The 63,700-nt window shown below is 41.0% G+C and overlaps 2 protein-coding genes across 2 annotated transcripts; one reads left to right on the plus strand and one right to left on the minus strand.

Moving 5' to 3' along the window:
* Positions 1–5,631: 5,631 nt before the first annotated feature.
* ASNS (asparagine synthetase (glutamine-hydrolyzing)) lies at positions 5,632–23,921 on the minus strand. Its single transcript, XM_069859672.1, has 11 exons — positions 23,621–23,921; positions 18,404–18,641; positions 16,822–17,007; positions 16,424–16,525; positions 14,400–14,527; positions 13,649–13,775; positions 12,138–12,244; positions 11,711–11,811; positions 8,846–8,927; positions 8,431–8,586; positions 5,632–7,078 (listed from the first exon to the last, which is right to left on the minus strand). The coding sequence occupies exons 1-11, from the start codon at positions 23,867–23,869 to the stop codon at positions 6,869–6,871; spliced, it is 1,686 nt and encodes a 561-aa protein (XP_069715773.1). The 5' UTR covers positions 23,870–23,921; the 3' UTR covers positions 5,632–6,868.
* Positions 23,922–38,832: 14,911 nt separating this feature from the next.
* Positions 38,833–54,450, plus strand: C1GALT1 (core 1 synthase, glycoprotein-N-acetylgalactosamine 3-beta-galactosyltransferase 1). The gene is made up of 4 exons (XM_069859673.1): positions 38,833–38,912; positions 44,741–44,980; positions 46,913–47,580; positions 50,011–54,450. The coding sequence occupies exons 2-4, from the start codon at positions 44,758–44,760 to the stop codon at positions 50,218–50,220; spliced, it is 1,101 nt and encodes a 366-aa protein (XP_069715774.1). The 5' UTR covers positions 38,833–38,912; positions 44,741–44,757; the 3' UTR covers positions 50,221–54,450.
* The last annotated feature ends 9,250 nt before the right edge of the window (positions 54,451–63,700 follow it).

Genomic DNA, 63,700 nt, shown 5'->3' on the forward strand with positions numbered 1-63,700 from the left:
TGCGCTCTAGAGAGTGCAATGGAGAGCACATGTAGCTGGGAATGAAGAAAGTCTGAACCCTCCTGGTCATTCCTCAGCTTACCTTCACAGCATCCTTCTGAGAGTGGGAAATGCTTATATGGGAGGAGTTAGAGAGGCTTAAGTGCATTTCTCCCGCTCACTAAGGAAGTTCTTGTTGGAGTGAGGGATGAAGTCCAAGTTTTCTATTCTCTTATAAAACTAAAGATGGTTCAAGAGCTGTGCTGGGAGTGGCATTTCACTGTGCCTCACAATATGACATAAAACGTTATTTCAGAAAACAGAGCTGGTGTCACAGTACACCTACACATATCCCCTTTCCTAATGGCCTTTCAGTTGTTAATATGTATTTTCCATTAATAATTTACCTACTGCAAAAAGCAGGCTTGTCATGCCAGGCATCTTCGTACAACATGGTGGAGCGTGGTGGCAGCAATGGGGAAGAGGCTGTGTGACATGGTGGCAGACACAGCAGAGAAGTACATGAATCTAGGTAGAGAGTTTGAAGGTACCCATGGAGAGCTCAATCCACGTCCTCAGTACAATTCCTAATCCTGGCATTACTGTCACATTTTTTTTCTGGAAGAGGAGGCAGGAAGGATTTTCCAGGGTAGAGAACCACAGAGAGCAAAAGCTCCAAGTTGCTAAGAAACAAAAAACTCAGCGGAAGAGTTACTAACAGAGAGATAATATCCTGTCATCCAGGAGAACATGGCAGGGGTGTCACAACAGCTGTCTCACTTCAACTTGGGAGGCTGTCTCTCATGTTTTGAAAGTAACCAATGACACCCAACACATGGACCTCTCTACGAAATGCAACTGCTGCCAAGAGACAGCAATTCTCTGGCGGGCACCTCTGTCATCTCCTACATCAGCTCCTGTGTGAAAAATTTGTACCACCCTGGGGTCCACAAAGCTCAAAATTCCCAGACACCTGCTCTGTGCAAAGCCACCAAGCAGTACAGACTTCATGGCTACAGACAATGAATATTTTTATAATTCAGTAAATTTTAAGGCAGTGAATTTTTAATAATTCAGAAAAGACATAGTAGCTCTTTTATGAGAGCTGAGCATTTTCAGTATTCCCACAGCACCAACTCAGCCCAAGAAGAGACCGTGCTATGCAGGCGTGAGCGGGACCAGCCCAGGGCACCTGCAAACCTCACCAAAGTCATACATAGGCAGGAGGCGGCACTTTAGAACATATTCTTGAAATACAATATGATGAATTCTGATGTTCACAGATGACAACTGGTTTATCCACAGCACACCTTCCCCATGCTTCCTTACCAACCCCGTTTCAGCTTGAGGAAACAATCAAACCTTCCTGCCCTGCCCTCCCAGGCTGCCAAAGGAGTTCCAATTAGTGTCAATTGGGATAATAGCTCAATTTGCATCTTGAAGCTATTATTAGCAAGTTGTCAGTCAGCCAGTAATTTGTATCACTTTGGTATAATGAGTATTTAAATATTTAAAAAGAGAATGTTCCTTTCTACCACCCCCTTCCTTTTTGTGCTAAAATAATAATGGTTTTAATCAAAAGTAATTTGTATTAATATACATTTTGCCCCAGGTGTTAAGAGCAATGGTGAGAGATGTTAAGTAATACAGTTTATTAATATAGACGACTACGTCTATCCTCAGTAATAGCAGAAATGGAGGCTACTTTTCCAACAAACTCATTGTGGCTCTTCTCTTGGCTTCCACAAGACAATTATAGTCTAGGAATTGAGGTCAGTGCCAATAATCTTATGTACCTGGGATCATAATTCTCTAAAGGACTATTTTGGACCAAATTACTCTCTTCTCGTTGGTGAAAATCCCACTATTAAGCACTCAGTACCACAAAAAGAAAAAAAAGGCACAAGACCTCTCCCCAGAGTGAACCTGGAGCAGGTGACAGGTTGTGTCTGTCAAATCAGAGAGCCACCTACACACTGCTGTTACACCACCAACGGTGGCTGAGGGATGTTTCCTGACACAGTCCAAGTCTGGATTCTCAGGTATACACAATCTGCAGCTGTTCATCATCACATAGGGCTCATAAAACAACTGGATTGGCCATTTGCAGAAATAAGAAAGCTTTCCAAATTTGTACGGTGAACTGTATTTTAAATTTTTTTACAAATGTCATTCTTTTGAGTAAGACAGCAGAGACATGTTCCTAAGCATTTCTGTTGCATATCTGTAAAACTTCCTAATAGGATTCAGTGTTCTCTCTGCATGACTATCTGAAATCCTATGATCCATGTTAATCGTGACAAGAATGGGAAAAAAACCCACAACCCCTTAACTACTTCAGAGTAAAATTAACATTTTTCATTCCTCAGCCCGGTATTACCTTCTTGTCTTCCCCAGAACTGGCATTTTATGCCTGATATAATTCACATTTTTAATTTCATAACTGGTTTTTAATTATTTTCAAATTGATTACCAAATGCCTTCAATATTAATGTATTCAACTCTCACTTGCAGCACCAGAATGAGAAGTTCTGCACAATACCTTGTGAGCAAGAGCAGTTAAACAGCATTTTTTCTGTTCTGCTTGGCTTTACCCTCCTTCCAATACTTATTAAATTATCCTCCACAAACACAGAAATCCCACTGACAAGCGGGTGTGAAGGCATGGTCTAAAAGCACAAGGAGAGCTGGATGGAAAGCAGGCCATCCTGGTGTCGAATAGCTCATGACACACTAACAGCGGCTGCCATCTGCCGGCTAGAAAAATAAAATTAAAAAAATAAAACCTCAAAGAAAATTCTCAATCTGTATTCAAACCTTGACATACTCTTCTCAGCCCAAAGAAGAAAATATGCCTGCCTGTTCACTTCCTTGGGCACAGCACAAGGGGCAAAGCTGTAAGGCTGCAGAGCTGAGCCAGCCCCAACCCCCTCGCGTGCAAGAAACACAAGCACCAGCTGGACTCCACGGTCCCGTCAGCATCTTCTAGCCCACAGGACACCTGAAAGGCTCAAACCTGAACATACACTGCAAGAGAAACTAGATGCCCAGCTAGTTTTCCCTTATTGGAAGAGTTTCCAGGCAACTAAAAGATGGGAAGTGGCAGTACGGAGGGGGTAGGTGAAATTCCATGAACAGATCTTGGGAAGCAGCATGCATAAACTCTGTACATGTTGACCTCCTCTAGTTACTACACCTACCAACTTGTGAGATACCCCAGCAGCATAAACCAGCTATTTCCTTTGTCCTCCTCAGTCCCTTCTCTCCTTCCTCAAGCTTTGTAGATAATTAAACTTAGTAAATTCAAATAAGAATAAAATTACTAAATTTAAATAAAAATAAATATTTTGTGCATTACCTGCACCGAGAGACGAGGTCATTCGAACTTTTGAAGGCTTTCCTAATCATAACCTTTACGATGACTACAATGTCTATGTAGGTATATAAATATCTCATAAGTAAATAAAAAACCCACACTAGGCCCTGAAATTCCCAAATGAGGAATCGTGATAGGCATCATGCAGGTGTACTACATGCTGGACTATCCCTAGGAAGGTCACTGAGGAAAACAGAGCTCACCTCACTACAGAAATAAGCAGGCTCTCCTGCGCTTGAGCCTCACTCTTCTTTGGGGAGACTGTTCAACAGCCAGCTTAAACACAGGGTTACCTTATATTAAATTCTCCTTTGACAACTTCTCTCTTTCATTGACTAATGGGAATCAGATGTGTCAGAACAAAAGACTAAGTCCATCTCTCTGGAGTCTCAGTATAATTTTTTGATTTTTACTTTCAATCCTAATTTACCATATTTTATCTCAGTTCTGATTGGCAAAACCCAACCTTTCCCTATGTGAACTCTGAATCTGAATAAAATTGTAACACTCATTGAGGAATTAGCTTCCAGAGGAAAGCAAACACTGGTTCCTGCAACCTGGTTTTCCAGCAATTTTTTTTATTCTTGTTGAAAACAGTTAAATATCCATCACCTTGCAGATGTTCATCAGTGACATTTCCCACACCAAAGCTCCTCCACAAAGAGATTCTCCATATTCTTTTAAGTAAAATTGACTGCTTTTACACTTTACTGTGATTTTAAACACAGTTTCAAACATGTTATATAGAATCACAGAATTGCTTAGGTTCAAAAAGACAATTTAAGATCATTGAGTCCAACCATAAACTGAGCACTGCCACCACTAAACCATGATCCTAAGTGCCACAGATACATGTCTTTTGAATATCTCCAGGTATGGTGACTCACCTAGGCAGCCTGTTCCAATACTTGATAACCCTTTTGGTGAAGGAATTTTCCCTAATATCAAGTCTAAACCTCCCCTGGCACAACTTGAGGCCATATCCTGTTGTCCTATCACTTGTTACTTGAGAGAAAAGATTGACACTTGCCTCACTACAACCTCCTTTGAAACCACCCCACATAGAATCTGCTGTCCAACTGACCAAGGGTCCCCAAAGTCCTGTCAAGTGCTCACTGGCTCTTACATGCTGGTCTGTACCGGGGAGCTTCTCTAGAGACACTGTCGGGGACACTTGTATGTGGACACAGTCACTGAAGCTCCACACAAGCCAATTAACTTGAGGTTATAATAGCAGGTAGGCTTTATTAAAAAGATGAATGAAGGGCATGTGTGTCACTGAGCAACCTCAAGCAACTGGCTGGTCCCATCCACTGCAGACCTCTCTTTGGAAGATACACTGCTGCTCACTTCTCCTCCCTCAGAAGAGGGCGAGATTGCTGTGAAAACATCATTCATTAATTTAATCAACCCAAATAAAAATGAAAGAAAGGAAGAAAGAAAGATAAAAAGTAAAACTGTACAAGAAAGCATTGCACACGAGACCTGTGCCCCATTCCCTCCTGCGACAGACTACAAACATGTCTGCAGCCACCAGATGATCCAGAGAAACTGTTGTCTTAAAAATAAGGAAAAAAGAGAAGAGAAAGTATAGAGTGTCACAAAAGCCAAAAAGGCTGAGAATTCAAGTCTATACATGGAGAAGGAATGAACAGGTTTTCACTCCCAAGACTCCCCTAGTATTTATACCTTTAACAGGAATAATGCAGCAAACACTGTTTTTCCTTTGCGCATCAGTAAGAAGATAAAATAATTAGGATCACTGGTCTAGGATCTTGCCTCACTATGTAAATCACCAACGTATTGAGAATTTAAACAAGTTAAGGTGGATTTCCTTGAATACCTGAAAATGCTGCAGCACAAAGTGCATTTGCATGATGACCAAAAATGTGTTGAGCCTATTTTTACTTTAGACAATTACTATTTGCTTATCATCTTGGCCTTGGGAAGTTTACAGTGAGTAGCAAATCTTATCTTTGCACATTAGTACCTAACCAACATCCTCTATATTTCTCTCCTAAGTCAAAACGTACTTTATTGCTTCAAAGAAATCCAAAAAGACAAGCACATGGCCTTTAAGTAAAGCAGGGTGTAGGAACGTATTACCCTTACTCACCACATATTCCTAAACAACAGGTACATGAAAATTTATGTCAAAATATACCAGACAGTTCATGGGCTCCATGGTACCACTGAGAGGTTTCAGTAAGGTTTCTGGAACAGAGATCCAAACACAGGATGGGGGGAGTAATATACAAAAAATCATTTTAGTAATATTTTAAACCAGAATTTCTTTTATTCCATCTTTTAAATAACAACTGATTTTGGTTTCCTGGTCAAGAGGGACAATAAACTAGACTTCCGTCTTCATAAAGAGCATGACGCTAATCGAGACAATCTGCAGCACATATATTTTTTTTGATTGCAATTATGTTTATGTTACCTTTAAAAAAGCAGCCCCTGTACCTAAGTAGTTAATAAAAAGTTGTCCTGGGTAAAAAGTAATTTGTTTTTCAGTAGGGTATTAGAAGTTCTTGTGGGTTTCGAAGAAGCTGTTTATCCATTTTTACAGGCAGTGTCTGATCCCACTGTCATAAATGATGCTTTGTCTGACCAAAATCTGGGGTTAACAGGGTTGGTTCACCACACGTTTGGCCACCTACAGCAGAGCAGCAACGTGGTCTACCTTTCTGTCATACAGGTGGAAAAACTCTGACAATAAGTGAAAAATCTCATGCAACATCCATCAGACTGATGGGATCACCCAGTTAACGCCCTATTTTCAAGAATAATAAACACATTTAAAAACAGAAGCCCTTGAGTTCAAAACAAAGACATGGCTTCTCTTCTCTGCTCTTTGATAACATTCACAACATCTTTAGATTGTTGGTATATTTACAAGACTCAAAACAGACAGCTGGTGGCTTTACAGTAATGAATAAGATTCCCATTCCCTTAATAAAGTAACACCCAGCATCATCACTATTATAAACTCTAGTAAGTATCTCTGCATAGCTATATCTCAATACCTTTTGAAAACCAGACCAAGGTTCTTGGGAATGCTTAGAAAGACATTCAGAATACAACAATATAGATTATCCAGATCCCACAGTGAGGAAGACAAATCACTAAATACCTAGGGCCAAATTTCTCTTTGCTCAGAGGGCCTGCAGTGGTTTACATCGCATTCAAGTCCTCAAGGCAGAATTCATACTGAAATGTATTTAATGACTGCAAAAAGTAACACGATTGAGGTCACATAAAGAACAGAGCTGCCAAACCAGGTAGTTCCTTGTCCATGAAGTATTTTCGCACGAATTACAAAGTTTTCTACATCAGGGTGAATTTTTAATAGTATACCAATCACAGAAAGCTCTTATTTCCAACAGCATTGTCAAAATGCATCTTAAAGACCATTTAAGCTTTAGGTTTGTGTAATTTGTCTGGGTTTTTTAGAACAGAGTGCATGCAAATTGCTTGCAGCACTTCTGTTTGAGGGATTATCTCTGCAGCCTATTCCTGGGTAGCTGACTTGTAATGTTTCAACGTGCGAGCAGAAGGATCAGTAGCTTTAACCCATCTTGGCATCCAGTAGTGGGGCAGCCAGTTGCTTTGCCCTGGGTAGTGCTTTTCAAAGATCTGGCGGTAGTAATAACTTTCCTTTGTTTTAGGAGGATTGAAAGGATATTTCTCCACTGCCTTTTCCAGCAGAAGGTCATCAATCTACAGACATAAGCAAAACTCATGTTAAGCTGCAAATATATTTAACTTTTTACAAGTCAATTTGCTTTAAGTGAAAGAGATACAAGGATTCACCAACCACTCAGTACCCCTAAGTACTTTTAAAAAGTGTCTTTTCTATAGGCAGAGGTTTCTGACAGGTGAATTTTGGTCATAGGCTCCCTTGATCTTTGTGAATACAAAACTATATTTCCCATGTTATAAATATCACTCTCTGCATTATATGTGAAGCCTGTTTCTCTTTGGGTTACAATCACCTTCAGTAGTAAGCTGACAAAAATTTCATTCCTATCCTCTTTACTGCAAATTAGCTGGAATAACTTAAAGCAGTCTTTTTCACATGTAAGTGGCTTCCTGGGTTGATATTTTTCCAGTTTCCAGAGAGCTGTTGACTCTGCTTGTATATCCAAGTTCTAAGCAACAAAAAAAACTGGGATACACAGGCAAAGACCCCTGCAATTGCTAAGTTGGCTAAGAAATGGAGGATGAATAGTTGCATCAGTGGAGGTAATTTCTAAAGCAGGCAATATCCACTGCCAACATGCTAACTACTCACAGACAAGAAATTAATTTGCCCCTACTACATCAATACAAGCTCAGTACAGGCAGCACAACTCTGTTGCCTGACCCAAAGACTTTCTTGTGGATATAGAGAAAAAAAATGGGGAACAAGCAGTTGGTGGTAGGACAGACAAGCACCTCTCTACAGGCTTAACTACTCACATTTCTGCGTAACAGAGCTCTGGTGTAAATTGGGTGTTATTCCCTCTTCTCAATGATTAAACTACCTCTGTACACCAGAGATGATTACCTTTCACCCAAAGCCAAATGCTCTAAATTGTTCATTGGTTAGCAATGCAAGTAGACACCTTAAAAAACAGAGGGGCTTAGTTAGGCATTGCTGGGAAAAACAAACTACATTAACTAGAAAGGACATTATAAAATCATTATGGTGTTACTCAGCTGCAGAGTAAGTTCATGCAAGTGCCTTTAGCTGAAGCAGAACCCAGAAATGTAAATGCATGTAACCCAGAAATTGTGTTTGCCAAGACACAATCCAATTTGCAATCCAGATATTTAAAAGATGCTCATTTCCTCACACAGTCATTTCTGTCAGACTCTAGCTTTCTTTGTATCTGATTTTAAATGTCTTTAACCAACTCAGACAGCTAGAAGACCATTGATTAATGCTTATCTTGCTCCTCTACCATGAAGCTCAAGTTACTGTCATACCCAGATTCGTTCTCCTAACTAAACATGTGATCTGCCTCTCCTTGGCAGCCATATCTAATATACCCACACGTGAAAGACACACTAAAAAAATGGTATTGTACCTGTTGATCAATATAGTCCTGAAGAAAAGAAAACCAGGATTTCTTTACTGATGCTATACCATCACTGAAAGCTTCTTTGGGTCTCCAGAGTATTTCTTTGGGAAGCAAGTTGGAATCCTCAAAAGACTCTCTCAAAAGGTATTTTTCTATTCCATTCTGTTTGTAAAAAAACAAAATGTCATGAGTCTTAGGAATTGCAGTACAAAGATCTTGCTTTAAATGCTTAAGGAATGGTTGCCTTTCAGTCTGGTCAGAAAAGGGTACCCAGTAGTCCACCAATACAGCAACATACTTAAGAGCATGCTTGACTTTGGATAGAGGACTTAACCATTGAATTCAGCAATTTGGTCATGCTTAGAATACGAATCAGTTAATTTGTAAGCTTACATTTGGGTCCAAAGCTAGTTTTACAGACCTTTGGTATCCGCAGCTCTGCTGGTAGGGATAAATAATATGAAGTAAACCGATGATCCAAAAATGGGACTCTCAGTTCAAGACTAAACAGGGAAAACAAATAGAAAAGATGCTGAATTAATCCAGCAAGTCATCTATTTACAAATTCTGTAACAGTTAACTTGTCCCTGTCTTTCACATCAACATAAGGTTTTTCTGCTTTTACTCAGAAGAAATTTCACTTGCATATTCATGACTATCTGCATTTAATCCATCAATTTAGAAAGTGAAGTATATGGTCTGCACAGATTATATAAAGATCTCTGATTTACGATGCCATCTGCTGGGCAGCTTCTAGTAAAAGAAATTTAACTACAGTTCTGCAGGATTTGCAACAACCATTGCTCCACTTGAGCAAAAATATATTGAAAAAAAATCCTGTTGCCCCCAGAGAACTACCAGTTTTCTCACTGGGATTCACATCAGCACATATAAAGATGTCCCTGAACCGAGTAAAGATTTCTGCTGTCATTTCTGAAATCCACATTTTCAATAAACAACAAAAAGAAGACCACATAGACACCATTAAGCTATTGACTGCTGATTCTGCAGCATTTGCACAAGTTCTCTCTTATACCAGTGGTAGATACACACATACAAAGTCTTCCTGCTTACATTCTCTTATGCATACCATAGCTTCTAAGGACACTGAAGGTAACAAATAAAATTACAGTAACTGTGTCTGTAACTGTAGGAAGAAACCCTTTCAGTGTGTTTCCTCAAGAGACATTATACTGCCCAGCTTCAAAGTCAAATGTAGATGTGTAGATGTTATACTGCATTCTAGTAATTTCACTGTCTCTGAAGCTTCTCTTGTGATAAAAAGCTTAAACTACTTCAGCAATCACATACTGAGACTTAAGTTTCCACAAATACTGACAAGATTTGCATTGCAAGCCTTTCCCTACATTTATTCTTTTCTAACTGATAAAGATACTCCCATCCTTTCTCCCATCATTTCCTCTCTACTCTTAATTCCTCTCCCATGTCTCCATAAATCTGAACACTTTAAATTCAGTTTTTATTTGTAAATGGAAGGGTTCTTTCTTCCTAGCAGTGCTATGAAGCTGAGTCCAGCTTCTCTTCAAGAAATGGCAACTGGCCAAATAAAAGCAACCAGAGTGTGATATTAAACAGCCTTGAATAGTGGCCAAATTTTTCAGCACAAAACAAATTACAAGGCAAGTGGCAGGGCTCCTGCACCCTGTCCATCTATTATACAGGAAAGGAAAACATAAGATTATAAAAACCTGAGCAAAACATTTTGTGGCAGAGCCAATACACAATGCAATTTTCTTGATCAGTAAGTTGTTTACTTTGCCAAAGGTACCATCTTTTTCTTACCTATAGATGGCTTCCCAACAATATTCTCCTTCTTTATTTATTTCTACAGTAAAATAATGCTCTTTTACATAGTATATAATTGGGCGATTCTTTAAGGTATCAGTCATACAGACTGTATCCTAACATCTCATTATTACAGTCAGCTACCTGAGTCAACGCACATACTTTTCTCTTTCAGTGTGTATTTCAATTCTTCATATGCATGCTGATTATAAGATTCAACATCCCTCTTTGTCTAAACTTCAAAAGCCCAAGCTCAAATAAAACTTTGCCTTCCTTCCTTAACTCTGTGTATTTTTATTTCTAATTCATTGCTTCTATAAATGCCTGTGCAATCACAGACAAAAGATATTTCCTGCATAAGATGGCAACAGTTGGTTTTACAATCATGGAAGACCAGACTAAATTTTGCAGTGTGGTTTGCTGTTGCTCAAATTCCTTCAGGCTACAACTTCTTTTTTTAAGTCACAGAATCACTTAGGTTGGAAAAGACCTTTAAGATCATTTAGTCCAATTGTAAACCTAACACTGTCAAGTCCATGCTAATCCACATCCTTAAGTGCCACAACTGCACGCCTTTCAAATACCTCCAGGGATGGTGACTCAACCACTTCCCTGGGCAGCCTGTTCCAGGGCTTGACAACCCTTTTGGGAAAGAAATTTTTCCTATTATCTGATCTAAACCTCCCCTGGAGCAATTTGAGTCCCTTTCCTTTTGGCCTATCACTTACTACTTGGGAGAAGAGACTGACACTCACCTTGCTACAACCACATTTCAGGCAGCTGTAGAGAGTGATAATGTTTCCTCTCAACCTCCTTTTCTCCAAATTAAACAGCCCCAGTTCCCTCAGCCACTCCTTGTAAGACTTATGCTCCAGACCCTTCACCAGCTTCATTACCCTTCTCTGGACATGCTCCAGCACCTCAATGTCTTTCTTGTAGCAAGGGGCCCAAAATTGAACACGTTATCCAAGGCGTGGCTTCACCAGTGTACAGTACAGGGGGACAAAAACTTCCCTACTCCTGCTAGCCACACTAATTCTGATACAAGCCAGGATGCTGTTGGCCTCCTTGGCCACCTGGGCACACTGCTAGTTCATATTCAGCCAGCAGTTGACCAGCACCCCCAGGTGCTGTCAGGCACTGTCAGGCAGCTTTCCAGCCCTTCATCCCCAAGTCTCTAGCATTGCATGGGGTTGTTGTGGCTCAAGTGCAGGACCCGACACTTGGCCTTGCTGAACCCCATTCAGCTGGCTTTGGCCCATCAATCCAGCCTATCCAGATCCCTTAGTGGAGCCTTCCTTTCCACTCCCGTCCCCCTTGGTATCATCTGCAAACTTACTGAGGGTGCACCGAATTCCTTCATTCAGATAATTCATAAAGATATTAAACAGAACTGGCCCCAACACTGAGCCCTGGGGGACACCACCTGAAAATCTTTTAAATCACAAAAGCCCCTAGGATCAAAGAGACTATGGTTTACCCATGTGCTGCAGTAGTTCTGTCTGCACGAAGAACATCAAACAGGTACAGCTCCTTCAGAAGCCTCTCACTCTCTTCTGCAGCTTCTTCGGGAGATGGTGCCTGTAATCAGACATAATACAGCTGCACAGAGGGATCCATTACTAGCTGTTCACTGTTTTGAGTAGTAATAATCACTGAGTCACCTCAGAACTGGCAAAGAATACATACGATAAATAGCAGTCTCGGGAATTTTGAAGTTTAAAAACAGTTATTTTCCAAGTGATTAAATTGAATGCCTTGGATTTTATGACACCTCAGGAGAAATACTCAGCAAATATTCAGCTATGACAACTCTTAAACTTCACACTTTGAAATCTCAGCAGAGACTTTCTGTTGAAAAAGAGGACAAACAGCTCAAGAGCTTTCTGTATTGTGAATATATTTACCTTATGGAAATATATATATCCTTGTGTCAGCTCATCTGATCCTTCTCCTGAAAAAATGACCACACTGTCTGTTTTCTTTCGTATATATTTGGAGACAAGATACATACCTCAAAAAAAAAAAAAAAAGAAAAGTATAAAGTTATTAAAATACAGCTACATACTACTAAATGCAGTTAGTACAGTTTTAAATTTAGTGTTTCACTTCTATGCTACTCTCTTCTGTAGCAAATAACTGCAATACAATGACATCTCATTGTTATTCAAAGCCATCAACAGCCACACAAACCAAGTGCTGCAAACGCATCTGAACTGTGGACTTCTACTGAGCCCTCAAAATACCAGAAATATACGTGTGTCTGTGAACCTAGGTATAGTGGAGGATTCCCTTGGGAACACATACAGGAGTTATTCTGCCTTGGTTCAAAATTAAGCACATGATTAATTCCAGCACAGTCCTGAACAAACCTTCTAGCTTTGAACAACAAAACTATCAGCAAAAGTTGCTGCTTAACTCTCTGCCACTGTAGGTTGAACTGGATGAAGCCCCTTTCTCAATTATTTTTCTAAAAAAGAATTATTTATTAATCAGAATTATGCCTTCCTCTCATTACATTTTTCCAAGCAATATATTTTTATAACAAATGTAGTAGAGATCTAATTAAAAGGATCTAGTTCATTATATCTCATACTAAGCAGTAATCACAAATAAACACAACAGACAAAAAGTTGGCTCTAATATTTCACATTGCAAAGTCCTATCTTCATGTACCAAATTCCACTCAGGGACTTGGGTTTTCAAAGCTGTATTGCCTATTTGGTTTATTAGCTTTTTTATAATATGTTAGGCCAACACAAGATTAACTGGGTAATATGTCATAGCTGACATTACACAGAAGGTCCCATTGGTTTCATTCTTATCAGGCTGGCAAGCCTTTGTAAGAAGATGCTGGTTACTTCCTTCATTTCTCAGAATCAAATACACATTATAAGATGGCAGGGGTTGGAATTACATAATCTTTAAGGTCCCTTCCAACTCAACCATTCTTTGATTCTATGAAATCTACCAGGCTTAAGTGTGCATGTGTTACTACAGGGCGACAAAAATACTTTATCTCAGCATTAAAATTACGCAAGGAATAGGCTAATCATAACTGCTTCACTAACATTACAGTCAGTAACTCAGATAACCTGTAAATTTTCCCCCTTCCTCCAAGGTTCATACTTATCAGAGCAGAAAATTTAGACCTGTAGATCTAATGTTTCTTCTTCATATAACTTTTATTTTTCATCCTAAAGCTTCAGTAACATTGTTTTGTACAGTTGATGACTTTGAAACTAGTAACTGTTTTTGCCTCAGTGTAGTATCACAGGCAAGACCAGGGAGCACAACTTGGGAGTCCCAGTTCCCAGGTTTTGTGACAGCTAAAGGATCTAGTAGATGACTACATGATTTTGCATAAAATTTTATTTAGGCGATATAAAGCAGAGATTGTTTTTAAGAAAAATCTTACCAATTGAAGCTCTTACTGTTGTTATATCATAGGTTTCCAAGGAGAAGATAACCTCCTCTATTGCCTGAATTCCCTCTTCAGAATTAAATATTACTTCATGATGTTCACTGCTTATATGTGCTGCCACCTGTTTGTAAAATGTCACAATAATGTATTGCTTTTCAATTAAAACATTTTTAAACATACATTGTGTTTAAAACACACACACTGAATGAAAGCATCAGCTCCCTTCTGCCACAGTGAGAATTATAAGACATTAGGTCAAGAAAAGACGATACTGTAGCATCGCATCTGACTTGCAGTGGTACATTCACCAGAGGGAACATAGTCTCCCTAATTACAGTGTTCAATCATGATAACGACGGACCATCCAGCTGCTTGTCCAAAGCATAACAGAATCTGTAGAGGCTCTAAATAGTCCGGATAGTTGTATTGAAGAGAAAAAGCAGCTCAAACACCATGGCAGCCAGAATACCTAAAGTATCATCCTTCTGGTAAGAGTGCAATGAGAGTCTGCCACAGAAGTCCTCCAAATGCAAAAGAAAACAAGTAAGACTCAACTATGTCTTTCATAAGGTTTAACTAAGCAGCAAATATCGTACCAAATGATTTACTGCAAACCGATTCACATCATAGCAACACATGAATATTCACTATTACTATTAATACCATACTATGAAGTTAGCACCATTAATATACACTGTTTAGCATTCAGCAGCTCAGAACAAATTGAAAACAACATTTACTATACCTTTCTGGCAGCCACTAAGTCAGGACTATTTTCCATTCCAATTGCAAAGGTTTGTAATGGATAACTGATGTTGATTTCTTTCATCAGTTTCAGAAGAACAGCTGCAACCAAGCTGGAATCTAAGCCCCCTGCCAACAAAACAAATTATTTGTTTAGGTGTTTGATTTTGTTTCCCCTTAAGGACACTGACTTTAGATAGCAGAATGTCATGACTAGGCTTCATTTCTAAGTTGGGTGAATCCGAAATATTTCTTGCAGAAGTGGACATTTACCTTTGCTTAACAAGTGAATCGGGCAACTTTAGTGGAACACCTTCAGTGACAGTTACAGTACTTTTGGTGTCAGGACACCAATGAAAATCCTTTAAGATACAAAGAACATATTCTGAAAACACTGTACCACTACAGATCACACCCCTTCTCAACTCAGCTACAATGTGATTTATTCTCCATTTCAAAATTGCTCTCTATGCTCTTCTTACCAACGCATTTGATACCCTACTCACAGAACCATGTAATTTTTTTTTGATTGCTGTTTGAAAAAAAAAAGAATTAAGCAAAAGAGCAGAACATTTACTATAAAGATTCCACTCTTTGTCAAACATTTTTCAAAAGTGTTTCACATATTTTGAGTGGAAATAATTTTTTAAACATCACTTCAAAGTGAAAAGGTTCACTAGTGACACTCTTTTTTTTCCTCCTCTTCGTTCCTAGAGGATGACAGTGGAGGAATCTGAACAGTTTGGAAAACAAAGTGAAACCAAGAGATACACAAGATAGCTAGATGTTCTCTGAGGCTCTACCCTTCTATTCAGAGCAGCATTCGTACTTCATTAGCAGTTTTGCTAATCCTTGACTACTTCTACTCCATGATCCCCTCTGAAGTTCTGAGCAAAACGTAACACCTGCTCTTCCAACATGTTCTTGCAGTTCTGACAAGCACAAGACAAAACCCTCTTCTCTTTGTTTCCTACAGTCTGCATGTGGTTTCTCAGCAGAGTGGCCTAGCATGCACTTCCACCCTGACACCCTTTGTAAAAAATCTCCAGTGGAAAATTACATGCAGAGTCTGAGAAAAGGAGAGCACAGAAATCAAACAGAGTACTTAGGATGTGGAAATCAGGGAATAAAACTCTTGAGTTTCCACTGTGAAGTTGTAGGACTCCCTCCCTGATTGGAGACAAAAGCACCTCTCCAACTGTGACGCTCCAAGTGTACTCAAAATTCTGAAGAACTGAGATACTCTGGTATTATGCCAGCATAAGCACTCAGTTTTGCTACTAATACACTCTGCACATGCATCTGAGGAACTGCTGACTAACTGTCTTTTACAGGGTTTTTACTGAGGCTGGAATCTTCCAGCTCTATGTATCTCCCTGTTTCATTTATCTCCCTCCTACTTTTTATGATGCCACAGTAAGGAAATCATCAAACAGTATCTCCTAGTCAGTTCTCTCTCATTGAAATTCACATTTAATAGAGTTCATGACAAATTAGTGTAATTAATGATGTTCAATGCATTCACGAACAGCATACAGAACTCTAACAGCAAGCATGAAGTGCTACAAACCCACAGTAAATAGGATGTCGGTCCCATGGCTACAAAGTCTTACCCCTGTGAAGTACTTCTGTAACACTGAGCCGCCAGGCCACAACACTGATCAGCTAAACCAGTGAACAAGTTCCTGCACCACAAGCTATTACATTACCTGAAAAAGAGTATAGCAAATATTTTTGGTCTAGATGCTCCCCTGCAGTTAAAAGTGGCCAGTGTTACAACAAGCCAGCATCCCAGCACAGTACAAACTTTAAAAGCCCAAGACTTTAGAGACACTCACAAACTGTAAAACTTTATCACAAACTTTATCAAAACTTTATAACAAGTTCTCTGTTCTGAAAAGCAAGTGAAGATTCAAATCACTTCAGGTACATTCCAGCAGAACAGTCGGTATGCTTTCTTCTAACTGGTAGAGGATGGGCAAAAGATGGAGAAGGCACAGAATCATCGTGAATCTTGCTGCTTACCTGACAAGAGACAACCGATCCTTCTGTGAGCCATCAAGCGTTTTCTAACAGCATTTTCAAACAGAATACGGATGTTGCTTTTCACTGTTTCAAGATCAAAGCCTGCTCAGAACAGAAGAGGACAAAAAAAATTCCAAGAAGTGTTACTTAGCCTTTGCTGGATTTTACCATTAGGAAACAAAGATATTTGTCTAAATTTTCTTTGATAAAGTGGGCATGCAAGTTCATCTTTGCACATGACTGCCTACAAAATCAATGTGCAAGACCCCACATTATAAAAGTTCTTCCAGGTTTTTTTAAACGGCACTTTTTAAATCATCAATGCGAATTTCATATTCAAAGACTACAATTTTTTCACTTATTAATCAGAATAAGTAGCAAATGCTTTGCTGTACTACCTGAAGGCAGAGCTTCCACTGTATCACATGCCGCGTGGAGTGGTTCATCTTTATAGCTATGAAATTTCACTAATTCCACTGATGCAACCTTGCCAGAGGGCTTTAAATCCAATACTTCATAATGGCCTGGGAGAAATGGTTCCACTTTAGGACATAAGGATGTTGAATGCTTTAAGTTGATAAGTCCTACAGATAAAATGTGGAAAATAAAGAAGTTTTGGACATAGTATAGTTAAGTTATACTTCACCTAACAGCCTCTGTACTAACACTATATATAATTATTTTCTTCAGATACTAAATTAGATATTAAAAAATACAATTTTAAGTCTGAGACTGCCCTGGCTGGAGCATAATTATGCTTCTGGCAGGTTGCATACATAGATCTGAGCCATCTCAAACTGAAGCACATAACAGAAATGAAGCCAGCAAGTTTTACGAGTCGGTATATAGAAATTTATCCCTTTGAGCATTAAGAGCAGCATTTTTCTAACTACATGATGCCCAGGTCAAGCTGTAATACGGTTATGAGAATTCAAGTAAAAGTTAACTGATTTTATGTTTAAAATGAAGTGTACTCAAGCTAAAAGGGGGTTTTAATAAACTACATCATTGAAGTGATTGCTTAATTAACACTGATTTTGAGATTCCATAACTTATCAGTTCCAGACTGAACTACGCCACTGTTTATGAATGCCAAGAATGAAAATTGTGGCCAAACCTCATTTCCATTCCCCTTAGCAAAGAGGATATTTTGCACCTCCTGGGCGCCTGGATGCCACCCGAGGAACTCCACAGAAGAGGTACTGAATTGCTGTTAAGAGAGGGACTGGTTATGCACCGTGATGGTTATAGGACCCAGTCCCTAAAATATTCACTCCCCTTCTTCCTTCCCAAGAAGAAGAGATAGTACAACTCTTGTAAAACTTAACACTACTATTAGAGTAGTAAATCTACATTGGAGTCTGGTAACAAAATTGATATATAGTAAATGGGAGAAATACACATAATCCTGAAAGTCAATTTTAGCCAAAGTGCATTTTAGGCAATAAATTTCCTTTTGGCACTGTTTGGATTTATTTATGCAAGTGTCAAAACTAGGGACAATTATAGAAAATTACCCAGTGCTGCCTGAAACTTCAGTAGGGTTTTAAAATTCTTGGCTTTTACAGAGTAGCAGCTCTTCTGGCTTTATTTCCCAGTTTACCATAGAAGACCAGGAACAAATTCTTATTTAATTTATCACAGCATAAATCTAACCTAACTCTATAGACTACATTTAGCTTTGGGATAACATAAAACATATTGGGCTCAATACTGTTATTGTTCCAGAACAAAAAGAATTATAAAATCAAATAAGCAAGTTATTTTAGAGATATTAAGGGCAATTACAGATCCTAGAAGTTTACTATCCGTGGGTTTTGTTTTAATGGTGTGTAGTTCTTGTAATACTAAACACAGTTCATTTATTACTGAACTAACAATTCACTTTCTTGTCACTCTTAGAGAAAAAGCCTGACAAAGAAGTTTGTCTCTGACAGCAACACTGAAGATTATTTAGGCACTAAACACAACTACTTTTACCTTTTGCCTCAGAACAGACACCCAAAAATCCATCATCAGTCAGCACCTTAAACAGTGGTCTGACTCCATAGGTATCTCTTGCCAGAAACACTTTTCTGTTTGCAGTGTCCAGAAGGATGAAAGCAAATACACCATCTAGCATGGACGCTGTTTGTTCTATTCCTCCTCTGTTGTAAAGATGAAGGATAACCTCACCATCCACTAATGTTTGATATTCAAATCCAAAGTGCTTCTGCAGCTAAGAAAAAATATAAAGAAAACCATGAATGAGCATTTGCAAACATCGACTGGTTATTAATGGAAAAAAATAACGCCACTCATGCAATTGTTTAAAAAGAAATCAAAGTGGGGGTTTTATGCACAAAGAATTTCCTTCTGTCTTAATCTTTCTCCACTCCTTAAACTAACCTTCTCATTTGGCCTGTACAGATGGAGTGGAGGACAAAGAAATCTGCTGTTAGACTTAAGTCAGACCAAATATTCTTCATGTTCTTGTGGTGTCACCCTTAAATTCCTTTCAATATCTACCAGGCAGGGGAAATAGGACATTTTAATAAAACACTAAACAGTCAAGAAACCCCACAAAACCAATGCTTTAGCATTTTAACTTAAATATTTTGGTTTTAATAGTTATTTATAGGGCAAAGTCTTGGACCAAATCAAGTCAATATTAAAATAACAAAGTCATTGCCCTAAACAACACGCCTGTTTCACCAATGATCCTTTCCTAGGTACATTTCAGTCACAAACCTGAAAGAAAAATCTCTTTACAAAGATAGAGGGTACATAATGTACTGAGAACAACCAAACAAATTCCTGCCGATGGCAGTGCAAGCTTTGCATAATTAAATTCCCCTTAGGATTGCATGTGTAGCACAATAGAGAGTAATTCTTAATGGTTTCAACAGAAGAAAGACCACAATGCAAAACACAAGAATACCGACTGTTGGTGCATTACATTTCACATGGACTGCAGGGCAAAGTGTATCTCACTTTTCAAACAGCCAGATAATTAAAGACTGGGAAAAGTAAAAGCAAAAAAAATAAAACAACCTACCTATTCAGACAAATTCCAAATGATGTTACTGATGTCACTGACATCACTTACAGCAGCCTGACTCTGACTTCAAAAGTGTGATGTCAGAAGAACTAAGACATCTCAGATTATTCATACATTTGTGACGCTACCACAGTCAATTTATGATTAATTTTAAGCATTCGTTTTCAGCATGATTCCGAAACACTCTCAGTTTTAAGCTGCTTTATAGACCAAAGTTGAATGACTTGAATCACTTCCCTTCACAAGTAATACACTTGGCATAGACATCTCAGCATAGGGACTGAGGGGACACGGACAATGTTAGGCAGCAGTACCACACCCATCAGGGACATGCATGTCTGCAAAAGGTGTGCCCAGGTGGAGGATTACCTGCAGCAGGCAGCTGAGTTGCAGGAAGCAATGAGAGGGCTGTATAACATCGTGGAGGCTAAGAAGCAAGTAGATAGCTGGTTCCAAGTGCAGTCTGCAATGGACCCACAGCCCTTGACCAAAAAGGCAAAACGTTCTCCACCAGCACACACAGAAGGGAGGAGGGCAATCTTCCAGAAGAATGGAAGCTTGGAATGGCAAGGACCAGTAGGAGGAAGAGACTTCCCCCAAAGCCTGAGATGCTCTTGCAAAACTGCTTCACCAGTCTGCAGACTGAAAAGGGAAGATTGATCACATCCGGAGAGATGCTGGAGCAGAGTAAGGCAGCCCCATTTGCTCCTCAGTTTACAACCAGCGCAACTAAGAGAAGGTACTCGGACTCTTCTGAGTTCTATGGAGGCACCCATTTGCCGACCCAACTTGCTCTCCAGAGAAGTGGGCTGATTACCAGGGGCTTGTATTAAGGATGTCACCAAGAGACTACCGAGCCTTGTACAGCTCTGCTGGCCACTATCCATTGCTGTTGTTTCATGTGGGCAGCAGTAATACAGCCAGGAGCAGTCTGAGGGATATCAAGAAGGATTACAAAGCCATAGGAGCGGCAGTAAGGGACTGTGGAGCACAGGTCATCTTTCTATCAATCCTCCTATCCAAAGGGAAAGGGTTTGAAAGGGCCAGTGAAGGCTGGTGAAACAACAACTGGTTACAGAACTGGTGCTGCAGTCGGGGTTTGGCTATTTAGACCATGGGACTCACTTCGAGAAACCAGGTTTACTGGGGACTGATGGGGCGCATCTGTCAAAGAAGGAGAAAAGCACGTTTGGTCATAGGCTTGCCTATCTGGTGAGAAAGACTTTAAACTAAAGTTGCCAGGGGAAGGAAACCTCAATCCATCCCACTCTGCTAGCACCAGCAACAGATGGCCAGAGCCTACAGAAGAATCACAGGTCAGCAGGAGAGCACCTGAGGAGCAGTACAAAGGAATTCTAACCACCCCAGCCAATAAGTCAGCTTCATCGGGAGCCCAACTTAAATGCCTATATGCAAATACACAAAGCATGGGAAATAAACAAGAGGAATTAGAGATATGCACACGCCTGCAGAACTATGGACTCATTGGCATCACAGAGATGTGGTGGGATAGATCCAGTGACTGGAGTGCTGGAATGGAAGGATACAGGCTCTTTAAGAAGGACAGGCAAGGTAAATGAGGAGGAGGTGTCACCCTCTATGTCAGGGACCAGCTGGGGTGCATGGAGCTCCATCTGGGGATGGAACAGGAGCCAGCCAAGAGTTTGTGGGTGAGGATTAAAAGGAAGGCAGGGACAGGTGACACTGTAGTGGGGGTCTGCTACAGGCCACCTGACCAGGAACAGTGAGCAGATGAGGCTTTCTATAGACGCAGCTTCACGTTCACAAGCTCTGGTCTTCATGTAAGAATTCAACCACGTTGACTTCTGTTAGAAGGACAATAAGCAAACCAGGAGGTTCCTGGAATGTGTTGATGATAATTTCCTTCTCCAGGTGATAGAGGTGCCAATGAGGAGAGGTGCTATGCTGGACCTTGTTCTCTCCAATAAGGAAGCGTTGGTGGGAATGTGAAGGCCAAGGGAAGCCGTGGCTGCAGTGACCATGAAATGGTGGAGTTCAAGAGCCTTAGGGCAGCAGGGAAACTCACTACCCTGGGGCGCATTAAACTCACTACCCTAGCCATCAGGAAAGAAGACTTTGGCCTCTTCAGGGATCTGCTTGATAGACATCCATGGAATAAAGTCCTGGAGGGGAAAGGGGCTCAGGAAAGCTGGTTAATATCCAAGGATCATCTCCTCCAAACTTAGGAGCAATGCATCCCAACAATCAGGAAGTCAGGCAAAAATGCCAGGAGGCCTACATGGAACAATGAACTCCTGGACAAATTCAAAACACAAAAAGGAAGCCTACAGAGGATGGAAGCAATGATAGGTAGACTGGGAGGAATACAGAGAAATTGTCTGAGTAGCCAGGGATCAGGTTATGAGAGGACTGAAATGAAAGAAGCCCTGATAGAATTAAAACTGGCTAGGGATGTCAAGGGCAATAAGAAGAGCTTCACTGGTATGTCAGTGATAAAAAGAAGACTAGGGAAAGTGTGGGCCCTCTGCAGAAGGAAATGGCAGACCTGGTTACCCAGGATATGGAGAAGGTTAAGATACTTGATTACTTTTTTTGCCTCAGTCTTCAGCAGCAAGGGCTCAAGCCACACCACCCAGGTTGCAGAAGGGAAAAGCACGGACTGGAAAATCAAAGAACCATCTAAGGAATCCAAAGGTGCACAAGTCCATGGGACCTGATGAGATGCATCTGTGGGTCCTGGGGGAACTGCAAGATAGGGTTGCTAAATACCCATTGTATTCGAGAAGTCATGGCAGTCCAGTGAAGTTTCCATTGACTGGAAAATGGGAAACATAACCCCCATTTTTTAAAAAGGAAATAAGGAAGACTCAGAGAACTACAAGCCAGTCAGTCTCACCTCTGTGCCTAACAAGATCACAGAGGAAATCCTTCTGGAAACTATGGTAAGGCACATGAGAAATAAGGATATAATTGTTGACAGCCAACATGGCTTCACTAAGGGCAAATCACGCCTGACAAATCTGGTGGCCTTCTAAAACAGGATTACAGCATTGGTGGATAAGGGAAGAGTAACTGACATCACCTACTTGGATTCGTGCAAAGCATTTGACACTGTCCTGCATGACATCCTTGTCTCTAAATTGAAGAGACATAGATTTGATGGATGGACCAGTTGGTGAATAAGGAATTGGCTGGATGGTTGCACTCAAAGAGTTGTGGTCAGTGGGTCAACATCCAAGTACAGACCAGTGATAAGTGGCTTTCTTCAGGGTTCAGTATTGGCACCAGTGATGTCTAACATCTTTGTCAGTGACAGGGATGGTGGGATTCAGGGCACCCGCAGCAACTTTCCTTATGACACCAGGCTGAGTGGAGTGGTTGACATGCTGGAGGGAAGGGATGCCACCCAGATAGACCTGGACAGGCTTGAGAGGTGGGCCTGCACAAACTTCATGAAGTTCAACAAGGACAACTGCAAGGTCCAGCACCTGGGTTGGGGCAATCCCAAGCACAAATACTAGCTGGGCAGAGAATGGAATGGCATGCTGGTTGATGAGAAACTCAACATGAGCCCACAGAGTGCACTTGCAGACCAGAAAGCCAATCATATCCTGAGCTGCATCAAGAGAAGCACGACCGGCAAGTCAAGGGAGGTGATTGCGCCCCTCTATTCCACTGTCATCTGACCTCAGCCGGAGCACCATGTTCCAGCCTGGGGCCCCCAAGAGAAGAAAATGCAATACCTGACAGCTTGGAAAACAACCTAAAATAACTGAAGAGCAAGACAGTCTAAAAGCACCTGCACTATAAAGACAGAAGGAGGAGAGAAAAGATGCTTGGAATCCCCCTCATAAGACATAAAGATCCCCCAAGACATAAAGAAGAATGTATGCATCTTTATTTTAAACTGACCAAACTTGAAGGTACGGATACTTATTGCCCTTCTTGTCAATTAAAAAGTTATTTTTTTTAGTATTAAAGAATGCTACTATCTCAACCACAACAGATTCACAGCTGATGAAGATAATCTACTTCCTTTTAAATATGAGTCATTTGATAACTTCTAAATGTTTTTCTGACATCTAGTCCACCACGTATTAAACATTTTCTGAATAGCCACTAGATTTGAAATAAAAAGAAAAACAAAAGTGCTGTATGATCCATACAACACTTACCTGTCTGAAATTGTAAATTTCTCCATTGTAACACAGCCACAGATATGGGAATTTCTTCACCCGGATAGGCTGCATGCCATACAACTGATCAACAACCGCGAGGCGGTGGAAACCAAAACAACAGTTGGTAAATCCATTGACATTCTCAAAACGAAATGCATCAGGACCTCTGTGTGCTATTTTCATGGCACTTAGGCATTGGACAGAAAGGCATTCATCACTCCCAAACAGGGCCCAAATACCACACATGGCGAGGCTGTTGATCTACCTGCAGGTGGAGAAACTGCTCAATAAAAACATAAACATTATAAGCAAAGCTGGCACTGAGAAAACACAGATAACAAATGTAGACTATTAATTGTTTAAATATCAAGAGGACTGATGCAAGAGAATGGCAGACTTTACTAACACAAGGTAAAACGCTGTTTGCTCGGAACATGACAAGCAACCTTTGGCAAACAAGAATATAGACTTAAATTTACCTTCAGCTGCACCAAGTTTGTTTCTGATTTTTTCATAGAGCAAAAATGGAACAAATTGTCGCTTTAACAGATCATACCCAATGCTCAGTAACACCATCTCAACAGAAACATTAACGGGCCTTTCGGTATGTAAAGCGGGCTCAGAATAGAGACAGAGAGACTTTTTGCCAAGTCATGAGACAAAGGGCAACAGTTTCAAACTGAAAGAAGGTAGGTCTAGACCAGGCTTCTACAGCAGTATTTGTGGCCCAGATGATAAAAACATGGAGCAAGCACTGCCAGTGCAGTGTTGTGGTCCCCTTGGCATGTATTTTCCAGCCACAGTGTCACTGGAGCTCAAGGCTTTGTGGCTCCCTGAATCTGAACTCTAAACCTAAAGGCAACTTGGGGATGAGGTGCCAAGCACCACGGGCGGCCCAGATAAGAACAGTGTGGAGGGAGCAATGATGGTGCAGTGCCACACTCCCCTTGGCACGTCTTTTCCAGGTCCAGTGTCACTGGAGCTCAAGGCTTTGTGGCTCCCTGAATCTGAACCCTAAACCTAAAGGCAACTTGGGGCTGAGGTGCCAAGCACGGTGGGTGGCCCAGATTAGAACGATGTGGAGGGAGCAATGATGGTGCAATGCCACGCTCCCCTTGGCACACCTTTTCCAGCCTTACTGTCCCTGGAGATCTAGACCTTGCAGCTCCCTGAACCCCAGCGCTAACTAATGGGAGAAGTGGGCTGAGGATCTAGCGGCCAAGCGAGGGTGCGAGGAGCCTCAGCCCCCAGCTGCCACCAGGCTTAGTGTTCCAAGAGATCTCCAGGGACACTGTGACTGGGAATCACAGAATCACTAGGTTGGAAAAGACCCACAGGATCATCAGGTTCAAGCATTTCTATCAATCACTAAACCATGGCCCTCAGCACCTCATCCACCTGTCCCTTAAACACCTCCAGGGAAGGTGACTCAACCACCTCCCTGGGCAGCCTGTTCCAGTGCCCAATGACCCTTTCCATGAAAAATTTCTTTCTGATATCTAGTCTGAACCTACCCTGGCAGAGCTTGAGGCCATTCCCTCTTGTCCCGTCACCTGCCACTTGGGAGAAGAGGCCAGCACCCTCCTCTCCACAACTTCCTTTAAGTAGTTGTAGAGAGCAATGAGGTCTCCCCTCAGCCTCCTCTTCTTCAGGCTAAACAAACCCAGCTCTCTCAGCCGTTCTTCATAAGGCCTGTTCTCCAGCCCCCTCACCAGCTTTGTTGCTCTTCTCTGGACTCGCTCCAGAGCCTCAACATCCTTCTTGTGGTGAGGGGCCCAGAACTGAACACAGGATTCGGAAACATGCCGAGGGGAGCATAGGCTGCACTAACATTGCTCAGTTTGCATCGTTCTAACCCGAACCCGCCGCGGTGCTGGGGCGCTTGGTCTCCGCCCCAAAGTCCCGCTGGGTCTGGGACTCGGGGAGCCACGAAGCCTGCAGCTCCAGGGTTGGAAAAGCCACGCGGAGGGCACCGGCGCCGCTCCCTCCAGCCCCTCCTCACCCGGGCAAGCGGTGCCGGCGGGGCTGAGTGTGGAGCCGGGCTCGGCGGCGCCGCCTCCTCCGCGGTTCCCCCGGTCCCCTCGTCCCCGCGGTCCCCACAGCGCGGCCCGTCCCGCAGCCTCACCGCCTCCTGGCCGCCGCCCGCGCCCCGCCGGCTGTGGGGGAGATGGGGGAGGCGGCTCTTGGCGGCGCCGGCTCCTCCCCCACCGCCTGGTGAAACCTGCCGCCGAGTTTCATCATTTAGGACAAGAGGGAGGGGCCGGGGAGGGTCACGTTGGACGTGAGGGAAAAAAATCCATCACCAAAAGGGTTATCAGGCCCTGGGGGTGGTTGAATCGCCACCCCTGGAGGTGTTTAAAAGACGGGTAGACGAAGTGCTCAGGGATGCGATTTAGTAGTGGACAGGTACTGTTGGCCTTGATGACCTCAAAGCTCTTTTCCAACCTAGAGATTCTGTGAGACTATAATGTGCTGACCCCCGGGACTTCGGCCAGCGCCTCGCCTCACACACCAGGCTGGCGAGGTGGGCACTGCACAGCATCGCACAGCATCGCATAGCATCGCATTGCACAGCACCGCATCGCATCACACAGCACCACACAGCATCGCACAGCATCGCATTGCACGGCACAGCATCGCATCACACAGCACCACATTGCATCACACTGCACCGCATCGCATCACACAGTATTGCACCACATCACATTCCACTGCATCACATCACACAGCATGGCATCACGTCACACAGCACATCACATCACACAGCACCACATCGCATCACAGGCTGGGCTGGTGAGGTGTGCATCACATTGCATCACACTGCACTGCATCACACAGCACTGCATCACATCACACCACCTGGCATTGCATCACACCACACTGAAGCAGCCTTTCCCTGTGGCCCCAGCTCACGGAGCCCCATGGCAGGGCACGGCCAAGAAACCAGGGTCTGCCACCTCACCCGGTCTGCTGTGAAGCAGAGCTTGTGCTGCGTGGCACTGCCGGGCTCACTGGGCTTAACAGGACAACTTGAAGCCACCAGAGATCCTGTCCCTGCAAATCTGCCCCAAGTTGTGCCTCATGTCCACTACAGTGAAAGGAGCTGCGTGCAGCTGGTTGCCTTAAAGCTGCTTTGTTTGCTTTGGGAGAGAGTGCTTGCAAAGCTTGCACCTCCGGAAGAATTTACTGAGGGCTTCGGATTTTGCTGTGCAAAATTCAATTTTGAATAATATGCGCTGTGCGTAAAGAGGGATTTTGATGCCTACCTGAACTTTTTTATTGGACAGTTTTTCCTTTTTGCCTTTGAGAGTGCTAAAGCAAATGAAACTCAACTTTGAAGACTAGGATGTGAAGTGCTAAACATAAATGTTACTTCGCACGTGTACTTCAAGAGAGCCGTTAGTAGTAATTTGCATGCAATGCACTTTCATAGCTCTAGTGGACTTGGTGTAAAACTGCAGTGCTGAGCCTGAAGTTCTTCTGGTTTTGCAGACTGTCAGCAGTAAGTGTGGTCTGTGTGTAGAATTTTAAAAGGACATTTTAAGAAGGCATTAAAAGGATATTTTTAGGCTTTATAAAGAAAAGTGTGTCAAAGTGTCCTATGTGTGAGAAGTAGACTCCAGCACTGATCAGGAATAGATGTAGGATGTTTCTCTTCTGAACAGCTTAGCCTGAACACAGGACTGGCCTCAGCAGACACAAGGCTTTGGGCAGCATACAGATGCCATATGTGCAATCCTCAGAGGCGTGCACTGTCTGGAGGAGCAGAGTGAAAGCACATGCAATGGCCCACTGAGTCACGGCTCACAGAAAAGTACTGCTTGTGCTGGGGAGCACTTTATATCTTGTTTTTTTTTCCAGAGATCTAAATGTCACAAGTTTGCTTAGGCTTGTCTGGCCATTTTCATTTTATCAGCAATCCCTGGTTCACAACTAGATCTCACACAGTGCTTTACAATAGGCAGTCACAAACCATTTGGTAATAAAAGATTTTTTTCTTGGACAAATTGAAGCAGGGAGGGTGCGGAGCACCTTGCAGGAAGTAGCACAGCCAGGGCAGAGCAAAACCTCCCAAGTCCTCATTGATGTCTGCACCCTTAGGGCACACTGGGTAACAGTTGTTTATCCTGCCCTTTTCTACCCATTTCTAAAATCTGGGGATAACTGTTGCATTTTACTATGTCTTGCATGCTTAATGGTCTATTTTAATGGAGAAGATGGTGTTACATATGGCAGAAATACCAGACACAATCTGTTTTTTAAACATTGTCAGTGTTACTGTTTGATAGTTACTATTCTGCAGCTAATAACTGAAACTAAGAACTTAGGCTTAACAGTTAAATTAAACCATTAAGGAAGGTACACTTTATTCAATGCTGGAGAAGACTCGGGACTTGTCCTCAGAGTGCTTCTGCCAATCAGTGATTTCAGAGAATTTTATATACACAGAATTGTTTCCATATCCATATTTTCACCGAAATGACAAGTGCACTTCATTCCTGGATCCTCATTGCATATCCAGGGGGAGATGAGATCAAACCCACTCAGAGTCGTTAAGGTGTGGCCATATCTGAGTGGTCAATCTCAACGACTCTGGTGACAAGAAGATAAGGGTCATTATCATTATCTTAGTTGTTAATCTTGTTTCAAACACGTTGCAGTTGACATTCCATAGGACCATTTGCAAATCACCATTTCATAACTGATATGTCCCTCTCCATTTCTAGCCTTTTCTCTACTATTGTCAAGTAGCCCATTACAGTCCCTTTATATTAAGTGCCATTTTTCAATATCCAAACTTCTCTTTCAGCGTATCTGCATACGGCACTAGATGTAATTACACCCCAGTCCCAGGGCTCTGTTCTCAGTCATCCTCCCTCTCAGTTTTCTCCTTCCTGCAGACATTATCATATGTAATTGTTTCACCAAAGCAATTTCTTCTCCACGATACTCCCCTAAAGCTGAGTTTTCCCTCTATTTTTGCTGAGAGGAATTTAAACTGATGCTATTTGGGTGGACAAAACAGGGCTGAACATAAATTTTGGGTGCCATCAGTAGCTAGGAGACTTTCCATTTTGTTGCATAATCTCTTTAGTACTTGAAAGTAACCATCTGGCCACAGGCTAAAACCATTTAAGAGAGGCTGAAAAACACTGTAGGAAAGTTTCTGATTAATTATTTAAGTACTTGTGTTAGCTTTGTTTTTAATCAGCTGAAATGAAAAGCTAAGAGGTTTCTCTGAAGGCCACAGGTAAATAAGTAAATGGGAGGTCAAAGTGAACAGGTCAGTGAAAACAACACTGGACAAACTGTAGACTGGACAAGCTGCATGACTGTTGCACTGAGCTGGTCACTGCCCGCTCAACTCTCCATTGAACATGCTTCCTAAGTCTGTGCTCTTCATTTTTTCCCACTAAAGTTGAATACCTTTGCTGCATCCATCAGATGTGGTGCCACCAGGATGCTTGGAAGACTGGAAATGTTTGAATTCTGTGAGATCCATGAAATCTGTTTAGAGAGGAGGCAGAACTGAGGGGAAAATGGAGAAGTCAGTGACTGTGATGAAGAGAGACATACAGTGAAAGTCTTTTGTTTTCACAGTGGTGACTAACAAGTTAACAATCTGCCATACCTGGGGGGTTTACAGGGAGTAGCCTCCTGAAGATATCCCTCATAATTTCTGTCTTTTTCCACGACAGAACGTTCCAGCTGTTTTTGTGATGGTGGCTCTGCCTTTGCTCTCACTGGAGCCATGCAAGAAAAGAAGATCTGAAGTAGCATCAATGGCCAGACTCAAATATTAGAGACTTTCCCTTTTCTCTTAGCATCAATGCACATACTCTGCAGTTTCTCAGACAGGAATTGAAGACCCTTTGTTGATGGTGAAGGTTGCCATGAGTAGATTCATAGGCCAGCTCCTTATTATGGGCTAACTGTAGGCCTTGGCTCAGCCTTTCACCAGCCCTTTGAGCAGCAATTGCTCGTGAGTAGCTGCAGAACACAGGCACTTTGCACCCTGCCCAACCATCTACATTATTATGGATGGTCAAAGATGCTTAATCACCAGCAGTTTTAGGGATAATAAGGATAATGCTGAAAACACCTTATATTTTTTGAGAAACGAGATATTTTGTCTCTGGGAAGGAGAGGGATGTATCTTGTCCTCAGTCTTGTAACTCCCTTTTCATCCAGTATCCATTTGTAGCTTAGCCGCACTACTCTCCATCTGGCCTTGAACACATCCTGAATTGCAATAGCAATACTTTTCTTCCCCCTTCCCCAGCCCTCACTTGTGTTGCAATGGAGTCATGGGAACAGGCGGCTTCAAGCTTCCAGAACTCTCAAATTATCCTTTTCTCATCTCCCAGTGACTTAATGTACATGATGTAATCTGGGCACAGATCACCAAGAATCCTGTATTTTCCAGCATGAGTGTTTTTTTCCGTGATGCATTTGCTGCACAAAACTTTGCCACACATCATCAGAGGCCCAGCTGAAGGGGATATGCTCCTATTGATTTTTTTGTGCTTGTCAGCATCTACAAATTACTTTGGTGTTGTACTATTCTTTACGCATTTATGCATTCTGTCCTTGAATGCACATTAATCTAATGCTGTCCTTGGGGCAGGGAGTTAGTGTATAGCTTCATTTCCACCAGAATAGAGTGACTTTAAACAAACCTTGCTCCATGATCCAGCGTTGTAGCAATAACAGAAAATCAACTGGCAAACTGCACATGCCCTTTCTGGCAGTAGCCTGGTATATTTTCTAGGGCAAAGACTGAGCTTGAAAGCAGAAGGCTGTTTCTCGTAATGGAGCTACACAGCAACATGCATGTACCATGGAGGCATCGGCAGCCCATTATACAGTAGGAAAGATTGGTGGTGGGCAGGACTCAGAGGAAGGAGGAGAGAAGTTATTCCCCCTAGTTGCATGGGTTGACATAAATAATGCATCTCATACCCTGTTATCTTCAAAAATACAAAGGCATGCTCAATACATGTACATTCACCAAGCATTACTTGTAGTACCAGGTGTTCTGCTAACACATCTGGCATCTGAAACGTATGGTATACGTCAGGGATATGAATATGCAGAGAGCAAAGGCCTTTTCCTGTTTTGGCTTTTCTTCCCTGTAGAATGGCAACACCACATGCTCTTAAAGTTTGAGTGCTTGCACTCAGAATCTCAGGCAGAACCACATTTAATCTCCATATCTGAGTGAGGAAAAAAAATTATAAGAGAAACTGTTAAATTCAAAAGGAGTTTGGAGAGCTGTAGTTTGAAGTGAGGTAGGCTCACGCTTGTATCACTTAGTCTGCCTTTTACCCAGTGGGACTGCACCCCATGCCAGCCAGCTTTGAGCTTGCAGCTTTCAAAGAACTTATTGACCTGACAGAGCTGTTTGTTCCTATAATTTCGGGTACGTCTATTTTTCTTTTTCTTTTCCCTCTCTGTTATTTTCCTTTCCTTTGGAAGACATTTAAAGAACAGGCAGACTACTTGTCTCTCCAGACAAAATCCTCTCTCTCACGGTATAAAAAGTATTTGTCTGTCCCCCTGGGAGTTCCTGTTGCTGTAGTCTCTCTTACTTAATCGTTTTTCTTTTCTTTCTGCTTAATTATGTTAAGCTTCAAAACAAATAAGACTTGCTCTGACCTTGGAGTTAAAGGTCATAGCACTGAAGTGTTAAAAGAAAATCTTTTCTAGAGCCCAGGCATTCAGTAAAGTAAAGTAAACTTCAGTAAAGTACTAGGAAGGCATGTCCAGTGCTGCAGCAAGAGAGAACACAAAGTAAGGTGATTTGTTATTGCCTCACAAAAGACTAAGCATTTTTCACTACTCCTGCATCCCTTTTCTTAAGGTCCCAGTCCTTCCATTATCCCCTGTGTTTCTTAGCACAGACAAGAAAGGGTTGTTGAAAGTGCTGTTGGCCATACAGGGTGCATTGCAGGCACGGCATATGGCGTACCAATGGTTCTATTGTCAGTAGGCCCAAGACCACAGAGGAATGAAACATTGCTGACTTTAACTGAATAGTGGTCTTGGCTAATGAGAAGGAGTCCGGCGTAATTTATTCTCTGTTCCTGGGGAGAGGGGGAGGGAAACAAACCACAAAACCCAAAGTGCTTTTTTAACCACTTGCAGAATAAAGAAAAAGTAGTTGTCTGATACTTTAAAAAAAGGAATAATTCCATAGCGTTTTTAGAGTCATGATGGTGGAACTAATTTGAATTCTGGTTCTTTTTCATACAACAAGAAAGATTAGGTGTCCACTGAATTAGCATTTAAACTAACCGTTGTAGTCAATGTAGCAGGATTAACTGCAAATTACAATCCTCAACTCACTTTTTCATTGTAATTCGCCCATTGTGAGATTTTGCTCAATCCAACATATGTTTTGCCTAATACTAATAAGATCCTTTTAATCTAGAATACAGCTAAATTCTGCTGTAAGAGACATGGGTAGCTGGTATGAAGATGTAACAGTTAAGTCCATGCTTGAACATATATAACAGACACTTAAAATACATTGGAATGTATTTTTCAGCTGGAATAACTGGACATAATTCTAATATAGTTATTTTGACACAGATCAGTTGTGCTGCTTTAGTCTTTAAAGAATCACATTTAATTTTGTGATTTATGTCTCCTAAATACAATAGAGCACAACAGAGGAAGGAGAATAACAATTATTGAAAACTCCATGAGGATCTTTTTTTAAAAGAAAGTTAAGATGGTCTTTGGTTTATAAGACTAAGAAACTATTCCAAAGCATATGACTGCAGCTGTTCTTTCCCATCACTAGGTCGAGCTATTACCTCAAAATGAGGAGCTGACACCCTGCTCGCATTGTTGGTATCAGAAATAGAGGTGTAGAACAAATACAACAAAGGTTTGCAATGAAATAACTAGACTGGCAAATGTAACACTTTACAGTGTGGAAAATAGACAACTGCACTATCACATACACTAAAAAATTAATAGGGAAAGTAATTTTTTCCTGTTTTCTCACAGAAGTACACATTAAAACCAATATGCACTGGCTTCTTACTAATTCCATTAAATAACACAGAATTGAAACCTTCAATTGATTGTCCTATTTCTTATTATACCTATTTACTCTGCTCTTTCTTAGGAATGAATTCTGAATTCTGTACAGAGGTAAACTTCTGTTGTTGTTACTGCTGTCATCTAAACAGCAAAATGGAATGGCTCCCTTTCCAATTTTTCCCTAGCAGAAACTCTGACAACAGATTTTGTAAAAACAGCTTTGTCTCTTCACAAAGAAAGAGAATTCTTTCTAAATAGAAAATAAGAAGAAAACCTAAAAAGGTAAGAAAATTCTGAAATAACTCAAAATGCAGTATCTATTAAAAAAGATTAAAAGAATTAAATAATTAATGTTTGCATAGTAGAAGAGTTAGTTCTGTATTCTAATTCCTACCGAACAATACCCCATATCTGATCACAGATGCTAGATAATAATGTAGGATAATAATAATTTAACAGCATGATTTCCAGTATTCATGCCAACATTTTTATTAAGCATTTTTTTTAATTTTGCAAAGAAAAGTAAAGAAACACAAGTCAACTGAAATCTTCCAACAATTCTTATATAAATACAGTTATATAAGAATGATACTACATAGCAGCATGACTTTGACACTCATTTTAGCTGACAAAAATCTCACGAACATATTTGCTTTTGCTAGGAACAGGTACAAGATAGGCAAACAAAAGAATGTATCCACAAGTGTTGGCTACACTTCAAGCTGTTCTGAAATGCATCTTTTTTATTAGAGATTTTATTATTGGAGAATTTATTATTTTATTGCTATTGTAGGATTTGACAAGAAAATATTTGCTATTGGCCTAGCTAACTTTTAAGGTTCATGCCTATGTAAAATAAATGGAAATATGTTTATCTATAAAGAAATATATCAGTAAAAAGAATGAGAGAAGCATATTTTTCTTAATTGCTTAAGTAGGTTTTGCAAGGCCATTTTGCAAATAAATCAGGGCCAGAAAATAAATCCAAGTATTGGAAGCTGTACACTTATTGGTGTGATTTATGTCCATGACAAGTAGCATTCCTTGGGAAAACCTCTGGGCACTGTTTACATTTGCCAAGAGCTGTTTCTAAAGAGTGGACAAGACAGGTTTCACTCCATCCACAGCGTGACCCTCCAAGGAAATCCCAGCAGACCTCCTAAACCATCAATGCTCCCACATGCCTTCCCAACACATCCTGCAGTGCTGAAAATTAGTGTCTTTTTTTCAGTTTCATGATAGGAAGCTCTTATTCTGGTGGCATGCAACACATCATCTTACTTTGAACAGAAAAATTGTAAAATAGTCATGATGAAGGAGGAACTCTGGCACTATTTCATCCATTGAAATATGGATGCAGTCCAGAGCATTCTGAAGTAGGCTTTGGGGCAGGTCTGTAAGCAGGACAGAAACACTGTATGAAGTGCTTTTCCTGTAGAATTTCAAGAATGGTAGTTTATTGCATTTTGTATGATATTTCAAATAAAAAATACAAAGACATTTAATTTTATTTAATTTTTATAATGAATAAATACCCTTTTACTTACAATTGTTTTAAAGTGTTCTCTAGATTTTCTCAGTTTTAGCAAGATCCAGCCATTAATTTTTTAATCTGCCTCACAAAATGTACCACTCAAGTTTTTGGCACACACCAAATATTTATCTGTAAGTTCACAATGACTTCTTGCAAGTAAATTATTTGTTGCAAGCAGACCTGGTTAATACAAATAGCAGTGTAGAAATTGTACATTTTTTAAAAGCAGAGTGTACTTCTGTCTTCACGGATCAGTAATCTGTATTATTATATGGCAATTCCACTATTGTTTGTGCAAGAAATACAGTGAGTAAATTTCCGTATCATAACAGGATGGCCAGACTTCCAGACAGCTGGTGTATTTGTGGGTAAAAGGAAGGTGGGGTGATACCCTTCAGCACAAAGCACTGTTTTACTTCTTTATTATATTATGATCTGCTTCATCTCATGCAGTAATAAAACAGGTTTTGGTAAATAATGTATATTAGTTTCACAGCTCTGTGTGTGGTCCTTACTGTTCCAGGATACTGCAGCACCAAATTAGGGTGTCCTGTCCACAGTCAAGCGTGCAAAGGTGTGGTAGTAAGTTGAAGCTCCATTCACTTTCCTAAAGGCCTTTTTTTCTGCACTAGGATGGATAATACTTGTATTTGATCTGGTCCAGTGCACCTTCACTGGGGTAAGAGTGGGTAATACGGTTTTTGGAGAAGAATTGTCTCACTGAATCTTAATGGTCGAGTTAGCGGGTTTTTTTAGAAATAATATTAAGCAAATAAGGCATTACATTTAATCTACTTGTTTGTTTGACCAAATAGTAGTGAACTTGAGAACACAAAAATAGCTTTCTGGTTTGGGCACCCTGATCTAGTGGGATGTCCCTGCCCATGGTCCCTTCCAACCCAAACTATTCTATGATTCTATGATTCTAAAATGTATGGAGATTACTCACTAATATATATTTCCATGGTCTTGCTAATGATCCATAAATGTAATGGTATAAACAGAGCCAAGATAAGATGATTTATGATTGAACAGAATGTTAAGAAAACAAGATAGTTATGTATGGGAGTATGTTGAATTTGATATGGTAAAGCTGGTTCCTTGTCAGCTGTTAGCATGTAGAAAGCTGCTTACAGAAGGAAATCACAGTTTCACTACATTTGTTAGACATCCAATTAAATACTTAAATGTTATGTGTGTAGCCAATGACTTGCCAAATTGCACAGCTTCACAACAGCTATAGCTTTTTACCTTCTGCCTTAACCTTGTGCCATCTTTCTTATTTAGAAACCTGTATTCTCAGACTCCTGTGCGTGGGAATTAAGAGTTAAGAGCTGTAGCTGATTTGTGAGTGGGCTTTCATGGTAGGTATTTAGGGGCTTAGGGGTGAAGATGCCTAGCCAAGCAGCTCATGAAGAGCTACTTAGTGATGAGAAAAGGGATTAAGGACCTGCTACCCTGCTTTTGCCCTGTATGTTTTGGTGGTATGCAGAAAACAGTCTTCATGTTGAATGTGGCTAGCCCTCCTAGCTAGGGAAAGATGTCATTCTTTTGTAAATACTGATGTGAAGACCAAGGTAATTTATTTCCTTTTAAATTAAATTACTAAAAATTTAATTTTCCTCTCATTTGTTCCCAGCCACACATGCCAGAAGGTAACTTATGTGAATCTCATTGCCATATTACCATGACATCAGTATGTCCCCCATCACTGCTAGACTTCCTCAGCAGAGGAGAGTCTCCCATAAAAGTAGCACATCTATATAGAAAAAGACTGACATTAAGCAAACCTGCAGGCCCTGCAAGTAAGGGAGCGCTGGGCCTGCGCTCTCACTTCCAACCCATGTCAAGAGAATGGCTTTTCCCTTGACACAGCACCCAGAGGCTGTTGTCTGTGCAAAGTACTGCTGCACGGCAGGTGTGGAAATGTGTTTGCACATTCAGGGCAGCCCCTTAGAGAGGCACCTTCCCTTACTCTGAACTGCAGGAGTTTGATCATCTACCCCCAAGTCAAAGAAACCTGCTTTTATGTAAATAACTCCATAAAATGTTATACAGCCATTACAATATTGCCAAACCCGTCTTTATGCAAACACTGTGTATACCAGTATTAAAAGGCAAGCTGTGACTCACTTTTGTTAAATAAGACTTTTGTTAAATTAGACTACCTTCCACCTGCTCTCTCTTTCAAGTTTTCTTTTCAAACCAGCTTAAGAAAGACTGAAACAGCTCAATGAAGGTGACTGTATGGAATGTAGCACTTCATGCATTTATCTATACATGGATGTACTATGTATGGGTCACAGTCCTTGACAGTGGAATTCCCATGATGCAAGACCAGGCTTTAGAGTTTGCCAAGCAAATTGAAGCCTTACATTCAACTCAATCATTCTGTATTACCTGTAAAATGAAATATTGTGAAAACTTCACTTAATTTCAGAATTTTAAGTCATGCCCTGAATGTGGGGGGGACATAAGTCCTACCAAAATTTGGAGGTGCGGGGTGAAAGGGGAACAAAGAAATGAGAAGACAGACAGCTATTTTTCAGCAGTTTTTACTATTTCCATTGCCTTTGTTAAGGTTTATTGTTGCATTTTTTTGATGCCAAACACTCAAACTTGCCCCCTACAACAAGTGTGCTCACCTCAGTTCTGCCTTTTCTTCTATGATAAAACTAGCTCAAGCAGATACCATTCGAAGTTTCTTGTAATTTTTATTTTAAGAGGGCGGCAAACTGTGGGAGGGGGCAGGAATGTGAAACTATGACCAGGAGCCATGTGAGATATGGGAGCTTCTTAAACCAGTAGAAAGGTCACCATTTCCTGAATGGCCAGTCGTCCAAAGAAAAATAACTAAAAATAGAGGAGGAAATGGCACACCCTTTTTTGGGGAGAGGAGCGGCAAAAGCGAGCACACATCTATAGCCATGAAGAGGCAAAGCTATCGTTCGGATTGAACCCCTGGAAAGGCTGGAGGAAGGACTGAGAACCATGGGGGAGCAAGGAGATGTGGCAAGACATCAAGAGCAGTGTGTGCAGTGACTCCCATTTAGAGAAACACAAGTGGCCCTCAGCATGGATCAATTCTTGTTCACACATTCCTGCACCCCAGTCCTTTTTGGAAAAAAAAAGCCAAATACTCACAAACCTCTGCCTATTAACTGCAAAGCTCCGTTAACTGCCCACTGTTCGCAAAATGCTATCATAGAATCATAGAATAGTTTGGGTTGGAAGGGACCTTAAAAGATCACCCAGTTCCAACCCCCCTGCCACGGGCTGGGACACCTCCTGCTACATCAGGCTGTCCAAGGCCCCATCCAACCTGGCCTTGAACACCTCCAGGGATGGGGCAGCCACAGCTTCCCTGGGCAACCTGTGCCAGTGCCTCACCACCCTCATGGTGAAGAAATTCCTCCTTATATCTACTCTAAATCTGCCCCTGTCCAGTTTATACCCATTGCCCCTAGTCCTATCACTACAAGCCTTTGTAAACAGTCCCTCCCCAGCTTTCTTGTAGCCCCTTCAGGTACTGGAAGGTCGCTATAACATCTCTTTGGAGCCTTCTCTTCTCCAGGCTGAATAACCCCAACCCTCTCAGCCTGTCCTCCTATGGGACGTGCTCCAGCCCTTGGATCATCTTTGTAGCCTCCTCTGGAACCGTTCCAACAGCTCCATATCCTTCTTACATTGAGGATTAGAAGGGCAGAATCACCTCCCTCGACCTGCTGGCCACGCTTCTTTTGATCTACGCTTCGGTTACACTGTAATGTAAAACACCTTTTTAAACCTATAATCCTTTTTCATACCCGACAGATTTTTTCCTAGGGAAAGATCTCACGAGAGAAACGCCACCGACGTTCAAGGTAAGCAGCGTCAGCGCAGGGAGATAAGGAATGATTTCAGAGGGTTCAGTTTCCTAGCAACGTCCCTCGCAGTTGCCCAATGGCATTTTGGAAGCGCAGAGGCTCCAGAGCGGCTGGAGCGAAGGGGATGAGGGACTGGCGAGCGGCGGAGCTCCGCAGCCCGGCCTGAGCGCCCGGCACAGCCGCTTCCCGGGGCCCCGGGCAGCGAGGTAAGGCGGCGGCGGGGCGCACCGACAGCCCTGCCCGGGGCATTTCTTGCCCAATCGCGTCTGCGGAGGGCGGGGAGGCGCCGCCAAACCCCGTCGCCGCTCCCCCGTCCCTCCCTGCGCCGCACGCTCTCCCCTCTCCGCCCCTTTTCCAGCTCCCAGCCCCGGCCGAGATGCTCCCCGCCCTCTCGCTGCGGCGCCGGCTCCCCGGCGGAGAGGGATGAGAAAGGACGGGATGCCGTGCTGTCCCATGCCACCGCAGCCCACGCCAGCCCAGCCCACCCCAGCCGGGCGCGCTTGGGCGCGGTTCGGAGCAGCTCGTCCGCAGCAACGTGCGCGCGCGCGAGAACGAGCGCGCCTGCCACGCGGCGTCCGCGGCGGCAAGGGTTAACAGAGGGGAGGCCCGCGGGGAGGCCCCGCCCCCCCTCGGAGCCGGGAAGCCAATCAGCAGGCTGAGGGGGCGGGGCCGCCCCGTCCTCGCCCCGCTCCCCTCCACCTCCCCCCCAACTTCCCCGGCGGCGCGCGGGCGTGCGGGATGGGGCTGGCGGTGTGGGGCTGCGGGCCGCGCGGCTGAGCGGGCTCCGCCGGGGGGGCCCGGGCCCTCGAACAGCGTGGAGGCGGCGCCGACGAAGGTGCGGGGCGGTGGGAGGAGGAGGAGGAGGAGGAGGGCGCCCGCGGGGACAGCAGGTGCCCGCCCGGGGAGGGGAGGGTCGGGTCTCCCTGGGGCACCGCGAGCCCCTCCGAGCCGCGTAGCAGGGTGGCCTTTAAGGTCTTTTGCAACTCGAAGCGCCCTATGGTTCTGCCCGTTCTAACAGGGATTTCCTGGGCTGGCGTCGCCGTTCCCCTTAGTGAGGACTTGTAGAGGTCTGAAAGCCACGCTTGGCGCACCGCGACTTGTTGCTGAGAGAGGGTGTCGACTTTGGAACGAGGAAGGAGGTGACCAAAACCTTTCTTCCCTCTCATTTGTGCTGTGCATTGTTGCACGTCTTGTTTCCGTGCTCTTGTTTATATCCTGCACTAATCCACCTCGCTGCTGTTGTCTGTATTTTTGGGCAGAACAACCAAGAGTTTTTAATGGAAGAAGGTCCTCTCCAAAGAAAAAATGACAGCGTTTGATTTTTTATTTTTTCCCCCCAAAACCTGAAATATTTTCAAAAATGAAATTAAAACCTGTGTTTACTTAGTAGGAAACTGCTGCAGTTCACAGTAATCCCTGATACAGGCAGCATTAGTGAATGTACCGCTGTTTTGAATGTAGCTTCATTTTAGATGCATATGAACGTGTACGTTTAAGGCATCTAGAAATGATGGGACTTAGTGAGCAGAAGACATTTCTTGATCATTGCACAGCTAACTGAATTTTGACATTTTGACTTTAATTATTCTGATCTATTGCTCAGCTGTTAAGGACATGGTAGTAGAGATGGATTTCATTGCTAATTGTGCAGCCCTCTGATGACATCTACATTCTGTTTGGCATTGGGGCCTCAGAGATTCCCACCCTCACTTTGTAAGTAAAGGATACAAGGAAGAGCCAGCTGTGAGTGTAGGCTAGCCATAGTTCTCGTGATGACAAATTATGAATTCTCATTATATCCTATAATCTTAAAGTGTTTATGGAATGATACTTGGATGAAATGTGTACAAAAGTATGTAGAGTTTTGTCCTGGATTCTGTAAGATTCAAAATCCCAGGTTTGTTTTTGTTGAATGTGTCTCCTCTTGAAATAAGTTCAGAAAGTGATATGATCTGAGTTTGGTTAAAAGTATTTGTTAATTTTAAAGGTGGTGGGGTGTTTTCTTGAGGGGTGGGGCTGGGGGCAAACTCCAGTATTATGTATTCTGTTGTATGGGGACTCCATAAATTTGCTTTGGCTTAGAGGGGTGACTTTAACCCTTGTTGAAACAGCTAGTAGAGTCAGAACCCGATTTTAGATTAACATGGTAAAAGGCTTATTACCAGGACCACACAGGCACAACGAGAGTGAAGGGGGGACCCCATGCATCTTGTCAGAGGAAGCAGCTCTAGTTTCTGTCACTGGAGAGCTGTCAGTCGCATCAGCCCAGTGTGGCACACATTAAGATACATCAACAGGACAGGCTCTCTGGAGCACTTTACAAAGTTGAGGGAAGTAACTGCCTACAGAATATGGGACATACTGTGGGATGCAGGAGAAGCGCTTCCTGTGACTGTACAGAACTTATTATGGGATGCTTAGAGGTGGGACTAAAGGGAGAGAACAAGGTGGCTTGAGAAATAAAAAGAATGGGGAAATAGATAAGGGGATAGAGGGCCTGGTCATTTGTAAACAAGTAGCTGATCAGTATGTTTGGATATGCCCTGTGCCAGATTACCATGGTCTGTTCTGTTTTCTCATTAAGCTCTATTTCTAACTTTTCCTGGATGAGGAGACTCTGCTATATTCATGTGTGCATAGTGAGGTCCAAGTGCCAGGAACTGGAGCAATACCGTAAGTTAAAGGGACCTCTGTGTGTGGTGTGCTAGCAACCGGAAAGACTGGAGTGAGTGAGTAACTGGGGAGACCAGAGTGCATGTGTATTGTCCTTACAAGTATGCCAGTGTGTAGTTGCTGGTGGATATCATGCAGCGCCAGCCAGTGAGTGAGCCAGCGCCTTGGGAGCCAGGTCTCGAGACAGCTGTAAGTGTGGGACAGGTACTAGTGAGATCAGAGGTTCTTCAGTTTGGCAGTGTGAGAGTCCAGGAGTTCCAGGTCAGCTGCTGGAGGGACTGTAAGATCTAGGAGTCGTTTTAGAGGGTTTTTTGCATCTGTGTCACTGAGCAAGGCAACCGGAGATGGAAGGATCCAAGGGTTAGTTATTGAGTAGACTGAGTATCTAAGGAAGATGATGGTATGCCTGTGGGGAGCTGCGTGTGTCTATCAAGGTGAGGAGGTCTGCACCAGCAACGGTAATGGGTCTCTGGGAAGGCTGAGAGTTCAGGGTTGATTCCTGAATAGAGTGAGCAGCTGAGGCCAGCTACTGGAGGGATCCATGCTGTATTTATATTCCTAACTAATGGAATTTTGTTCTGGTCAGCTAGAGAGAGAAGCAGGATAAGGCCAGACCATGTTTGTGTTTGCATCAACGCTTCTTGGCTGTGTTGATCTGTATGGTCAGCTATGTGTATATAAATGTTTGCATGTGCAAATGCAGGAATATATCCTCAATCTTGTCACTGTCTGGACCTGGGGAAATGGTATAGCAACATCCTTATCTCCATTGGGCTGCCAGGTTCAGCAGCCCTTAATGCAGAAAAATTACTTCTTGTGTAAGTTTGAAGATGCAGAAATCGTTGATTCTCAAAGCTTAAATTTGGAGTTAAATCTACAACAACTGTTAAGTTGTTATAGACTTTTAAAACATTTACTGGTCTAATTGATGTTGGTAGGGCTACCTACATGAACATCTAATATTGGTTAAAACTGCCATGATAGAGCATGATTTACATCTAAACCTAGGCTTTTGTTGAAGGTGTTGGATTTTTTTGGTTTTGTTTTTTGTTTGTTTGTTTGTTTGTTTGTTTTTAATACTGTGGTTTTTAACTCAACAGAAGTAAAAATATAAATAAGAATTAAAATGGGGCTCTTTTAGTGACCTGGTGGGTTTTGCAATTACCTTTTCCTTCTCTCTGCGCCTTGGAATCATAGCGTCATAGAATGGTTTGGGTTGGAAGGGACATTTAAAGATCATCTAGTCTAGCTCCCTGCCACAAGCAGGGGCACCTTTCACTAGATTGGTTTGCTCAAAGCCCAATCCAACCTCACCTTGAATACTTAAACGTTTTGCATGTGTTGTTCCTGAATAAATCCCTGTATAGAAAAGAGTGTCAACAGAAAGTCTGAGTGGGGATGCCTGTGGTAGTAAGAACTGAGCTTACTTTTAGACATTTTTCTGGTTCGAGTCTAATGATAGCATTCAGATTTTTTTGCTGGAAAATTAAAAGACTCTACTTATGTCAAATATTAAGGTAAGATAAAATTAAAGATTTCTGTCCTGTTTACTGTTAGAGTTTATAAACATATGGGTGCACACACATGGGTCTAGTCTGTTGATATAAAATTGATAGAAGAGCAGATTATTTTAAATTGAAAACTGTAACTAGAGACATTTTATTTCAAATATGAAGTGTAGCTTTAGCATCTGTCCCTACCTGCTCCCATCAATCCTCTTTGCTTGTGGAATACTGCCAAATCATCTTCTGATTTCCATGTGTGATAAATGCACTTTTTTAACACTTGCACTTATTTGCAAAACACTTAGAAGTTTTGTCTAAAGAATCTAAGTTAACATGATTCTATACTTTAATGAGCATCAGTTATTTTTGAGTGATTTTCTTTCTTTTTCCTCTCCAAACAAGACTAATTTTAACAGCTTCTAGAGCAGATAACTGAAATTGTATGGCAAAGAGGCTCCTAATATTGAAAAGTGGAACAATGGAGACTTTTTTATTGTAGAAAGTGCTATAGCTATGCTGTATGTCTTCATGGACTTTTATTTATATGCTGAAGGAAGATCCTGTTTTATTGTGACCCTCTTGCTTTGTGTATTGCTAATTTTGAGGGGACTTGCCTGATAGTTTTGGAAAGTGAAAACAAAATAATAGTTTTAGTACAGTGGGTACTTTTCATTGTCATAGGCTGTTGGTGCATTTAGACTTTTCTTTTAATGTTTTGGGGTTTTGCCTTTAAATTAAGCTAGAAACCAAGTCATTTTTTCAAGGCCTTAAGTCGCAAATTATAATACAGTCAATTTTAAGCTTTGAGACGTGATGTCTAAAGAGAGACAGTTAGTCTCCACCAAGATGTAGTACTGAATTGAGGGAAGACAATGTATGATTAGAAATCGTATAATGTACGATTATATCATATTAAATAACTACAGCTCCTTATCAACCACAGTTATAACTATGTGACTAACTAGCCTTTAAGTTTCTTGATTTTTATTTTTTTGCTCCAAGTTGTGTTTCCAGTTTTCTTTCCTTTTTCTAGCAGTGTGGAAAGGAAAGCATATCACATTTTAGAGCTACTTTGGTTTCAAATGATCTAGATCTCCATGTGTGCAGTAAATCGGATGATTTCCAAAAGTGCCAATCTGGCAATATGCACACCTGCTTTCTGTCCACTCTGTTTTCCGTTCAGGAGAGCACTGAGACAGACAGAAAGCTGGCATTTTGAGTGCGTGTTGCTGCAAAATGATTCATACAGCTTGCTTGGGGACAGTCTGTTTCCAATAGACTCTGCACAGCCAATAATAAAAGTAGATGCAGACTAAGTGAACTGTTTTGCTGTCTGCAGCTCTTCTCTGATCAATGTTTTTTGTTGATGCTCTTTATGTTCCATAGTTTTCTTTTTTTGGCTCCCTAACTGACTAAATTGGATTCTGCCCATTGACATTAAGAATGATCCTTGTGGAGGGAACATCATGAACTTGTTTGTAAGGCTCTGGCTTGAATCCAGTATATGTTTAACAGTCAGTGTTGTTGTAGTTTAGTCATGAATTATTGCAAAATACCTCAACCGCTTGCACAGATCAAAAGGCCTCAGGCCTCAATTGGTTTGCAAGTGTTCAGTATGTAAAAATTCACACTTGTTTCAGATGTATAAAGCTCACTGTATGCACCCTTAGATAATGGTTTAATTTAATTTTATGAATGTAGTCACCCAAGTCCTTTAGCTTTTGAGGAGCAAGGGCGTGGCCGAAGTGAAGGGCTTTTTTGTTACTGAAATACAAGGCTTTTATTTTCTTTTTCCTCCAAATGTCTTTTAAAAATGGGCATGTCCATATGAAAATTCAGGTGTTGTTTGACTCTTCTCAAAGTCCATGCTTGGTTCTTTGTAAAAGCAGAAGGAAAAGGGCCCTACTTTGAGAGTAGATTTGCTTTTACAACACTTCAAGATCTTCTCATGTTTGACATCTACTAAAGAATTCCTGTAATGTACTTACTCCTGGAATTTAAGTACATCTCATGACCATAATGTATCATGACCTGCAGATTGCCTTTGATCACCATCTTTTAGCTTTGTAAAAGACTTAGGTATTACATTTTAAAGTGCAGACTTCTTGGGATGAAGCTATTAGAGAAATTAACGTATTATAATTTTATAATGAAGATACTGCATTTTAAATGTATATATTATGGTGTAAATAGTGTATAATAATAACTAATGGGTTTTGGATGTACATTCAGTGTTGTGATTTATGACTGTCCTTTATAATTTTAAGCTAAAGAATATCACAGGCATTTTACACTAAATTTAACAATGATTGTACAACTTTGTGTGAGTGTTGGCATTGGTCTTGTATTTAAACTTCCATGCAAGCCCAGGGGAGCTGAATCGGAGCTACAACTGGAATCTTTACTTCCAGAGATTTAGTCCTTGACTTCTTCCTATATTTTTTCTGACTTTAAACTTAGTGTATTTTTCATTTGTTTCTGACAGTGTATTACCTTCAGGAGATGGCCTCTTCTAAGTCTTTGGTGAACCTTCTAACCTTCACTTTTGGATCAGCAATAGGATTTTTTGTATGCTATCTTCTGTTTAGCATTATTCTAGAAGAACAGGTTACGATCCAGCCTCATATCCTTCACAATGATCCACATGGTCAACACTCAGCAGATACTGATAACAATCAGCTGCAAGGACAAATGAATTTCAATGCAGACTCTGGACAGCATAAAGGTATTTCCTTACACCTGACTAATTATACAATACACCCCCTTTTCATGTGTTGCAAAATGTTGCTTTGTTCACTGCCAAGAATTTATATGAATCCTTTTCTTTCACTTTGCCCATGTTCAGGTTACATCTAAATAAATTCATTCTTCTGAGGTCTGAGTGGTCGTTTTCTTTGTTTACACTTTTATTACAATAGTGATTTTTTTTCCTTAGAGCCCAACTGTTTGTCCAGTTTCCATATCCAGACTTGTTTGAAGCAAGAACTTCTCAAGTGAACTGTTGACAGCAAACAGTGGTTTTGCTAAGTGGATATATTTGAATCATAGAATCATAGAATGGTTTGGGTTGGAAGGGACCTTAAAGATCATCTAATTCCAACCCCCCTGCAGTGGGCAGGAACACCTTCCACTAGATCAGACTGCTCAGGGCCCCATCCAGCCTGTCTTCGAACACTTCCAGAGATGGGGCATCCACAACTTCCATGGGCAACCTGTTCCAGTGCCTCACCACCCTCATTGTGAAGAAATTCCTCTTTATGTCTAGTCTAAATCTGCCCCTCTTTGATTTAAAGCCATTATTTGCTAGCACTGTGTGTGTGGCTGAATTGCTTTTTAGCTTTAGGAAGCTAACTTTTGGTCTAACCACTCAGATAAAGCTAAAAAAATAAATAAATCACTTTTTGACAGAATTAGTAAAACTTGAAATTTGGGTGGTGGTGAGCAGAGGGGTTCACCGTGGGTGTTTCTTGCCAAGCTGATCATGCAGCAGTTCAAACACAGATTTACCATTCGCTGTCAAAATCAGAGAAATTCTGTTGCGTTCTGTTTTTTTTTTTTCCTTTTTTAAAGAAAGTATGCCATTCTAATATTTCAGACATACTTTTACGTTTGACAGATCTCATTAAATGAATTCATTCTAAGTACAGATAGTGTCCATGTTGGGACAGTTTGGATGAGAAAGAAAAAAATATACTATAGTGCATCTGCTGAAGAAGATGTTAAAAAATAATTTGCTATTTAAACTGAAAACTTTGTAAGACAAGTTTGTGAATGTTTCACATGTAGTTGTAGAAAAAATTGCAAAGAAATCTGAGCTGTTGTTGCATAAAGTTTAAGCAGGAATATTTTAAGATTAGTTAGGCAGATCTCACTCTCTGTGGAATATTCTTTCACAGGAGTTGAAATTTCTTTGTATATCAAGTGAAAATGTTTCTTTGAGGGAAATGAATGCTTTGGCAGCTTGGAAAACGTATTACACACCTCAAATAACTGTCTATGCTGCTGGATTGTCTGCAAATAAGAACATTTTAGCACAAGAGTACTAGTTTCATAGTATCCTAACTTATTTAATCTGATTTTTTACTAATAAGGTATAAGTCAATTTGGTGATAAATCCTTTCTTTCTGGCTTAACATCTGCTTTATCCTTCAAAAATATGTTACTGTTTTAGACATATTTATTAGGTTTTGTTAGTTAACATGAATATATATAACAGAGCTTATTAGCTTTTTGACCTGTCTGTATTGTAATCATTAAGCTGTATTTGTTGTGAATGGCAAAAATATTCAGCCTTTTAATTTTTATTAGTTCTCCAACACCATAAAGATGTTGCCTCCAAACAGTTTTTATGTACAAATAAAGGCTTTCTGAATCTGTACTTCATGAAACAGAGACCCATTTTGATATGGCTGTTATGCTCTTCTTTATTTTGTAAAGTAGCTTTAAGGATTTTAGTTTCTTCGTTTTGGGAGTCTTGTTTGTTTTCTTCCTAGATTGAACATTAATTTAATTAACTGGTACATCTGGAAGCAAACGCCTCTTCTCTCTCTGCATGTCTTTTCTGATCTAGAAATTGAATGTCTGAGGGGAGGTTGCTCTTGGTTTAGTTTCAGTCAAGTCTAATATTGTTTTGGAACTTTCCTCTTTTTCTTTTTAGATGAGAATAAAAATATTGCAGAAGAGCTATATCAGAAAGTTAAAATACTGTGTTGGGTCATGACTGGACCTCAAAATCTAGAAAAGAAAGCCAAGCACGTTAAGGCCACTTGGGCCCAGCATTGTAATAAAATACTTTTTATGAGCTCTGAGGAAAATAAAGACTTCCCAACTGTGGGCCTAGAAACCAAAGAAGGCAGAGACCAACTGTACTGGAAGACTATTAAAGCTTTTCAATACGTATATGACTATTATTTTGATGATGCTGATTGGTTTATGAAAGCAGATGATGATACATATGTTATATTGGACAATTTGAGATGGCTTCTTTCAAAATACAGTCCTGAACAACCAATATACTTTGGAAGAAGGTTTAAGCCTTACGTTAAACAGGGCTACATGAGCGGAGGAGCTGGATATGTTCTAAGCAAAGAAGCTCTGAAGAGATTTGTTACTGCATTTAAAACAAACAAGTGCTCTCACAGTTCCTCTATTGAAGACCTAGCACTAGGAAAATGCATGGAGATTATTAATGTGGAAGCAGGAGATTCTAGAGATACAAGTGGTAAAGAAACCTTTCATCCCTTCGTTCCAGAACATCATTTAATCAGAGGATACCTGCCAAAAACATTCTGGTACTGGAATTATAATTATTATCCTGCTGTAGAGGTAAGTCCTTAGGAACCTGGTACCCATCTTATGAAGTACACTTTATGATGTGTGTCATGTGTGAATTAGCAGTTTAATAGCAGCTCAGTGTATTTTAGAAAAGAAGGTTTTATTATGATGCCTTGTGATGCACCTGTGTGTAGATGTGTTAAATGCACTAATTAAATATAATAAATGTTGATTCTAAGAACTTAAAGTTCTAGAAGAGTTGGTGATTCTTAAATTATTGTTGCTGGTTTGCTATGTTCAATGGACAGAAAAAAATGATGAAAACTTTTGACACGTTTGGCTAGTGTCACCGCTGTTGCCTTCTATGCAAAATCATTGTTCTGTTTTGTTCCCTCACATCTCACACACACTGTTCGTTGCTTCTTCTCCAGCCACACAACTCCCAGTGTGTAATGAGAATTACAACCAGCGTGGTTCTTTCCAAGGTGTGTGTGCTCTCCATAAAGAGCCAGCTCAAACAGTATGGCTTAGTTACATTAAAGGCTACTGAAAGGGAGGGTAGCACCTTTATCTTCTACCCAACAGCAAACTTTGCATAAAACCTGTAGAAATAGAACTAATTTTGAGACTTGATCATGATTGTAGTTGGTTAACATTGGTGAAGAGATTCCTGAGTTCCTGGGGAGGCTGGTGGGTAATGATTGTCATGCCTGGTAGTAATTTTTCCCTTCAAATGGAGATGTAATATACTTCTCTTATCACCGGTAACTATGTGCAGTGTTACCTGGCTTGAATGCTGGTAGCTGCTCTGCCCTCAGTTTTTTATTGAAGGTTGTTAAAACATACACGTAAGTGAATTACATGGAAGGATTACAGAAGAGTGAACGTAGACTAGAAATGAAAGAAAAGCACTACCTAAACAAGGAAATGTGATTAGATTTCTTTGTGGGGTTTTGTTGGACTCTTATCTCGCTTCTATAGTGGAAGCAAGCATGAGAGCTGGCAAAGCCAATTAAAAAAAATTCTTTTGTTGTAGCAACAAAAATAGCATTTACAAGCTGAAAAGTCCTTACTGCAAGAACTTCAGACTGTCCTTTGTGTTCCACATCTGAAATCTCCAGTTTAAAAAAAAAAAAAAAGGAGGAATTGGGTTAACGCAGGGTACTCCTTGAAATTAAAATGATCTGAAGGTGTTCTGCATTGTAAACTTTGATGATCATGTGATCTATGATGTGGTTTCTTTTTTAGGATTAGAATCTCGCTTTTAAAGGTATTGTTTTTCAGCAAGCGTCAAGATCAGCATAAGTGACCAAAATCAAGGATAGTGTGTGGGATTTTTTACACAATAAGGCTGGGGGAAAAAATGATTTCTGGTACTTCGGTAGATTCTTTTCATTGTAAAACATCTATTTTTATACTTGTATTCAGCAGCTAGAGCATTTCTGTAGCTTAGAACAGCTACAATACTGTTATTTAGTATGTCAGAATGCAGCAGCTTTAGCTGTGGTTGCAGTTCACAGGTGGCTGAGCTGTGGACAGTTAAATCTGTGATATAGTGGTGATAGAAATCCTATATTTGATCCTGTCTTGTCATATTTATGTGTAGGTAAAGGCTGCTTTGTCTGGTATAAAAAACAAGTTATATTGAGCAAACTTAACAAGTATTGAGAAAATAACAATTATATAACAGTTGTTCTTTTCAATGTCTTTAAATATTTAATTTTAGTTCTAATTAGAGGTTGAATATTAGCAGTTCTGCAATTGAATCTGGTGGAAAAACCCCCACAAAACTATCTTCCAGAAAAACGTTCTTAAAGCTGAATTTGAGCTGGAAAATGCAAGTTGTAACAAATGTGTTAGAAATAATCTTTAAGCTCTTGAACATGTTTAATAACAACAATGCAACTAATAAACTTAAAAAAAGTTCCAAGTTATTTGTTACAGCTTTATATAGGTGCAGGATGTTAGATGCTGAAAATTTTGCCAAACTATACTGTATAATGTGTAAACACGCACACAGAGGGGCATATATACACACATTTGGCTTATATACTCTAGATGGATGCTGTCATGAATACTGAATTTATTGCTTCATGTATAAATGAAGTGTATTTAGACTTTGCTTGCTGCTTCTTGGTTTTGTTTAAACACCAACGTAAAAAAAAAGTAGTAAGGAAAAGCAGAAAAACCTCTGACATTAATGAAGGGAGATAGTGGAAAAAAAAACCCCAAAAAACCCTAACTGCCTCAATTTTAGAAGCAAAAGACTTTGTCAAACTGATGCTTTGTCAAGCAGATGCTTTGGCAGATATGTCCAATAGATTTTGCTTGCCTAATGTTAAGTTTTGAAGTATATGAATGACTGATGGTAGTGAATTTCTCACCATGAAGGCAGGCATGGGTCTGAATTCTTCCTGGATCTTTAATCCAGGGCATGCTTTTCAATTCTTGCTGATTATTTTAACTTGTTTTGTATTCTAGGGTCCTGGATGCTGCTCCGATCTAGCAGTTTCATTTCACTATGTTGATTCCGTGACTATGTATCACTTGGAATATTTGATTTATCATCTCCGTCCTTATGGGTATTTGTATCGGTACAATCCTGATTTGATGAAGAATCCAGAAGATCAGAGCAAAAAAGAAGTACTGGAAGATAATCAAAAGCTAAAGCAAAAAATTTCTGAGGACTAATTGGACTTTGAAGAAAACTAAAAGAAGCCAGTGCAATGAATAAGAGTCTCCTCAGGCTCCTCCTGCATGAAGCTTTTGGCCTAAAATTACTCATGGTGATTCTTAATTCAAAAATCATGTTGGCAGTACTTCCTGTCAGTGTCTGTGTACAACAGAGTCTGGTGCTGGCTCTGACTGTTCAAGATAGTGTGATCTTGTGGTCCTGCTCATGAAGATTTGGGGCCCTAAAGCTGTGAAGTAGAAGGTTGTTCTGGTATGCTAATATCTGGAAGAATTTGTATAAAAAAACATAGTTGGTGGGTTCAGAAATAATCATGCAGTACTTCTGTTCCTTTTTCTGTTCTCTGTTGCTTAGGTCAGTTCTGATATTAGAAACTGGATGCTGCTTAGTCAAATACTTCATGATGGCTTTCTCGAGTATTCTTGATGTCTTGAAGTTGCTTTGTGTACCTTGCCCTACAAGAAAGGGAGAGGCGTAAAAATAGAATCTCAAGTCTGTTTTGCCTTAATGACAGACTGTTTATTATAAATAGGCAGAGATCTACCCAAAAGATGAATCTGAATTGTTTCAGTAATTAATTAAGTAATTGAATTAATTAAAAATTTTAAGATTTTTTTAAGTCTCTGTTGCACAAAACAATATGATGTTTTAGGGAGAAACACAGAAATAGTTGCTATTGTTTAAATTGCTGAGGTTATACAAGCTGCTTACATATTTGCCTGTGGGTTTTATTTTGGTGGGTTGTTTTGTTTTGGTTTTTTGTATTAACGTACCCTCTTGGTTGAAGTAGAAGTCTCTCTTCCATCCTACTTTCCATGTAAATCAGAAAGAATAGTATCTTAGCAAAGTTACAATGGCATTATAAAGAATTGGTTTCAATCAGCATTATAATTACTTTGTTTCTGTTTAAATTTCTCATTGCTATACTTTGAGATTGTCGAGTTACCTTGTTCATTAGAATTTTACAGATGCTAACAAGTCCTTTTTTAAAACTCAACAAAGCCAATTTGACTGCTTCCCTACACATATACTTTATTTGTCTAAAGTACTTAATTTTACTTTTCTGAATATGTTTTTCTCCCACTTTTAAAATTTGTTCTGTATCTGCTTTTTGTTAACTTTTTCAGAATGAAATTTTAAACGATCCTTATTTCACTCTTTTTGAAGCTGAAGTATATAGTTATTTGGGTAAACCAGACTGAATGCAGGAATCTTTCAAAGTGCATTAACTTTCTACACTACTTCATGTGTATCTCTGCCTCTTAACAGAAACACTTTTCTTGGTGTAGGACAAAATAGGTGTTTAATTACTGAAAAATTTTCAGAGGGTAAGCCTATGTTTTGCATAGCTAATATAACACTTTCTGGTTTTCTGTCTTTCAAATGGAGTGAATTGCAGTGTGGGGGACAGGGTTAAGCTTGTCATGTTGTGTGTCTTTATTCCACACTTGAGCAAATGTTTCTTCATTTTTTATCACTTTTCACCTTCATCATATTGATGAATTTGGGCGTAACCTAATTACCTCCAGTCATTGTTTTGGAAAGGGCACATACTGGTAGCAGACAGTCTTATTTACTACAGCTGTCCTTCAGGGTGTTCCTGGAAGAATATATTACTATAAAGTACTGGATATTTTTTTCAAAAGATAGTTCTTCTAGAGATTAGGGGTTATATCTGGTGTCCAACAGTAAAGAGTCATGCCTTCCTTTCTGACCATTGCTCTGCAGCATGGGGATTACTGATTATTTCAACTGCATGAGAATTTTACACGTCTTCTCTGCCTGAATATAGGCTGGGTTCATATATGAAGTATTAGTTAAACAAGTAGTTCCTGCAGGGTTAAATCCGTTGGTCTTTTAAGAGCATGACTGACTCTGAAGTATTGAAAGGGACACAGGCTTTATTTTATGTTAATTCATTTAAGCAGAAGATTATAACTATTTGTTTAAAAAAGGAAAAAGTCTCCAGGTTGCTCTAATCAGAGGGATGCTTGTCCAGAGAAGAATGGAAGGTGCTGTGCTGGGAGGTGTTTCCTTCTGTGAGCTAATTGTTTATCCCATGTGCAGCACAAACCAATAATATTGTGAAACCCATATATTATATTGATAACTCCAGTGACATTGTTCAACATGCAATTAAAATTTCCCAGAATATTGATAGAAGTTATAAAATGAAACCAAGATCCCAACTCAATCTTTGTAAATTCAGCCTGTGCAGAAGATCTGCTGAACTACTGTACTGTCCCTTTATTACTGCTTTCTTCCTCGGTTCTTCTGCGGGGATTTTGAGGTCTTTCCACAACAGGCAGAACTCATCTTGCATATTTTCTGCAGATTTGTGTCCTGGATTTGCCCTGTGCTGCTGTGTGAAGTAACAATTTCCTCTTCATGTTCTTTACTATGCTGTCTTCAGGTTTTTAATGGTACATAAATTTCAAGGAGGCAAGAGGGAGCAGATAGTGAGACATCTGAGCTCCAATCAGGCAGGTTGCTGACGTGCCAGATCAAACCAGCCCCTCACAGTGGAGGCTTTTCTCAGCAGCGGTTCTGATTCTTGTCTGCTGCCTGGGGTGGCAGGGCAGGAATGTCCCTTTGACTAAAACATGCAGGACCTCAGAGGGAATGGAGAAAGAAAGGAACGAGTTCTGTTTCTTGAGGAAGTAAAGCTAAGAGGGCACTACCTTGTGGTAAACAGGTGGCCTGTCTAGAGAAATAAAAGTAACCTTTTCTTCAAATGTACTTTTTTTTTTTTTGCTTTGTTTTAAAGTATCCTTGCTCTCAGGCCTCTGAATCTATTTCTTTTGCCTTTTGCCAAGGATTTTTTCTCCTTCCAGACAAGCTAGAGAAGTATTGGATTTTCCATTCTGTGATTATAACAGAGGAGTTCTCTGTGGAATTGTATTGCTGTAACAGTGAGGTGATACCTCTGAAATAATCAGTTTGTATCTCACTCCCTTCAAAAGCTTCAGTAGACAATATTGGAATGTGCACAATTAGTATAATTTCCATGTACAATATTATACCACTATTAGTGGTTTGGGTTTTTTCACTCAGGTCTTTGCGCTTTGAAAAAGTATTTACTGAATTTGAGTATTTCTGCAGCCCAAGGAGGCTACTGTATTTCAGTTGGATAGACCTTTCTGAAGCACAGCAACATAGGCTTTTAGCTATACCAATTGTTGCTCTGGGATTTTGTTTTGCATTGCTTCTAGAAGAGGTTTCTAAAGGTCATAAAACCTAAAAGGTTCCATTGGCACAGTAGTGATTTAAATGACCCATCTAAAAATTTTGAACTTGATTTCTTGAAATTGCTAGGCAGCTGTGGTTTGCACTTGGATGTAGGAACGTGACTTAATGTAACAAAGTAACATTTTAACCTTGTGTTGAGTGTGTTTTAGTTCTGAAAGAATGAGAATGCCAAGAAGTTACCTTCCGATCACTGTTGTTAATCAGAGGATAGTATTAATTATGTTTGCAGAAAAAGACCAATGGTAATCTTCTTTCATTCCTAATTAAGTTTTGCAGTCTGTCTTGGTATTGTTTAAGAGGTTAAACACTGGTGGTGTTAGCACCATCTCTCATTTTGTGGAAACTCTTTCCCCAACACCTTTTACCTTTAAGAATACTCCCTTTCTTTTGCTTTGGTGGGGATAGATATTAAAAATCACATTTTCTTCATGTGTTGCCTTTTGTTCTGTTACTCTTCCAGAAGTATGAATTTTAGTGAGTAGCTGATGGACCTCTTATAAACAGTTTGCTGTTTGAGCAGGAGTTTCATCTTTGTATGATAGAAAAATGTGGGTTAGTTCTCTGATGTACCTGTTGCTGATGTTGATAGTGCACACGGAGATGAAAATAGATCCCTCAATACAGGACCACTTGGAAAGGCAATTTGGGCCTTTTTATGTCAAGAAATACTTCTGTGGAACTCGAAAAGTGTAATTTGCTTTGTTTTACCATATTGTATTTAAAATAATCCACAAATGTTATTAATGCTCTGAAAGAATTGAATATTGCTGCTGGACAGTATGCTCCACTGAAAACCTGTGAATGTTTCACTTTGCAGTTAGAGGTAGTCATGTCCCTAATGGCAGGTGTAAGTTGGTGACTTGTCTGGAATGATCACCATAAGGATTAGTTTCTTAAATACCTTTTTTGAAGTGCCTTTGACCAATTTTTAGCATCAAAATTAAGTTGAGAGTTGAATAAATAAAATAAGTTATCTCATACACAGTGCCTATCTGTCTTGATTTGCCCCTCCTGTATGCTAGTAGTGTGGCATTGTAGCACAAATTGTTGCAATGGAAACATTCTTACTTTTTTTCTTGGGTGGATGAAAGACAGTGAAAAAATTTCTCACACTTGCCATGTCTTCTATTGTTATATTTATGCTGTTAACAATTAACTAACTTGAAAACAAGATGGTATTTTTTTAAAGTAGAAAGTTAATCGTTAAGTGCTAGTAGTAGACTCACATAAGCAGGCTGTTGTTTCTGCAGTGTCTTGACTTTTTCAGTGTCTCAACATTATTGCAGAGTCCTGAGTGAACTAGCTATAGCCGATACCTCAGAGATAAAGCAAAACTCTTCAAAATTAACCACCTTTTTAAAAAGGATTTATTCTTTCAGTCATTCTCTGGAAAAAGAAGAACCAAAACAAGCAAATAAAATCCCAAAACCCACACCAAAACCCCTGTTAAGATATGTGTTTTGCTTTCTTACCTAGCTTTCTGCTATTTATGCAGAACAATATTCAGCAGTAAAGGATATTCCACTTATGCAGATGGGAAATGCATGAAATGTTGATTGTTGGACATGGCAGGCACAAGCACAGTACAGCTGTATTTCGTTATCTTAAGTAGTGTAATAGACCCTGCTAGTATTATTAACCTGGATTAATTAACTGTTTCCTTGCTCTTCCCTGGAACGCAAACATGCCTGCAAAGTGCAAGAAGTGTGTGACAACCAATTTAACAGTACTTAAAAGCTAGAATATTTTAGCTAAGGAACAGCAGGCAATCAAAGTTCCTCTCTGAAGTTTCAGGTGTAGGTTATACTTTTATGTGGTGCTACTGTAATTTTCAACTGGCAGGGTCAAACTAGACCTAGCAGATCACAGGCAGAAATTACAGCTACTAATATGGAGAAAAACTGTCATAAGTGTTGGTTTCCTTTGCTTGCTTTTTCTTTATATGTAACAGCATCTGTGCATTTGATGACCAGAAGTTGTAAACACAAGTGAATCATTAAGTGAAGGTAAGCTATGGTAACCTGCTCACTTAGAGAAAGTTTTGCTCACTCAAGGGAGTTTTCGTAGAGTTGTTCTCTATCCACTAGTGTGACCTAAAGTCAATATCTTATGCCCAGGGACTGGTAAGTTTGTTCTAAGCTGCAGGGGAGATAAGCCTGCGTATTGCTGGTTTCAGCTCTGGCTGAAACAATGCTTAGCGGTCTTTCCTCCTTTTTGACAACATTTCACCTTAAACAGGCCCTTCTGTGGGATCCAGAAATTTGATAGCAAGACACTTATTCTGACAACTATTATGAGAAATCAGTGAGAAAATCAGAGCTCTGCAGTGAGCACTTTCATTGTTCTACATACAAAATAATTTAAAATACGCATGGGGAAATGGCTGGACTGTGAGATCTGACTTCTAGGCTTCAGGGTGGTATTTGGCAGTTACAAAGGAAAAGCGGCTATTTAACTCAGAAGGGTAGACTGAGCTCTACTCTGGTTTTTTTTGGTTTGTTTTTTTTTTTTTCCCTCCTAGCATTCTAATATATATTCCTGCAAGGCTGCTTGAAATGCCAATAAAAATAAATTGAAGAGATGTTAGAATCATAGAATCATAGAATAACCAGGTTGGAAGAGACCTACCGGATCATCGAGTACAAGCATTCCTATCAAACACTAAACCATTCCCCTTAGCACCTCGTCCACCCGTGCCTTAAACACCTCCAGGGAAGGTGACTCAACCACCTTCCTGGGCAGCCTGTTCCAGTGCCCAATGACCCTTTCCGTGAAAAATTTTTTCCTAATGTCCACCCTAAACCTCCCCTGGCGGAGCTTGAGGCCATTCCCTCTTGTCCTGTCCCCTGTCACTTGGGAGAAGAGGCCAGCACCCTCCTCTCCACAACCTCCTTTCAGGTAGTTGTAGAGAGCAGTGAGGTCTCCCCTCAGCCTCCTCTTCTCCAGGCTAAACAACCCCAGCTCTCTCAGTCGCTCCTCATAAGGCCTGTTCTCCAGCCCCCTCAACAGCTTTGTTGCTCTTCTCTGGACTCACTCCAGAGCCTCAACTTCCTTCTTGTGGTGAGGGGCCCAGAACTGAACACAGGATTCAAGGAGTGGTCTCACCAGTGCCAAGCACAGAGGGAGAATAACCTCCCTGGACCTGCTGGTCACGCCGTTTCTGATACAAGCTAAGATGCCATTGGCCTTCTTGGCCACCTGGGCACACTGCTGGCTCATGTTCAGTCGGCTGTCAACCAACACCCCCAGGTCCCTCTCCTCCAGGCAGCTTTCTAGGCAGACTTCTCCTAGTCTGTAGCACTGCATAGGGTTGTTGTGCCCCAAGTGCAGGACGTTTGGCCTTGTTAAACCTCATGCCATTGGACTCTGCCCAGTGGTCCAGCTTGTTCAGATCCCTCTGCAGAGCCTCCCTACCCTGCAGCAGATACATGCTTCTACCCAGCTTAGTGTCGTCTGAAAACTTGCTAAGGGTGCACTCGATGCCTTCATCCAGGTCATTGACAAAGACATTGAACAGGGCTGGACCCAGCACTGAGCCCCGGGGAACCCCACTTTGTCACTGGCCTCCAGCTGGATTTCACACCATTTACCACCACTCTCTGGGCCCGGCCATCCAACCAGTTTTCCACCCGGGAGAGTGTGCGCCTGTCCAAGCCAGAGGTTGACAGTTTCCGAAGCAGAATGCTGTGAGAAACTGTGTCAAAGGCTTTACTGAAGTCCAGGAAGACCACATCCACAGCCTTTCCCTCATCCAGCAGCCGATTCTCTTTGTCATAGAAGGCGATCAGGTTAGTTTGTCAAGACCTGCATTTTGTGAACCCTTGTAGACTGGGCCTGATCACCTGGTTCTCTTGCATGTGCTTCATGATAGCACTCAAGATCACCTGTTCCATGACTTTCCCTGGCACTGAGGTCAGACTGACAGGCCTGTAGTTCCCTGGATCCTCCCTGCGACCCTTCTTGTAGACGGGCACAACATCAGCCAGCCTCCAGGGCAGTGGGACTTCCCCAGTCTTCCAGGACTGTTGGAAGATGATGGAAAGGGGTTTGGCCAGCACATCCGCCAGCTCCTTCAACACCCTTGGATGAATCCCATCTGGCCCCATAGACTTGTGGGTGTCTAGTCGGGCTAGCAAGGCTCTGACCACCTCCTCTTGGATCATGGGAGCCTCATTTTGCTCCTCTAGCTCCTGGATTTGTACACAGATGGAACGACTTTCTTTACAATTAAAGACTGAGGCAAAGAAGGCATTAAGTACCTCAGCCTTTTCCTCAGCCCCCTATGTTCTCCATACTCGTTAGACAACAAAACATGGCAGAGAGACTTCCCAAAAGAACGCATTTGTTTGCACTAGTGTTCAGGTTTGATGTGGTTTTGTGCTGTGACCCACACGTTTTCCTTTTAACTTCTTTCCAGACTCCCTCTGCCCCGTGTTCCATTGTGTGGAACTCTCCTCTTTTGTGCAGAAACTACAAGCCACGAAGTACAGTCCCTTCTTTCCTCCCCCACCCAGTGCTTTTCTGTAAGCTTTGTTTTGTTTAGGGAGGTTGAAGCTTCAGAAGCTGGAGTCTGCACTAGTGCTGACCACAGCTTTATACCCCAGCTTCCCAGAGAAGTCCCAGTTGGAGCTTCTCTAATGTGTTAGACAGCTCTTGGGATGAAAATACCACTTCTTTTGCATATATTCAAGGTGTTACCTCTGGAGGTATGATTTGTCTTTTAAACAAATGTTCACAAATTCACACTGATCCCAGTGGGAGAAGTCATATGCATCAACTGTACATTCTTGCTTTAAAACCATCATTACAAAAGTAACGTTTCAGTCTTATTAATCACCGTACCACTACTAATACTTTCTCCAGGAGAATGAGTTAGATCCACAGACCATTTATTATTTTATATAATCCTATTGTAATTGCAGAAAAAACCTATCGTAAATGCTATTATGCGAGTCCATGCTTTGGCCAGCACTACTTCTTTGAGGAGCTTTCAATCATACCACCTGAAAACCATGGCTTACTGATGTGTAGTGGCTCCCTGGTCTGATCTGGGCTTTGCTGTACTGGTCAGTCCTGCAGCAGAGAGTTTCAGTATTGCACAATATTTTTGGGAGAGTCAGTTGTGGATTTCATGTATATTTTCAGCAAAGCTTCTTAAAAGACCCATATGTACTACTGGCAAGCTGCCACCTTCAACACTTCATCCTTCTGAGCCTCAAGCATGAGTTACTCTTACATGTAGCATGTAAGAATGTTAGTCCTGACATCACTGTAAAATGAGGAAACTTACAAATGTTTAACAGCAGGGAAAAAAAATATAAATCATGGTTGGAAAAAGAACATATATGCTGTGTCCCACTAGCCAAATATATTTGTGGGCTAAATGCCTGCGTCTAGGAAACAGTGAGAAAGCTATTGCAACATGTACATGAATGAAGAATGCTGGCTGATCCTATGGCTTTTCCGATGAAATGTAGCTTAATTACATACATTCAACTATCAATAATATCAATCAATAGTAGTAGAGAGATTCTAACATGACTGAAATGAGGACAAACCCTTTTGATTTTACACTTTTATATTATGCAGCTGCCTGGATCACTGAACTGCAACATGTGTTTCAGTCGGTGCGTCTCATCAAGGGAACACCTTCACAATGGGTTTTTCCATGCACAGCTGCAGAGCTTCATATTTCCTGCTGCCAGGCAGCACATTTTCTATTTAATTCCTGCCTGAGCCTTTCCATTTGACAGCCATGACTACCCTAATGAGCTTTGGGCAGTTCAAGATGGTCGAGTTTGAGGATAACGCTCATTTTCGTAAGATATTTGCCTGTATGCAGGAGCATAGAGGCTTGAGTAACCCAGTCCAACCCTTGTCCAAGCAACTCTCCCTTTAGCAGGAATCGTGGATGGACTAGACGACTTCTCTGGTCTTTTCATATCTCAGTTATCCTAAAATGTTTTGTTAGTTCTGTAGGGAGATGTTTTGGCACCTGCATGTTTTATCTTTAGCTCCTCTGGGTCCTGTTGGTCTGTGCTGCTTTGCAGTCAGCTCCCTTCTGCAGCCCAGAGACCTCCGGCCTGATCACCAGCAGGGCTGTGTCATGCCCATATCATCCTTTATGCACTTTCTTTCTTTCCTTCCTCCCAGAGAAAAGGCAGTATTGTGGAAGTTCTGTTTATTGTTCTGAATAGTACTACAGAAATAATCTCTTTTACATCCTGTTTTATAGTAGGGTAGATAGACTGTTCCGTTTTGTCTCATTGCTAACGCATACTATTGCTGTCATGTGGGGAAGATACTGTTCTGTTGCATCATATAAGTGAATAAGTTGAGTTCGCTTTCCTTCCAGTGTTGTACCATGGTTAATGCACACTGGGTTTTATGAGCAGTTCCCTGCTCTGTTCCTGTTGTGGCTGTTGCTTGCTGAACTCTGAGATCTCGTTTCCTTGGTATGTAGAGCTAGAAAGTTAACTCTGGTATTGGCACAGTTATTTTGTATGTTACAAAAGCTTTTAATCTCTAATAGCCAGCAAGTTGCTAGTATTAAAAATGCTATAAAAATTATTATAAGCAACATGAGAACAGGATCCAAAATGTTTTTTCCCATGTGGAAGTTACAAAATGTCTTCACAGGGGACTGTGCAGCACACATGCCTAAATTTAACCCAGTGCATAAGAATTGCTTGTAGTTCCTAAAGAGCAAATAGATAAAGAACAGGGAACAAAGGCAACAAGGCAGGAAACTTTCCCTTGATGTTTAGTTCAACATTATGCTGATATTTAGCAATTCATTGCTGTTTCACAAATACATCTGTTCCATATTAAAGGAGGAAGAAAGCTGGTTAAAGAAAGCACAGTTAAAGAAACAGGCAGTGTCCAAAGACTTTACTCCGAGACACACAGGAGGATATGTCCCAACAACTGCTTGCCACCCCGCAATAATGAAGTGGCAAGCAGAGCACCTGAGGACAGGCAGAAGCGGAGACCAAGGTGTGCTACTGACATGTCATGAGTGTGTCAGCAAACACCTGAGAATGATCCTGATGCAATGGTTGCAATGAGTTTTATATCACAGATAACTTCTAGATCTGATGTTAATTTTGCTCCCATTACTGCTCTTTGATTAACAGATGCTGCTCTCTCAAAAGCTGGAAGGGGGGCTCTCGTTACAGAACAGGATGCTACATAAAAGTAAAAAATCTTCCATGTGCAAATTACAGCAAGTAAAAAATAAAAAAGGTAATTTAGTGAAATTATGTTCCCAGAATGGAGCCTTTTCTCAGATCTGTAACCTGACAAAGCTCTACAGAGAACTGGTGTGTTGGGGTGCTGCTAGTTTGAGCTGACTGGAAGGAGGTAGGAGGGTAGTTCAGCTTGTGTCTCAGGAAGGGTCATGCTAGGAGCACTGGGGCACCATCCAAAAGCAAGAGACCAAAGTCTTTACTCCTTTCTCAGACCTCCTGCACACCAGCTCATGAGCTCTGGAGCCTTTAACATCTCATTACCAGGATGAATAATCAGGCAGAAAGTAAAGGCCGCTCCTGTGTAATACCTTCATTTCCAGCATGATATGTTCTCTGCTTGGTTTTGTACTGAAGATTTAGTTTGGGGCCAGGGACTCTCATTTACTACTGCTGCTATTTCACTGAGCCCTGACTTCCCTGGGTGCTTGTGTTTCCGGAAGTGCTCCTAGGCTTAACATTTGTTGCTAGATGGAAATTGGCTAGATTCAGCAGTATTGCAATGGTTATAGATGAAGTGGGGTGCTGCAAGGGTATTTATGATGTGATTATGGGGTGTGTTGCTGTTTGGCTTTCATACTATGGTATAGTGCATTAGGGCCCTTTTTACAGCTGTATTCCTGCTTCAGTGTAAATACCTTATAAGACTTGTCCTTACAATGTTCTGTATCTGGTTTGCTAACATCCTGTTCACACAATGTCCGGTTTAAACATCAGTCATAAGACAACTTATAAATTTGTCAAAGATAAGCATGGAGGTAGCTGCAGGGGCCAATAGAAAATGTAATTAAGATTAATTAATAGATGATTTCAAAGCCCTCCACCAGCTACTACTGCTGAGCTGAGATTTCAAAGTTGTTACTTCAATATAATTTGTAAAAACCTGTTGATGTCTTGCTGTGTTCATTTTACAGAAGTATTTTGTTGTTTTCCTCCTGGTGGCACTGTAGGATAAAGCTGTGGTTACTGGGGCCCTGTACTGCAACTGCATCATATAAGATGCTGGAATTTGGTTTTGTTGACAGGACAAGTTCTGGAATGCTCAGCTTGAGAACTAGTACAACATCCTTACTCCATGTTAACCTGAGTTACTGATATGGGCTTTTATTTAAGGTAACTTCTGTTAGGTGATTTTCTCCCTTCAAAAAGGAAAGTTTCAACCAGCTAATGCATTGCAAATAAATCAAATACATCACTGAAGCATGTAAACAAATCTCAAAAAAGCCTGACACGGGACTTCTAAATTCCCAAGAATCCTGTTCAAAGAATGGCTATCAGTCACACAAGTTCACTTGTATGCTTTAGAATATCCAGTGCACACTGTGACTTTTGGTGATCTACATTGTAGAGTTCATCCAGAATAAAAATTAAAGATTTCTAATTGCAGACATGGTATTTTCTTCAGATGGTGCAGTTCTGCCTCCAGCATCGCCCTCATCAATATCCTTTCTGCTTATTACAGTGACTTGTGTATTTTGGCAGCCTATGCCTCGAGTAACTTACAATCCGCACAGTTATGTGGCATGGAGCCTTCTGGAGTCCTGGTCTTAGTTCTCTGAGGATCATTGCAATGAAAATACTAATTTTCAAAACTGGATTTTTATATATGAATCTCATTATGCTTGAATTGATTGGAAAATACAACCTTTCTGGTCAGCAGAATTATGTTTTACCTATTAACTTACAATGTAGTTAACTGGTAGAAACTATCCTTTGAGAAAACACGATGCACTAGGGAGTTGCCCTGAATGAATCAACCAGTAGATTAAATTGCCAATTATGTCATGGTTGTAATTCAGAAGAATTACTAGCTATTTGCTTTCCACGGAAAAATCACTGCTAACCAACCCTAGCTTCCTTCCCCAGCCCCACTCTCCACATCCATGTCTGTGTGCTCAGCAAGCTCTGGGCCACCAGGCAGTAAGCAGACCACAAAATCCCCAAAACCCTTCTCCAAATTACCACTCTCAGCACATGAACTGTCTCTCCCTTGCAGCCCTTCTCCAGATCAGCTACTGAAGGATCCATACCCAGGCACATCCTGGGCTTGGGGGCTTTTATGAATTGTTGCTTTTTATTTACTGCTCTGGTAGGTTTTTCTTTAAGTCTCCCAAAAGCTTTAAACTGCTGTCTGCTAAGAGGGAAGCATCAGTCCAAAGGCTTCCAGCAGCACCTGGGATTAGCTGAGTTTGAAACAATTTTAAATCTAATCCAAAACCCTTTGGGGGGGGGGTTATTCACATGCTGAGCCTTGTGATTGCCTGATTTGCTGTTGTTAAAAATTATTTTTTACATTATTTTGACATTATTTTTACAATAAGAAATGGTTTTCTTTCTGTCCTGGGGCCAACCACACCAGAAGTTGGAGGATTGCTTTTGCCATGCCAATAAAATGCAAACAACTCTGTTCTCCCTCCCTGTCTGCACGTAGGGAGGGTACAGCTGCTGAAAGCAGAGATTGTGAGGTAAGGAGGAGAGACCATATGTTCTTTGTTTTGTCTTAGAAATTTGTTTGTCTTAGGAAGATGCTGGTGACTTTCTTCAGATAATATCTTTATTCTTTTGAGGATCATATTTTGTGCTAATATTTTCTTTAAAATGCTTGCACTGCCTATTTGTTTTAATACTTCTTCTATTGCTTTGGTCATTTAATTGAAATGAATTCTGAATACTGGATTTGAGACCTAGCCTAAAAAAAAGTCTGTCAATACAACTTTCAAGTTTGACGGTATGTTAATATTATATTTTAGTATGTTTTGAGGCTTGACTGTACCATTTCTAGCCAATGTGAAAGCATCATTGTGTTATTCCTCCTGCTCTTATTTTTCCCTAAACTTTGTATTTATTCCTCTCTTGGTTTGGACATCTGTTCACTACTAAAGCTCTCCAGTGCATTGATATTCTTGTTATGATGGCACTGGCTCTACTGCTGAACAGGAGTTTGAGTCTTTCCATGATCTTTTTGCACCACTAGTAGGCAGTT

The sequence above is a fragment of the Phaenicophaeus curvirostris genome, chromosome 6 (genome assembly GCF_032191515.1).
Source record: "Phaenicophaeus curvirostris isolate KB17595 chromosome 6, BPBGC_Pcur_1.0, whole genome shotgun sequence".
NCBI classification, from domain to species: domain Eukaryota; kingdom Metazoa; phylum Chordata; class Aves; order Cuculiformes; family Cuculidae; genus Phaenicophaeus; species Phaenicophaeus curvirostris.

What these genes read in the sequence shown, in the direction of transcription:
- C1GALT1 (XM_069859673.1), top strand. Translation starts at nt 44,758, where the DNA reads ATGGCCTCTTCTAAGTCTTTGGTGAACCTTCTAACCTTCACTTTTGGA. An exon ending in AGACTCTGGACAGCATAAAG is followed by an intron (nt 44,981 to 46,912) that starts GTATTTCCTTAC and finishes TTTTCTTTTTAG; the next exon opens with ATGAGAATAAAAATATTGCA. An exon ending in ATTATTATCCTGCTGTAGAG is followed by an intron (nt 47,581 to 50,010) that starts GTAAGTCCTTAG and finishes TTTGTATTCTAG; the next exon opens with GGTCCTGGATGCTGCTCCGA.
- ASNS (XM_069859672.1), bottom strand. Translation starts at nt 23,869, where the DNA reads ATGTGTGGTATTTGGGCCCTGTTTGGGAGTGATGAATGCCTTTCTGTC. An exon ending in AGAACTACTGCAGCACATGG is followed by an intron (nt 8,928 to 11,710) that starts GTAAACCATAGT and finishes TTCCCTGTTTAG; the next exon opens with TCTTGAACTGAGAGTCCCAT. An exon ending in CAGAGCTGCGGATACCAAAG is followed by an intron (nt 8,587 to 8,845) that starts GTCTGTAAAACT and finishes TTTTACAAACAG; the next exon opens with AATGGAATAGAAAAATACCT.